This window comes from Carassius auratus, unplaced genomic scaffold, assembly GCF_003368295.1.
Source record: "Carassius auratus strain Wakin unplaced genomic scaffold, ASM336829v1 scaf_tig00025797, whole genome shotgun sequence".
Taxonomy (NCBI): domain Eukaryota; kingdom Metazoa; phylum Chordata; class Actinopteri; order Cypriniformes; family Cyprinidae; genus Carassius; species Carassius auratus.
Genome location: NW_020525459.1, coordinates 37117 through 109205, shown reverse-complemented (window position 1 = coordinate 109205; position 72089 = coordinate 37117). Strand labels below are relative to the sequence as shown.

General features: G+C 38.1%; 2 long non-coding RNA genes and 1 pseudogene across 5 annotated transcripts; 2 read left to right on the top strand and 1 right to left on the bottom strand.

Moving 5' to 3' along the window:
* Positions 1-3403: 3403 nt before the first annotated feature.
* On the top strand, positions 3404-8612 carry LOC113078496 (uncharacterized). The gene is made up of 7 exons (XR_003281542.1): positions 3404-4171; positions 4272-4315; positions 4629-4758; positions 4899-4971; positions 5631-5734; positions 7681-7801; positions 8367-8612. It is a non-coding gene; the product is annotated as an uncharacterized LOC113078496 (long non-coding RNA).
* A 2017-nt stretch (positions 8613-10629) lies between these two features.
* On the top strand, positions 10630-14369 carry LOC113078495 (uncharacterized). 4 transcript variants are annotated; one of them, XR_003281538.1, is made up of 6 exons: positions 10630-10883; positions 10976-11044; positions 11406-11477; positions 12252-12279; positions 12496-12592; positions 13326-14369. It is a non-coding gene; the product is annotated as an uncharacterized LOC113078495 (long non-coding RNA). The 4 variants fall into 4 exon arrangements; XR_003281540.1 differs by lacking the exon at positions 12252-12279; XR_003281539.1 differs by lacking the exon at positions 10976-11044 and having other exon boundaries at positions 10637-10883.
* Positions 14370-30521: 16152 nt separating this feature from the next.
* On the bottom strand, positions 30522-59551 carry LOC113078494 (spermatogenesis-associated protein 17-like; annotated as a pseudogene).
* Between the last annotated feature and the right edge of the window lie 12538 nt (positions 59552-72089).

Below are 72089 nucleotides of genomic sequence, written 5' to 3'. Positions count from 1 at the left end.
CATCAAAGTACTGTATGCAGTGCTTATGTCGTAGTGACAGTTCTTTAAGCTAAAATTTAAATGAACTATTATTCTGAAATTTCTGGGTCTTTTAAAACCTTAATGTCTGTATTCATATATTTAAATTTTATGTTATGTGGGAAAAATCACTTTGACACATAGGCCTCAGGTGGCCTGTTACTTTTATGCAATTGCAGAACATAAGGAAAAAAAAACATCTATGTTTAATAAATGATTATATTTGGTAATAATCACAATAAAACATTCTTCTGATGGGTAATAGAGTCCATTAGCTTTGTGGTAGGTTGTTTACAGTGGCTAAGCATCATAGCAACTTGATGCACAATATAGATTTTATTTTGTAGTGTGGTCGCAGGTGCTTGGCTGTTTTACAACATTTTTACACTGCTTTCAAAAGCATAGTTTGTGACAGCAAATACAAATAAATGCTATATTAGGCATTGTTGTAAGTGCGAGGCTAACAAAGTGCCAGACTGAAGGCTGGGAAATGAATCAGAAGAAACAGTGTCATAAAATCAATAAGCTAAGGATGTAATTAAGAAATAAGTCTTTGGATTTCCCCCTGTGAAGCTATTACACATAGCTTTAGCCTTACCCCACTACATTTCTGACCAGATGATGCAGTGCACAGTTCTGTGTTTTGGAAATCCTGCCAATAAGTGAGTGGATGTGTGTGAGGAACAGCAGGCACACGTCAGAGATCATTCTAAAGCTGAACCTCAGCTAATCAAGATGCCATGCTGCATTAAAACGTCTCCAACTCGACTCTATGATTGAGTATGCCGCTATTATCTGTGCTGAAGAAATATATATAGATCATTTTAGTGACTTTATGTTAGTTTCCAAGACTTTATTGGTCAGGCTGAGCAAAGAGTTCTTCAAATGAAGTAACAAAACATTGAGGACTGATAAATCATCAATACTGGGGGCTGTATATTTTCTAATATTATTTCTGTTCCATTATATTCAATGAAATAACTCAGTTTATTATAAAACATTGATCATGTTAATTATTATGTCAAATAATGACCTATACTGTATAATTTTTAATAATGATGGCTATAAAATTTAATGTTTTATGCCTATAATCGCTAATTTTATCCTCAGAAATATTACAGATATTGACCTTGTATATTGGCCTTATATCAGTCTCAACACTAGCAATTGGGCTACAGAATTGTTTTTGTTTAGACAGTACTCTGTCATATGAACAGACTGTGTTTTTTTTAACCTGACTGTGTGGTTTATTGAAATGCATAATTCACCTCGAGGGGGTGGTTTAAGTAATCTAAAATTAAACTGAAGGTGTGAACAAGGAGGTGGAAAATCAATATTATTTGATGTTGAAAGACTTCTAACTACCTCTTGCGTTTTCTGCCTTGTTTGTGAGGACAATGTCATTCCTTATTTATGAATTGATTCTCATTTTAGCTTCTTGAGGTACAGCGTGCCTGGTTAATGCATGTCTCCATCTTTCAATTAAGCCGGAACTTTTTGCATCGCACCAACCAATATAATGACATAAAGAAATGTGCCAAATGAATATAGCACTTAATTGTCCTCACTTCTAAGTGGTGCTTTATTCAGGTCGTTTAGCCATTTGTGCAGCTTCTCTTCCTGTTACTTATCCAGTACTTACGTACTCTCCTACTTGAACCCAGCAATGTGCCTGTCTTTCTGCACTGGCAGCTGAAAGCTCACCAGTGTGTATACCCATCCTGCCAAGTTGTTTCTTCTCAGTGAAAACACTCCCGACATTGTAGCCGCTGGGAAAAATGTAGGTGAAGTGGCCTGGCAGGCGCACTGCGCTTCGATCAACCACTTAGATAATCAAGGGCTTTCACATTGTGCAGGCTGACAATCAACTCTGCCAATTAAAGACCCCTCTGTGCTGCACACAGGCCTTCAGCGCAGCCCTTTACTGAGCTCTTGCGTTGGAGTGGGCCCGACTGATCAAGAAAAATTATGCCCCTTAATAACAGCGAAACGAAAGAAATTTGGACAAAACGACTCTCTGCATCACAGATTTTGTTTACTAGTGGGTAATTAATTCTCCACATATGTTAGGAACATCTGTCGCGATGACCTGCCATTGAATCAGCGAAACAACTGCTGTGCTGCTCCTCCTCAGGTCATTAGCACAACCATTCAAATTACTCTTCCTCCCTCTGCCTTGTCCAAAACTGCTTCCAACTTTATTTTTAAAGAGCCACCATCGTTCTTCTTTCATGCTCTCAGTCTTGCCTTGTGTTTGATGTGTGTTGTTGTCAGATGGAGAAGCAGGGGTAACTGTGTATGCTGAAAGACTGCAGAGTTTATGATAGTCAGAGAGGCTTGTCATGGTGTACTGTATAATGAGGATATCAATTTAGCTGTTTAAGGAGGCATTCCAAACCATTTTTGATGCCAGGTCTATATATATATATATATATATATATATATATATATATATATATATCTCGTGTAATTTGTCCAAGGTAAATTCAATGCTGTGATGAAGTATATGCTGGGCCGGCGCTACCTATAGGCGGAGTAGGCAGTTGCCTAGGGCCTCGGGCTTGGAGGCGGGGCCTCCAAATCATCCCTATATGCTTGTCCACCAATCAAGAGCAGCAAAATACTTGGCTGTTTGTCCATTGGATATAACAATTGTCATTCAACTGTAGTAAAACCAATTAATATCCCCCTTTAAACCTGAGTCACGACCACCGTCTGAATATTTGAATGAAGAGATTACATACCGGTTTTATGAATGAGATCCAATTTACAGTACTACAAATTGATCTGATGCAGGGGCGGAGCCAGAAGATGTCAACATTCGGGGCTTAGCCCAAACCTAGCGGGCTGCAGGGGTGTACTCCGCAGGGGAGATTTTTTCCCCCCATTTATGTCAGCTAAATGCACTATTTTTCAGGCTGTTTGAGATAACAGAATGTCTAAAAATCTATACACTATCTGGGAAAATTATGGTTACTCAGAAAAAAAAAATATTCACCCAGTAGAGCCTACAAACTATTTTGTATTTAATTGTTCTCCAGCTATATTTCTCAATTAATCTATCTTCTTATCCCACTAATGTGCCGAGAACAGTTGTAAAACATGCCCTGAAATAACTTAGCATTTGATACATTGGGATATATTGCTTTTGAATCTCTCTCTGGCCGGTGAGGTTTGCTGTTACGAGTTATGCTGTTATGTCCATAATGTTAATTTCAGGCGGTTAGTAAGTGAGCTCGCTACAATGGTGGTGAAATAAAAAGCCCACCAGCCCCTAATGACAACGACGAAGAAGATGATTTATATTCTTCTTCGTTAGTTTTTATCGGCAGTTGGCAAACAAGCGAAATGATGCGTGATGCTTTACCGTCCGCCACAACCCTGCTGAAAAAAACAATAGAAACCATTACAGAATTTGTAATGGTTTTAATGGTTCTTATTGGAATTCTAATGGTTTTAATGGACACTGTAATGGTCTCTGTGGGTCTCTATTGGTAATTTGCTTTCTTCTATTGGTGGTGTATTGTCTATTGGATACCATTAAGGACCAATAGAACACCTTTAGAAACTTCTAGTGGTATCTACTGGACACCAGTAGAAACCATTATGACTCCAATAAATTAAGTGGTTTCTTTGGAAAACTGTAATGGTCTTAGTGGGTAGGCTACTGCTGAAAAAAAATGAACACACAAACAATAGAAACCATTACAAAATTTGTAATGGTTTTAATGGTTATAATGGGAATTATGTTGCTTGTAATGGTCACAGTAATGGTCCCTGTGGGTCTCTATTGGTAAATTGCTTTCTTCTATTGGTGGCATGTATTGTATTGGATTGCCACCATACGTCATTTGGAAAGGTTATTTTTAATTCATTTAATTTATTTATTTATTTATTTTTTTAAATCAACTCGACTCGTCATGGCCTTCAAAATTGACTTGAAAGTTGGTCTTTGTTTTGTCTGTCGGATTTGGTCCAAATTTAGCCCAAAAATAGATGTGAAGTAACAGTGAAATTCTGCGTGACTTCTACGTGCTGTAATGTGCGTGCGCGCAGAACTGGAGCGGAGGACGTCACCATGGAAACGAGGCGGCAGCCCAACCGTCAAGCAGCTGATCGCTGACACTCAATGTGGTTTCACTTTTTTTTTTAGGTAAGTTTAGTCTATTAAATTACACAAATAGTACATTAAAGTGTTCCTGACACTTTATTTCATGTAAATTATACGCTTTCGTTTAATATTTACTTTATAGAAATGGTTTAGCGTCGTCAGAAAAAGTCCGTTAGCATCTCAAAGGTAAGGCTAACTACAAGAGGTAACCATAGACATGAGCTCTTATTATTAAGTTTGGGCTTTTAATGTCATCTTGTGTGTAGATGCTCTCTCTCTCTCTCTCTCTGTCTCTCTCCATATATATCAATGGATGAATGGAAGTAACTTAACCGAATTAATTTAACCCTAAAAGTATGCACTGTTTAATCCTAAAATGTGAACTAACGTAACCGGATAACGTTACATCACTTACATAGAGCGTGAAAATGGACTGAAACCTTCAGGTTTTGATCTTTCATGGTAAACAAATAAATACAAACTTGTTCTGTGATTTCAGAAGTGGCAGAAAAAAACATCGATGACACAGGATAAGTTCCTGATTTTAACATTTCTGAAGGGAGCTGCTGACAGAGAGGATGAAAACATACACATTTGGATGTCCACGCTGTAGGAGCATTACTAAATAAGTAAAACTAAAATATATTTATTGTAAATGATTATATATATTATATATTCTGTGAATTATTATTATTCTGCATTTCACCTCTGCTATAGTATATGCCTTATACCTGGCATTGTATAATAAATATTGTTGTCTCTGTGACAGTGCTTATGTTCCTAGGTTCTTCCATGCTGATGGCTGTGCTCTAGTCATTTTTAGACATTATGAACCATGAATAGTAAGCAATTCGTCAAACATACACCATTCAAAAATGTAAGGGTCAGATTTGTCATGTATTTCAAAGACATCTTTTATGCTCACCACTGCTGCATTTAAATAAATGCAGTTCTTAGTGTACATGAGACTTATTTCAGAAACATAAAAAAATCTCTATCTCCAAGCTACACACTCTCACACCAAAGTGACTGTTAAAAATCATTCAAACTTTGTGTCAGTACATCATAAATAGGAAAAGGCATCAGGTCACCATCTGTGATTTGTTGTGTCGTGCCGCATCCAGTGTAGAGAGCATCACTGATTATAAAAGGCTCTGTTGTATTTTGTTGTGCTGTCAGTGACGACACAGTGTTAGAACTCTTGTTAAATATCATTACATATGATGTATGTATGATGCCATTCAGCACTGATAGATCTTTTCTATTTCAGAAACTGAAAATCATTGATAAACCACAAGGTTACTGTAACATATTTAAACAATATTAATAAGAATTAATAAAAATGCATCTGTGACTTAATATTGGTTCTTATTTTTCAGTGGAAAGTTCTCATTAAACACATAGCTTTCTTTTCATCTTTGTGCATTTTCAAACGTTGTGCATATTTTTGAATCATTTTATTTTTTAACTTCATAATATTGGTTGTCTTCTCTTGTTTCAGAGTTTAGCTCCAACCCCAGTTAAGCGGACCTGAGCAGCTGATCAAGGATCAGCAGAAACTCTGCAGAACATTGGTCCTTCAGCCCAGGACTGGACACCAGTGTTGTAAGTAATTCTGTCTCTTTATTGTGCATGTTCAGGACATATTGCAGGAGATCTCAACATTGTCTCTTAAAGTCCACTTACATGCAGAGTTTTGCTCCAACCTGCAGTGCACCTGAACACATTAATCGAGGTCTAACTTTTAGTGTTGTCACAGTACCAATTTCAGTACCAAAGCAAAACACAAAAACATGCTAATTATTATTTTTTTAATTATTATTATTAGCCGCACTTATGCTAACAATTAACTACTCCAATAACAGTGTTCATTTCAATCCAACATTCAAATTACAGTTATATATATATATATATATCCTGATAAATACAGGTGCTGGTCATATAATTAAAATATCATCAAAAAGTTGATTTCACTAATTCCATTCAAAAAGTGAAACTTGTATATTATATTCATTCATTACACACAGACTGATATATTCCAAATCTTTATTTCTTTTAATTTTGATGTTTATAACTGACAACTAAGTAAAATCCCAAATTCAGTATCCCAGAAAATTTGAATGTTGTGAAAAGGTTCAATATTGAAGACACCTGGTGCCACACTCTAATCAGCTAATTAACTCAAAACAACTGCAAATTCTTTAAATGGTCTCTCAGTCTCGTTCTGTAGGCTACATAATCATGGGTATCACTGCTGACTTTACAATTGTCCAAAAGACGACCATTGACACTTTGCACAAGGAGGGGAAGACACAAAAGGTCATTTCAAAAGAGTCTGGCTGTTCACAGAGCTCTGTGTCCAAGCACATTAATAGAGAGGAGAAGGGAAGGAAAAGATGTAGTAGAAAATAAGTGTAGAAGCAATAGGGATAACTGCACCCTGGAGAGGATTGTGAAACAAAACCCATACAAAAATGTGGGGGAGATTCACAAAGAGTGGACTGCAGCTGGAGTCAGTGCTTCAAGAACCACTACACACAGACGTATGCAAGACATGGGTTTCAGCTTCGCATTCCTTGTGTCAAGACACTCTTGAACAACAGACAGAACCAGAAGTGTCTCGCTTCAAAAAGGACTGTACTGCTGCTGAGTAGTGATATATCAGACCCAAGAATGCAGAAGAACTGAAGGCCACTATCAGAGCAACCTGGTCTCTCATAACACCGGAGCAGTGCCACAGACTGATCCACTCCATGCCACGCTGCATTGCTGCAGTAATTCAGGCAAAAGGAGCCACAACTAAGTATTGAGTGCTGTACATGCTCATACTTTTCATGTTAATACTTTTCAGTTGGCCAAGATTTCTAAAAATCCTTTCTTTGTATTGGTCTTAAGTTATACTCTAATTTTCTAAGATAATGAATTTGGGATTTTCCTTAGTTGTCAGATATAAATAAATATATCAGTCTGTGTGTAATGAATGAATATAATATACACGTTTTTCACTTTTTGAATTGAAATTATGATATTCTAATTATATGACAAGCACCTGTATACACAGAATGACTAATTGAATTTATAGTTTTAATAATTAATTTATTTGTAATGAATAAAGGGATTTTACATTTGATTATTTGTTTTTCTTACTTGAATGCTTTTTGTTCGGATGTAAAATAAAAAAGTGAATTATTATTAAGAAAAGAACTGCAGGAAAAGATGCAATGTTGCTCAGTGATTTTGGTTTGGAACCTTTAGAAAATTTAAAAGAGTTGACTTTGCCAACTCTTTCAACTTCAAACGGGTGTAGCTCAGTCATTTTTTATATATATATATATATATATACAGTTATACATCATTTTGAAGGACTTTTTAATGAGAAAAAAAACTCAACTGATTTTTGCTCATTGTGACTAACTTTGCCAGCACAGGTCACATATGCTACTTAATTTCCACTTGAGAGTGGTCAGATTTAATGTCTGAGATTAGTCCATCAGTTCTTGAATTTCAATTTTTGTTTATGTGTGTGCGTGTGTGTGTGTGTTCAAAACAAGAGTGTCTGTCTCAGAAGCTGAAGAAAAAAGGCCACACCTTATAGGAAATAAACGCCTCCTAAGTGTACGGAAATACCTGGCTGAGGAGATCAGTGACATAAACCAGATAAAACTGTCAATGGTAAGTGTTTACATATCCATATCCAAATGGAATTGCTACAACCTCTTATCTAATATGACTCGAAGTGAATAGAGACTATGTACCATAAAAAGTAGATAATGTAATTATTCAAGCCTATTTGTGAAACTGGACCACAAAACCAGTTACAAGGGTAATTGTTTTTATTTTATTTTTTAGATTTTTATTTCAATAATAATAATAAATAAGTTTTCCATTGATGTATGGTTTGTTAGGAGGACAATATTTGTCTGAGATACAACTATTTGAAAATCTGGAATCTGATGGTGCTAAAAAATCTAAATATTGTGAAAAATATTTCAAATCCAAAGCAAGGCATTTTATTAATACAAAATTAAGTTGATACATTTATGGTAGGGAATTTACAAAATATATTCATGGAACATTATCTTTTTTTTAAATCCTAATGATTTTAGGCATGAAAGAAAAATCAATAACTTTTTTGAGACTGCCATATAAATATATGTATGGATAATCTCACATACTGGTAATGTGGTACATTGGCCTAATGAATTGTCCCTTTTTTTTTTTCTTTTTTTTTTTGCAGGTCTGAGACAGCTACAAGCCACAAAAACAGTTCATAGTTCCTGCATTTCTATTAATGCATTAATGAATAACAATAATTAAAATAAAATGTAATGTCAAGGTTTTGTGTTAATTCCAGCTATGTTGAGTATTCTGTGAATAATTTTGATTTTAGGTGCATATTCTTAATTCTTTGCAAAACAACCTGAACTGTTTGCTATTGAAAGGTTGGTATGAAGTTTAAATAAATTAAAAAATAATATTCTTGACAAAACCTGTGTACAGTTTGTATTAATAATTTAAATTATTTATTTATATTAATTAATGGCCTAATTACCAGCTATCAGTTAAACATTCAAATCAGAACCAAAACTGCAACGAAAACTATTAAATATATGCAAATAAAGACCAGTACAAACTTGCAATGGAACCATCAGAACCATTACAAAACCAACGGAAACCATTAAATTTGTTTTAATAAAGACCAATACAAACTTGTAATGGAACCATCAGAACCATTACAAAACCGACAGAAACCATTAAATTTGTTTTAATAAAGACCAATACAAACTTGTAATGGAACCATCAGAACCATTACAAAACCGACGGAAACCATTAAATTTGTTTTAATAAAGACCAATACAAACTTGTAATGGAACCATCAGAACCATTACAAAACCGACGGAAACCATTAAATTTGTTTTAATAAAGACCAATACAAACTTGTAATGGAACCATCAGAACCATTACAAAACCGACGGAAACCATTAAATTTGTTTTAATAAAGACCAATACAAACTTGTAATGGAACCATCAGAACCATTACAAAACCGACGGAAACCATTAAATTTGTTTTAATAAAGACCAATACAAACTTGTAATGGAACCATCAGAACCATTACAAAACTGACGGAAACCATTAAATTTGTTTTAATAAAGACCAATACAAACTTGTAATGGAACCATCAGAACCATTACAAAACCAACAGAAACCATTAAATTTGTTTTAATAAAGACCAATACAAACTTGTAATGGAACCATCAGAACCATTACAAAACCAACAGAAACCATTAAATTTGTTTTAATAAAGACCAATACAAACTTGTAATGGAACCATCAGAACCATTACAAAACCAACAGAAACCATTAAATTTGTTTTAATAAAGACCAATACAAACTTGTAATGGAACCATCAGAACCAATACAAAACTGTGATGGAAACCATTATGTGCAAATCGTGACCAATACAAACTTGTAATGGAAACCAATACAAACCAATAAATCCTAATGGAATATGCCCAAAACACACTACGTAATGGAAACCATTTGGTAATGGTTTTAATGGTTAATTGCTGATGGTTTGTAATGGTTTTGTAATGGAAACCATTAGAATTTCTGTAATGGTTTCTATTGTTTTTTTCAGCAGGGAACGCACAGTAATAGAGCTTTTGTTCCTTTTTTTTTGCCGCTCCAGTCTGAGAGACTGAGAGGAAATGAAACAAAGTTGAAGTTATTTTAAAAAAGCTAAAAGATTCGGGGCTTTTGACAAAACATTCGGGGCTTAAGCCCCATTAGCCACCCCCCCGTTCATTTCGACACCATCAGATTCTGATGGTGTCGAAATGAACGCATCCTTCAGGGGCTGCTAAGAGGCTAAGCAGGCACGCACATAAAGTGCAGCTCGTCATGCAGGTATCATCTATTTTGTAGTGATTGTAATGTATTTAAAAAAATAAAAAATAAATAAACTGAGCCTGACGATCAGCGTCGTTTTGGGATAAATCATTTGACGGTTATTCTGAGTTCAAAAGAGCGCGATCACCGTTGATGGAGAATTCGCTTCTGACACTTTGAATCTGAGCGTACAATGCAGAATTTTGTTAGAAAATAGATACGTTATGAACCGTCCGAAAGAATCTGTTCGCGGAAATTAATCGTAATTCCAGTCACTGTTTCATTGAGGCGAATTTATGATGAACTGTTGATCTGAATCTTACAAAGGAGTCGGTTCTCCTCGATGTAATCGATTACAACCCACCCAGCACCAGACGTCATTTGGACGTCGTTTTCTGGTCTAAATCAAGTCGGCCCGTCATGGCCATCTTTTAGACCAAAAAGCGACGTTGAAAATTGGTCTTCATTTGGTCCGTCGGATTTGGTCCAAATTAAGCCCAAAAAACGACGTTGAAAATTGGTCTTCGTTTGGTCCGTCGGATTTGGTCCAAATTAAGCCCAAAAAGCGACATTTAACGTCTTTTTTTTTTCTTTTTTTTTCTTTAGCCCAAAAATAGATGTAAATGGGCTTTAGTCCAAATTTAGCAGAAAAAAAACTTTTATTTCGCACCACAAAGCCATTAACATAAACTAGTGAAGAAATTAGACATCATGTCTGATCGCACTGTTAAATATATTTAAATATATTTTGAAAACACTTGATGGTCACGCGCTGTACTGGAGTCACCATGGAAACGGGGCTCAGCTCAACCGTCAAGCAGCTGAACAGACGCTGTCTCTCATGGTTGTTTTCACTAATTTCAGGTAAGTTTAATCCCTAAATTACACAAATGTTACATAAAAGTGTCCCTGAAACTTTCTTTCATGTAAATGACACGCTTTCGTTGAAAATGTAGTTTATAGAAATGGTCAGTGTCTTCATGAAAAGTCCGTTAGCATCTCAACTGTAATGCTAACGACAAGAGGTAACTTTATGTGCATTTTTCACAATATATTTCGCCTACATCAGCATGAATCTGTAATTTTCTTATATATGTGTGTGTTTATATAATATTTTCATAATGTGTGTGTGTGTGTGTGTGTGTGTGTGTGTTTGTTTGCATGTTAGTTATTTTGATGTCCACACTGTAAGAGTATTAATCGATTAGTAAACCTAAAACTTTAAATTCTGTTATTATTCTTTTAATTTTTTTGTATAATCTGTAAATTAATTTTCTTTTCTGCATTTCACCTCTGCTATAGTTTATTTATAATAAGCATGGCATTGTATAATAAATATTGTTGGCTTAGACAGATTGACAGAATGACAGATTGTTTATGTTCTAGATTCTTCCATGCTGATGGCCGTGCCTGTATCCAGCTGAAGAACATTTTTAGACATTATTAAACATATAACTAGTAAGTAATACCTCAGACATACACTATTATTCAAACGTTTAAGGGTCAGATTTATCATGTATTTACATTTACATTTATTCATTTAGCAGACTCTTTTATCCAAAGCGACTTACAGATTAAGACAGTGGAAGCAATCAAAAACAAGAGCAATGATATATAAGCAATGTTATAGTGCTATAACAAGTCTCAGTTAGCTTAACACGGTACACATAGCATGGGATTTTAAATAATATAATAAATAAAGAGAAAACAGAATTAAAAAAAAGAGTAGAACAAGCTAGTTAGAGGTCTTTACTCGTACACACACACATACAATTGCATAATAAATGTAAAGAAAATATAATACAAAAAGATTAGAAAGGTAGTTAGATTTTTTTTAAGAATAGAATTAGAATAGTGAGTGTTAAAGTTAGAGGATCAAATAAAGGTGGAAGAGAAATAGAAAATATTATTTAAAAATGTATTTAAAATAAATCTTTTATGCTCACCACTGCTGCATTTATTTGATTAAAATACAGTAAAATAGTAATATTTGAAATTTCTAGGGGTGTCCTTGACTAAGGTTTTTCATAGTCGAATCAGAATTTTTGAATCTTGCCGATATTCGACTGATAGTCTAATCATATGTTTGGGGGCAGAATACACTGAGTCAAGTCTGACATTCGACAGTCATAATTACTGATCTTAACACACTGGTAAAATGTGTTATGAACACCTCGCAGATATAAACGGGGTAAATAATAGTTCATCATTGATGGATCTTTTCTATTTCAGAGACTGAAAATCATTGATAAACCACAAGGTAATTGTGAATAAACTTATTGCAAGAGGAATAATAAGAAGAAAAGAAAATGCATGTGTGATTTAATATTGCTTCTTATTTTTCAATGTTGAAAGTTCTTTCTTCTCATCTTTGTGCATTTTCAGATGTTGTGCATATTTATGGATCAAATTATTTAACGTTGTTTAACTTTTTAACATTATAATATTGGTTGTCTTCTCTTTTTTCATAATTAAGCTCCAACCCCAGTTAAGCAGACCTGAGCAGCCGATCAAGGATCAGCAGAAACTCTGCAGAACGGTGGTCCTCCAGCCCAGGACTGGACACCAGTGTTGTAAGTCATTCTGTCTCTTTATAGTGAATGTTCAGAACATATTGCAGGAGATCTCAACATTGTCTCACAAGGTCCTTTTACATGCAGAGTTTTGCACCAACCTAGTGCAGTGCACCTGAACACATTAATCAAGGTCTTCAGTTTTGCTAACTATAAGTCACAGACAGGTGAGTGTGATCAGGTGTGGACGTAAACACTGGGTGTGTTTCACTCAGGTCCGTTGCTCAGTACTTAGTGGTGAAGGGCTGCCTCAATCACTATTTTCATTTTACGGTGCACTGATAATTCGCTATAAGAAAACACGTAATAGATTTTAAAACACAAACCAATAATATATTTCAGCATAAACATATCACTAGACAGGTAATGTCTAATCTAGTAAACATTTCCAATTAATTTATTAATTAAATCTTGCACATACATGTAATAAAGTATTCATCATAATGTGCTGTAAATAGCATTAAAGTAAGATATCAGTTTTATTGTTGTGCATTAATGTCAGTAGTGATGTTGTACAATGAGGACAGAGATAGTCACCAGTGTATAGTGAGCCACTTTTACTCTGCAGAGACCTAAGTCTCACCTTAATGGCCAGAGCTGACAACCCCTGACATACTGATTAGTTAATAATCCCTCATAAAGAATGAGTACACTTTAATTTGTACATTTTGGACAAACATTGTTTTTTTATTATTAATTTACATTTTAGTTACGGTTTTCTTTCTCACTTTAGATGCTGCAGAAAAAAGAGCGAGGCTAAAGCATTCAAAGTGGAAACATCTGCCGTGGCTCATTAATCCAGAATTGGGATGGAAGAAGGAGCAGAAGAAGCAGAAGATCAGAGATCAGGCAGAGATCTACTGGTGCCCCTGTGGGAACCCCATTTACCTAATGTGTTAGTTTAACCAAAGATTTTCCTCACTCACCTTTATGTTGTTCCAAACCAGACTTTTGTTCATCTTTGAAACATAAATGCGGAACTTTTTAATGAAATCTGAGATTATTTTCTTTATATAAAATAACACATTCACACAAGCACCATGATGCATCAGTGTTGCATTGGTGTGAGAGCTGGCGCTTTTGGTGCTTTTGTGAAAATCCATTGGGGAGTCATAATTTCTGAATAGATTATTTTTGCTGTTGTTATTGTTTGTTTGTTTGTTTTTGTACACAAGGCATCTGTTAAAAAAATATCTTAATTTGTGTTCTGCACAAAAGGGTGTTATGGGTTTGGGGCAACATGAGGGTAAGTAATTAATGACAGAATTAAAATTTTTGGTTGTTCTAATGTGGTTATAATTGGTCATAGTTTATTTGTCTTGAAAAAATATATTTATACAGAAACATGGATTAATTTGATAAGTTTATAGTAAAGCCTTTTAAATTGATTAAAAAAAAAATCTAAATAAATACTACTCTTTTGCAAGGTCTATTCAAAAAATATGGACAAATGTAATGGTTTCCACAAAATATTTGGCAGCACAACGGTTTTAAACTGATAATAATCAGAAATGTTTCTTGAGAAGCAAATCAGTATATTATAATGATTTCTGAAGATCATGTAATACTGAAGACTGAAGTAATTGTGTTAAAAATTTCAGTTTACAGGCATAAATTACATTCTACAATGCATCCACATAGAAAACAATTATTTCTGTAGTTATATTTCACAATATTACAGTTTTTACGGTCTGTTTAATCAAAAGAAGCTTAAGATGTGATCAAGATTTTACATGAAAGATGTAATGTGTCAATAAATGTGTCAATATACTGTGAATTGTCTTATTTTCACTAATTAGGAATATGACAAATAATTCATGGTTGTAATTAGGTCTGGAAAAGACGTCTTTTCACCGTTCACTATTCAACCACATTTAAACGTAATTTGGACGTCTATTTATAGACGTCTTTTTGACGACCTGAAAAAGACGTCGTTTCACCTTTCACTTTTCAACCACATTTAAACGTAATTTGGACGTCTATTTATAGACGTCTTTTTGACGACATGAAAAAGACGTCGTTTCACCTTTCACTTTTCAACTAAATTTTAACGTTGTTTAGACGACTGCCAATGACGTCTTTTCGACGTCTTTTCAACGAGTTTTTGCTGGGTGGGAACCTGTGGAATCAAATCTTGATTCCTTACGCCTCTGAATTGGAACTCAAGGAATCGATTCCTTTCCTTTGGAATCGATTTCCAGCCCTAGTCAGGCGCTGACTGTCAAAATACTAAGTCAAAAGAAAAAGTAAAGAAGTTTGTCAGTCAAAGAGCAAGCGCACTATACTAGAGCATTGTTTATTATTTTTCAAAACAGCTACCTCAACTGTCTGTATATCTTCTAAAACGCAGATGTTTAGCCTACATTTTTTGCTCGATCATAATACACCTACTTCATTTTTTTGTTTTCCAATCATAAATACTGTCTGTTGCCATATTTATTGAAAATAATTTTAAGCATATGAACAAGCACACCCGAATACAGTTAAAGAAACGAACTAGACTTTTTATTTAGTAGTTTATTTCTATCACTTCCACTAGCAGCTGATTTCTGTATATTAAATGTATTTCTCTACAAAACATAATATGACATTTAGTCTATCAAAAATAAAACTGTTCATTATCCAAAATAAGGGGCTACTGGGTTACTAAAAAGAAATTACTGAACAAATTACTGAAAAAAATTCTGGGCAAAAATTCAGAGCCCATGAGCCCAGACAGCTCGCCAAATACGCATAAATTTTACTCTATTTAATTTGATGTGTAAATGTGAACTCGTGAATTCTAAAAGGTGGAGAGGAGGAGGGTGTGGCATGGGGGCCTCCAACATACATTTTGTCTAGGGCCTCCAAATGTCTAGAACCAGCCCTGAGTATATTATATGATACGTTGACATTAGTGAAAATGCAAAATAATATTTTTTTTTTGCATGTGCAAAATCTAGAATAATAGGTAATATTTTAATTTGTAAGGCTGTTTTAAACACATAGTTAGGAAAAGGGATTTTTTTTTTTCCTTAAAATTTGAGAAGTCCGGTCACCCTAGTTTTTAATGGTGTCCTGGAGAAAGAAAAAAAAATAATTCAAAGCCTGTTTACTAGGGATTTTATGAGATGGAAAACAAATGCCATTTTTAGCCGAAAACTTTCTTTGAATATAGGCCCTTTCTTGACATCTTGACTTATGTTCAAGTCAATAAATCTATATATCAGGAAAAAAAAAAGGCAAGTCAGCATAATCATGATCAAATAAATTGATGTGGATGAACAGGGGTCTTCCAGCAAGAAGATGCAGAGATGAAGTTTATGTAGAGAAGAATGTACTGACAAGTTATTCTCAATTTAAGAAAATGGATTTGAGTGGCAGACTGAAAAGTGACAGCTCTTGGGCTGAGAAGAGCCTTTGAGCACAGAACTGAGGAACTAACAGCATTACACCACTGACCTTTCCCATGATGAACCAACCATGGGAATAAGGAGTTTCTGCCCATAAAGTATCATGAATTTCAGTAGCTTAAGACGGTCAAATACTGTCAAGAAAGAATAGCAATTCAGTGTGTCTTTTCTTCTTGTTTTTTCAGTTTAAATCTTCTGAAATTATTTTACATTTAAATCTTAAGTTAAAATCTTAACTTTCTATCTGAATAAAGTGAGATTTAGTGATAGAAACATAATGCAAAGCAATAAGAACATCTTTGCTGCTTTTCTGTATTCATGTCTGGCTCTTTGGGTAGTGCTAGAATGTTCTGAGCAGCCATGAGATGTCAGCATGACATGGCCGCTTGGCCGACACAGATGGCCATCCCTGCACCGCAGGCCAGCCTTCCTGAGGAACTTTGGAAGAGGGTGAGATTGTGGAGGAAGGTCACGATAAGTTCGGATGCTGTTTAGCCGGGAGGGAGGAGGGTTGAGTCTGAGCTGGACAAGGGCACTGAGGTAGCAGCGGTCAAGGTGAGATGTCACACATGATATCATCAGCAGGTCCTGACAGCTGATGAACCGCTGACAGATAAATGAGCCATGAAAGAAACCTCAATTCTTCCCTTATGTGTGTTTTTTGGGCACGTGTCCCATGTCCCTCAGTTGAAATAACTGATCCCTGCATATATTAGGAACTGCTTTGAGGAAATCGTATCCCACAATTTGCCACATGAACGACAATGCAATTGTAGATTTTTTTAAGGCAGTTTTGCAGGCGAAATGTGAGTGTGAATATGAGTTGAATTGACTAAGGGAACTGTAGCTATCATTCATTCTTTCATGTGTGCTCAACATTTTTAATCAAAAACAAATCCTCTCCTCTTGGTAAAAACATCTTCTCTGATGTTGTGTACACCAGCAGAAGGACTGGCCAAACAAAACCTTTCCCTCCATCAATCTGACACAGACATTAAATTGACAAATTAGCTAAACTATGATCCATTTTTGAATTTTAGGCGACTTATAATAATTTAATGGTGCCTTTTTGGTATTGTTAGTACTTTTTAAAGCCGATAGCCTCTGGTCACAACAAACTACCAGTAGGTGTCAGTACAAGGTACAGATGAAGACAGATGAAGAAGAGCTAGAATTTTTTTGTATAACAGATTATCGAGAAAAAAAAAAAGCATCATTGATTATATATTGATCTGTGGACATATCCCTCAAAAGTGCAGGAACAGCTTGTCACATCAACAGAGAGAAATCTGTCGTTTTCGCTGGTTAACGCCCTCCCCTTTTTCCTCACCGCTGCCCATAACAGGAAACCACACTTCACCAGAAACGGTCAAAGAAGTCGGGAGTTTACTAAGTGGCAACAGCAGGAATTACAAATCTGTCCCCACTAATTTTATGTGGACTCAATTAAATCGTTTCAGGGGCGGAGCAGAGGGGGAGCAATTCCCTCTACGTGATCTCATCTGTGCTTTAATGCAATTGTCCACTCTGAGCCATGCCGCACAGCACATAATAAAGTAATAAGGCTAATCTTGTTTCTCTTTCGCCTCTCCGGATCGACACGGCAGTTATTGTATTAGATCCGTAATGAGATTCTGCACTCCATCAACACGATGGTGCACCAAGGGGGTGGATGCCTCTTTCTTCAGATAGTTTTTGTCCATTTACATGCTATCATTAGTTTTATACAAATGTGCCCTTGAGCGCGCTGCACCTCTGCACCACGCTCGTTTGCAAACACTTTACTTTGGCAGCAAATGATCACCACTGCCTCTTTCCTTACACACACACAGAGAGACATCTTTCTTTTGGGAGGGATAGGTAAGCAGGACGAAGAAAACAAGGGCAAACACGCTGTAGTGTGCTGTTCTACAGAGACGGTGTAATGTAATGTAAGCCCACACACAGGCACAAAGACAGAGATATGCACTCCAGTGGGACAGACTCTTTGGACAGGATATGAAAAGCACAACTTCAGGATGGAGCACATCTCAATCTTCTGATGCTTATATAACTACACTATATGTAGCCTGCCTTAGATAAAGAGGAAGATTGTGAGGAGGACCTTGCTATGCTATTCAGGGCTCAACAACAAGGATTTATTTTTTAAGTATAGCATGGTCAATGTGTATTATCCTGCTATTAGCCCTAATTTAATGCCACTTTGCCAAATTTCTTTTTATTCACTTGCACTAGCTTTGTCTATTATCATAGTGACAATAACCCTGCTGTCCATATCAAAAAGCGATCATGATTATATAATTATGCTCACTATAGGTGAATGTTTTCTCTGTAAATCGTGAGAAGCTTTTCTAACGTCTCCCATAAGCACCACACAATCAGTCTGAAGTTTACTAATAGATTATCTTAGACTTCTCAGTGGGAGAAGAGATTAAAATGTCCCTCAAACATCATACAAAGAGATAAGATTTCAAGGTATTAATGTTGAATATCTAAATATCGCTTTATTTGAACAAAACAAGATTGCACTTAATAAGAAAATGACCATGATAATAAACTGTCTGGATGGGAGTCAATCTGAATACATTAGATGGAAACATCTCTAGCCCCTGGAATAGGAAACTAAAGCAGGAATTTTTCAAAGATATAATTATTGCACTCTTTGAGCCACTGCCAGATAAGAATCAATAGAAGCCAATGAGCGTGATCATATGACAAATGTTAAATGCATCATGCTCTGCTCATTGTGGGATGAAGGCACACTCATGTGGTGGCGCTGATAACTTTGAAGGCATTTATAAAAGGAGAGTGAAGCTTTTGACTCGCACTGTGGCTTGAAAATGAAGCTGTGCAAATGAGATGCTGTCTTTTTAAGACAAGGCTTCTAGTTTGGAGAGGCAATAGATCATATCTAAAATAGAGTGTTTGCTCTTGGTGCAGATGCCACCATTACTAACTACTTGCCGGGGATCCTTGAAAGCTAAATCGTTTTGCGATGCATCATTGAGCATTTACTTGCCTCACCAGCAGATGGGCTCATGTGGTCCATCTGTTGGAAGAGATGTCTTCAACAAGCCCCCTTCACCTTCAACCAAAGAGATGAGAAGACATTTGAATATTCATCCCATCAGAAGAGCCGCCTGGTGGGACTGGGGTCAGCGGTGGGGTGTTTTCTCTGGCTACCTCAGGTCACTAACCGTTGGATGCTGAGTGAGGGGTCTCGCACCTGGTCTGCACATATACAGTGTTTGTGCTTATGGAGGAACAGATGAACTTGTGGACGTGGGTGTATTAGAAAGAGAAAGGAACAGAAACTATCCTCTCCCCTGGGAATTAAGGAAGATGCATCTGTTAAAACATCACAGCATAATGTGCTCATTAATTGTGTGCTATTTTGAACATTATAAGTAGTCCAGGTGGGCATACTTCATGCGCAAAGACTTTGCTTAACTTGATTATGGAAAGTTAAATCTGTTTTATTGCTTTTTTAATTATGACACTATGAACATGGATTGCTTCAGTTCTGATTTGATGTGCTACATGACAATAGCCAAAGTTTGCGAGGTTTGTGGCATTAAATCTTTGAAAGATACTGAGTTTTGTTTGAGATTTACTGAGATTTAAATTTACTTTGCTAGTAATCTGTATTCATGAGTACCTGTGTCTGTTGATGCATATGGCATAAAGATTGTATGTTAGCTGAAGTGACATGAACTGCATCACCGTGTAGTTATTATGAGTTTTCTGAGTTGGGGGTATGTCAGTGAGTAACACAATGGATGCAGTGTCTGTATTGATGGTAGATTTTTTTTTTTTCATTTACAATTAAAATTAAACTACTACATAGTATTGGATAATTACTATACAATAACCAAGTTGTGACAAAAATTACAAACTTAGCAAGTTAGCATCAACATAATAATAATAATAATAATAATAATAATAATAATAATAATAATAATAATAATAATAATAATAATAATAATAATAATTTAATACTATATACCTACCCAATATGACAACCCCTTTATGCAATTATTTAAATACTATATGTAAAAATAGTTTTATACTTATTATACTTTTATTCAACAGGAATGCATAAAATTTACCAATTTAACTGCTACATTTTTAAAGATTGTGAAAATCACTAATTATCAAATAGTATACAAAAATGTAAAGCAGCAAAAAATAGGAAATCTTTAGTAAATGCAGTAAATCAGCACATTAGAATGATTTCTAAGTGAAGTGAAGTGAAATTACATTACATTAATATATTCAAATAGAGAGTAATAGTGTAATGTTTCACAGTACAGATTTGACTGTTTCTAAATATTTTACTTTATTTCTTACCAAACTTTTCAATACAGTTATGTACAGTTTTTAAGTCTTCTAATGTTAGGAAATACTAATTCAAGTTCTTTCTAAAAGGATATTTACCTGAGCAATGAATACTGATAGTAAAATGATGTGCGTGTGATGGATTGATAGTTCTCAGCCCAGTGTGGTCAGGAATATGAATGGGTCAGCAGGCACAATGCTGAGGTCCTCCGAGGATTTCTGAAAGGATGACTGACTTTTTATGATCAGCCCTCTCAGAACATCACAATTTGAAGTCTCATCATTCATATGATTATGGAGCAGCGACAGTAGGCTGAACCACTGACCCTCGTTTTAAACAGCATTGCATTATTCGCACCATAAGGCCTTTCAAAACTACTTTACTCTTCAGCGGTACAAAATTGATCTCTCCTCATACTATTCATGCATTTCCACGTTGCATACACATGCACTGTTTTACATAAGCCATTACTGTACGGTGTCACTTGTGTTTATTTCCAACACATGTCTGTAACATTGATATTTTGACACATACTTAGCGAGGGGAGAGGGGGCTCAGATTGGGACACATCCTTTTCAGCTCCACCTGAACTGCTCTGTGCCCCCTGCCAATCTAACGAAACTGTTATGGTGTGAAGACTGACAGGTTAATTATCTTTTATGAAAGTGGGACAAATTGAACTGTGTCTTTCCATCAGTTTTTGATAGATCAGAAGGCTACTGGAGGTCCTGAATCTCAAAGCTTATCCACTCCATTCCCCCCTCCCCTGCTCCGAAATACACGTAAGAAATACATTCACACATGCGCTGTTCCCACACCTAGTGAGCTCCCTACCTAAAAAGCATTTAAAAAGATTAGTTCAACCATTTATTCACTTCTTATTATTACACACCTTTATAAATTTCTTTCCATGAAAAACAAAACAAAACAAACAAAAACAGAATCCTAATAATTCAAATGGTGATCTGAAACTTAATAATGGATGAAAAAAGCACCTTAAAAGTATAGAATGAATTTATTGGGCGCCATATATTTAAAATCTTCTGAAGCTATATGATAGTTTTATGTGAAAAACTTTTAAACAGTTAAACTTAGTGAACAAATCACTGAGGGAGATTTATTTTAACCCAAACAATTCTGATTCATCGTCACATTCGACCCTTCGCAAATACCTACTCCCCATAGTTACTGTTGCTACGTTTCACATCACACATCATATCCTCATGCGGCGGAAATTACATCGTAATTACAGACTAGAAAGAGCAGGTTACTTTTGGTATGAAACAAAGTTTATGAATATAATTTTTTTTTATTTTATTTTTTTTATTAAAATAATAAATAGCGTTTTGTGGCTCTTTAATGTGTCGTGACAGATCACATGTCATTTCCTATTGAAATAAATATGTCATATAATGTGAAAAAAGAAATGTTGATACTATATGTAAACATTGATAATAAGTGTACTTAAAATAATTTAATGTAGAATTGTAATTTATTAATTAAGAATACTAATGATGTTCCACATCGTATTTGTAAACTTTATTCAAATCGGCAATAGTGAAGCAGCTCACTAAGTTTTGAAACAGAACCACATTGGTAATGTTATCAAGTAAGATTCAGTTCTTAAAGGTCCTGTTCTTCGTGATCCCATGTTTTAAACTTTAGTTAGTGTGTAATGTTGTTGTTAAGAGTAAAAATAATATCTGTAAAATGCTAAAGCTCAAAGTTCAATGCCAATCGAGATATTTTATTTAACACAATTCGCCTACAAAAAACGACCCGTTTAGACTACAGCCCTCTAGTTCCTGCAGTAATGACGTCACTAAAACAGTTTTTTGACAAACCTCCGCCCACATGAATTCATAAAAAGGGGGGCTTGGTCTTGTTGCGCTCAGACGGAGTAGATGAAGAGTTGCGTTTGTGTTTGTCGCCATGTCGTCGAAACGCTGTTATTTTCATCTCGGAGTCCAATCATCTAATGGTTACAATTTATGTTTAACTCGGTTCCCGAAAATTATAATCCACATGTTAAACTATGTGCAACACATTTTGCTGAGGACAGCTTCCTCAATCTCAATCAGTTTAATGCCGGATTCACACAAAGATTATTCTTGACAGATGGAGCAGTTCCCTCTTTGTCTGGAGAAGGCGTTGTTTATGGACCACAACCGGTAAGTGTATTTTACTATTTAAGTTGGTGCTTTTAACAGTTTCTGTAACTTATTACACAAAGGGCAACGCTGTTTAGCTTTGTTAACTAGATCTTAGAGCTGTGCAAAAAAAATTGAATGCGATTTTCATTCGCATCTCGTCAGTAAAAACGCTCCTGTGATTATAAGTACATCTCCAGCACATGCTCCTGTCCACTTGCTTCTCAAAACTAGTCCAACCGCGTTACCAGGAGGGCCGCGTGCGCTCAGCTGCTGTCGAATCACAACACAGGAACCGCTGGCACAATCAGAACTCATTACGTATTTCTGAAGGAGTGACTTTGTAGAACAAGGAAGTCATCAGCCCATTTTTATGACAGTGAAAACAGCAGTATAGAGAGAGGTGAATTGTGTGAAAAATACTGTGTTTTTTCATTGCACACTATAAACACAATCAAAGCTTCAAAAAAGCGCGAAAAACGGGATCGTTAACTTTAGATATGATTTATTTTTCCTCTGCTCTTTGCCAAATCATCCATTGTTTCTGACCCTTACATCTCACTTGGATACCCTCTCCTTTCCTCATTTCTCTTTCACATCTACTTCTCTCACACAGGCTGTGCCTTGACGCCCATATGTTACCCGACAGGCCCGGCCCAGTAAATGATGGCTATATCTAAGTGTTGACGAGAAGGAGATGTTTGTAAATGGAGTGTTGTTTGGACAAGGAGGATGGGGAGTTTGGAGATGGTTGGCAGCTGTCAAACAGCGGAGGGAAAGAGAGATACGCTCACGAGATGACTTGACAACTCTCTCAGTGGCAGGCCAGTAGATGGGCACTGTGGAAGTGGCCTTTCACCCCTTTCCCTGTGTGACACCTGACAGCGGAGTCCTATCTCATCTCGCTGCCCAGAGACATCACTTACATTCATGCACAAAATAAAGTGGGAAATGGGAATATGTTAATTAATCAGCAGTCAAGGGTCAAATAGATAAAAACACAGACCATTCCTCAGGGCTCGCAGTTTGAATTTATAGGTCAAACCTTTAGGTCATTAGGGTTAGGAAATATTGTGTATATAACATATATAATTATTATATTTAATATAAAACATATACATAATATGTTTGATTGCATACTTTTTTTCATGTTTAAATTTAAAACAATAGTCTTGTAAATAATTGCAATGCATTTGCAACTTGCAAGCCAAGTGTACTTACTCAACAAATTAACTAAACCTGCTTAATTATTTGCCATAGTTAAATCTACTTTAAGACATTTATTAAAATTTTTATATTGTCATTAGCATTTTATAGCTATTCTTTCAGTTCAGTCTAAAAGCTCCAGTGCTGAGTTATGCAGTTTGCAAGTGCCGGACATTTATAGATAGATGTGCATAACATAAAGATTTACATTTATCTTTATACAGGGTAATGTTGCACAGCTGCTTGAGCTTTCTAAACAAATGGAGCCAGGTTGCAGACCAGAAGGCAGCAGCCACGATACACTCATGTGTTCTGTACATGTGTGATGAGAGAGTGTGATTGACTGGAAGACCTATCTCTCCTCAAAAGGTGGTCCGGCAAAGAAGCATCGCACCTTAAGCTCATCAGACGCCCGTAGGCTGCACAGGTGACCGATAACGTCGAGCTAACTGAATGAGCCGCGCTTTTTACCTCTCGGACCATCTGGTCCCGCTGTCGGAGTGGCCTCCCCGCCTTCTCCCCGGTGGGCTTCTGTCTGAAAAGAGGAAGCAGGACGAGGGGCTGATGAGCGAGGCCTTGGGGCCCTCCATCACTCCTCACCACCAGGAAGGCACCAGCTGTCTGCACTCATTTGCATTCTCTCTTTGCCCCCCCCCCCAAATAATGAAATTAGCCACAAGTTTCCTGAGGTGATGCAGAACACGGACTTAGGCAAGACATGTCAGTGTTTGTGTAGATGAGGGTGTGTGCTTCAGGAGCCAATGATGAGAAAGTCATAGAACCTCTGACGCCAAAAGACAGAGAGATGGAGAGAATACATGCTCATCTGGCCAAATGTAAGCACTTATTAAAGTGTTTTTACTTGGCTGGCACTGTTCTAGAATACTATATTGGGCGTCAAATGAGACAGTTTATAGTTTGTATTTTAACTTTAGGAATGTTTGTATTCACATCGTGCTTTAATCATCATGCTTTAACAGCTGGTGTAAACATATAAAACTACTTTGGATCACCTTAATCATGCACCAAGTTTTTTTAAAGAAGCACCAATGGCAGTCTGAAAAAATACTTGGATAAAAACACATTAGTTTTTGTTCTGTATGCAAATAGTTTAAGAAAAAGAGAAGGGAAATAAATACTCATTCATTCAGGAACGTGTGACGACTGATTCTGCTTTGATTTTTTTTTCTGTTTTTGTTGATGGAGCAAAAATAGACAATGTAACAATTAAAAAAAGTAACCAATTTTGTAAGTCAATGCAACATTAATGTCTGGTTTATTTAAATGTTATATAAAAACATTATCTCACTTGCAGTTATGCTGTTGGTCTTAGTAGCAGATATATTTGATTATTTATTACAATTATATCTAATATATCTGACTGCACAATATATATTGTCTGTGTACAGTGAAAATAAAGTTCTTGTGACTGGACATATGATTTGTGTTCATAAATGTAAAAAAATTCCTGAAGATGTAATACTGTCTATTAAACATATAACCAATCACTTGCCTTTTATATAATATTTAATATTAAAAAGGATATTCCATTAAAAGAAATGGAGTATAGTCATACTGTATGTATAAATATATTGCACAAAGTTGCATATATGTTGTTTAACTGTTGCAGGCAGACTTACGTGACCAACAATGCAAAGAAACAGGATGAAAGGACTCAAGACACACCTTCAACTGTTTACCAGTAATACTACGGTTTAACTAGCTATGTAAAGTGGTCATCAGTTGTTTTTATCAGCAGAGAAAGGTTTATATTAAGACATTTTGGCTTCTAAGACATCCAAATGACTTTTCCACCCAGAGAATTGCACATACTGAGGGTTTTTCTGTTCGGGTGGTTCTCAGTATCGGTGGTGGAAGCGTGTGGCGTCCCTGTGGGAGCGTCTCTCTCTACCTCTCCGTAGCCTGGCTGTCTGCTCAGGTTAGTCTCTGACAGCTGGGCTGATTGATTCTCTGAGCGGAGCCAGGCAGGGGCACAGCTTCACAGCGAGCTGTACCTGTCCACCCTGCCAGAGCCTGGGGTCACTGTCAGGGCCTGGGGTCGCTCAGTGTGGGCCACTGCTGACACGACCCTCCATTGCCCATTAGCATCAGCTTTATTTCTTGTTATGTCAGGGTATCCACCTCAGCCAACTCATGTATCTGCTGCTGTCATGAGGGAGGCAGACACACAGTTCCTCAAACAGATACAATAGATGTTCAGTTTCTCAAGACTTCTTCTGCTGCTTTGTGAGTGATCATGTGGATTTCAGAAGTATTTTTTTCTTTGTGTTCTCTTCTTAAAGGCATGTCAGCACATCCTATCTATCAATAATGTCTTGTCACTCAGGCAGCTGACAATTGCAAACATGTCAATACACCTGTTTAAGACAGACACCTGTCTCTTTGCGAAGCAGCAGGCAGAACAAATGCTTGTCAGTACCTCTTCTGATCAGAATTCATCATCGCCTCGGCGGCTGTTGGTTCCCATTTGTATCCCGTTTTTGTGTGTAGAGATTCCTGATTGTTTGGTCTTAAAACAAATGGCTTTTTGTAAGTGTCCTACAGAAACAGAAATGTACAAGCTAATACATGCATGATAGCATCACTGAAAACAACATTATATAGGTAATCTTAATATTCATATTTTAGAGAACCATGATTTGCCACACACAAGATATTTTTTATTATATTTAATGGAATGGTAAGAAAACTTTTCAACAACAAACACCAACTTTTTCAGTAATAACCTCAAAATCAAAAGTTTTTCTCTTTTTTAAAATAAGCATAAAGTAAACAAATACTAACATTTACAATTAAACAAAAATATTTAATAATAATCATAATAATTGGTTATAAAATATTTTATTTTCTCCCAGGCCATATTCCACCTGAACAATACATAACACATCTCAGGACTGTACATCTATAAATAACTTATGAAAAACTTGTCATCTGTAAATATATGCACATTCACAATTCTGTCTATTAACATATATTTTTTAATTTTTTATGTATTCATTGTCTATTCTATTTTTTTTTTTCATTCACTTTATTACCTTAAATGATATGTATATCTGCACTATGTCTGTACATTCTGTACTGGAAGCTCCTGACACCAAGACAAATTCCTTGTGTTTGTAAACTGATTCTGATTAATAATAATACAAAAAATAAATAATAATAATTAGAAAACAAGAATGAGAATTACACTTTTTTTTTGCATTATAGTAATTAGAATCGGTGGGTAAATGTGCTTAACACACACACACACACACACAAATCAATAAAAACTGGCAGTTTAAAAATTAATAATAAATATGAATCATACTTTCCAGAATTTAATATCATCCTTTTCATTGTATGGATAATGACAATTTTGTGTTCAGTTCCTAGCATTGTTTTGCATTGCTAAAAATTCTATGATCACTGTTATTAAGAGAGATGGACAGATATTTGGTAATCATGGATGATCTGAAAATAATGTCAGATTCAAACTCGTATCGCCCACATGGCTCAAAGTGTTTCTAAATGCTAAGCCACAGCTCCGACTACAAATCATCATTAACCCAAAGGTTTAACATTTCCATAACTTAAATCAAGCTTAACCAAACTCTCGAGCTCCAATTGACCCATCCTATCTAAGTTAAAACAGCACACAATCAAATGATTGATTGATATCAGACCATAAATATATTTTGCTGCTTGCAACTGATGTTTTGTAAAATAAATCAATAGGATGATCAGTAAGTTACACTTGCTACTGTCACAATACTACGCATTAATCTGAGGGAAGTCAGAAGGGCCGAGGCTTTCGTTGAAGCAGCATGAAATGCTTGCTCGTATCTGCATGCGAAATGTAATTATGGAATCACCCAAGTGAGCTGGGCCACACATCTGCCACAGCATCTGGCGGGCTCTCATCTCAACTCACTCACGTTCTGTACAATTCAAACTCCATGCCTACAAGCACATTAATGCAGATTACAAAGTGCTCAGTCTCTACTTAAGGTTCATTCTTCGCTCAGGGGATGATAGAGGAGATTTGTGCCTTTTAATTTTGAGAAATTAGATGTATTTGCATGAAAGGCTGCAAACGGTTTCGGAAAGATGGTTAAAAGCCGATGAAGATTTGGCATTTACTGTAAATTGATGCAGACAAAATTCCATCAGAATCACAAATGCATGGAAGCATGGTTTGCCGATCATTAGCTTAAACTTCAGGGTAATAAGATAACCGGCTTCATAGAAGAGAAAAACTTTAAACATCTTCCCCTCTCATTCTGCTCATTTATTTATTTATTTTATTTAAATATTTTAAAAGTACAAAACTTTAAAATAAAAATATAGTAGTTATAGTTTATATACAAATAAAAAACATTTAATTTAAATCAGCATAAATTAATATCAACAACAAATACAAGCATACTTTGAAACTCATCAGTTTAAACAACAATAATAATAATTTATAAAACATTTATTTTAAAAACATTTTAAAGAACATTATTTCATTTTGAATTAATATTTTTATAATTGTTTCGTTTGAATAATTGAAACAAAGTAGCAACATTTATTAGATTTATTTATTTATTTGCATTACATTGATGAAAATGTTTTTAAGAAAAATAATGTCAATGCGAACACTAACTCTCACCCATCCTAAAATAGGCTTAATTTCCATTATTGAAAATACAATCTGTCTATTTTTTTATTTTGGGGCAAACAATATGATAGACAAGAGTACACTCTTGAACTTTTGATACCTACAATTGAATTTTATACTTGAATAATCCAATCAAAAATGAAAATTCTGTCATCATTTACATTGTTCAAAACCTGTATGACATTCTTCTGTGGAAGATATTTTGAAGAATGTTGTAACCAAATACCAAATAATGGAAGTTAATGTGAACCGAAACTGTTTGGTAAATAATGTATCTCTTTGAAATTGTATCCCATTTGCATGCAGTGTCATCCATGATAATTACAAAGAAAAAGCAGGATAGAGGCAGAGAGAGAGAGAGAGTGAGAGAGAGAGGGAGAGTGAGAGATCTGCTGTATTTTAAGTGGACAGACAGGAAGGAATTGATCCAGCACGGGCAGCGAGCCTGCAACTCTGACACTTCCTGCTGTGGCTCAGCAGTGAACTACGACAGCCCATCACTTCACTGTCAGCACTCTGACCCCCCACTATCTCGCTGGACATTTTGTCGTAGTAGTATAACTAAGAAGCTAATGTATCAGAAAAATAAATAAATAATAATAATAATGGAAAAAATCATATTTCATATCTGTTCTGGCCTTCTGGCCAAGGAAAAAAGTTTTCCAGAGACAGGAATATGAAGACAAGGCTATTTCGTATTTTACCTGTCTCATTAGCAAGCTTTACTGCTCAGTGGCATATCCTCTCACTTGCATATGGCTTCACTCTTTGAAGAGGACGTCCCACCGTCAGTGTGCCTCGTTCTCTTCGGTGCATGTTGGCTGAGCTCCATGGCAGAGTTGAAGCCAAGACCTGTCTAGATAGCCCATCAAAAAACACTCTACGTGAGCCCACACTCAGAGATTGGGTGCTTCTGTGAAGTTCTTCATTACTGTAAGTCTCATTATTTTATTACCTAATAAATTAACAGCAACTAAATGTATTTATACGTCATGCTACAATGGTGAAAAGGGCGAATGCCTTTGAAATGCTTTAAAAAATTGCACATCTATTATGTGGTTTTTAGCCAGGTGCTACATGATCAGCTAATAATCTGAGTGAAAACTTTTCCATGAACCATCACAAAGACCATCTCTTGTGTCCCTCCACAACGCATCAGCTCTGGGATGTTTTCTAATGTCCACATATCCGGTAGCCATAAGCATGCACTGCTTTCCCAACGTGAGATCAAACTTAGCGTTAAAACATGAAGTAACCAGACCAGCCAACTAGGGCTTTTTCTAATCGCCCTGATGGAAACGTGTGTTTTTTGGGGGGCTGGAGTCAGTGGCAGGGTGAGTTATTGTGAAGTGATGGACTACCTCAGACCAGGAGCAATCAAAGAGATAGCCATTGCATCTCCAAATTACTACTGCCCGAGCCTCAGATTGGCGATGCTGGCCAGGAAGCTTCGTACAGTTGTAGACCCTCACAAACACACACACACACACACACACACAAATAAACACAACGGAACGAAGCACTCAGAATTATCTGTGGAAATAATACTGTGGCGAGTGGGGCGGGGCCGAGAGGCGTGGGAACGTGGAGTGAGGCCAGGTGTAGTGATTGGAGATGAGCTACACCTGAGCCCCACCCCACGTTCCCACGCCTCTCGGCCCCGCCCCACTCGCCACAAATACCCTTGTAGCAGAAGACTGGATCAGTGCCTTCACCTTTTCCCACTCACTGAAATTAAATGACATTTATTTTCTGTGGCAAAAATGCATGGGGAATGTTTCAAAATGACTGATTCCGGGAGCGATGCAATGAGGGGCTTGCGTGCTCGGCCTGAAAGTGCTCACTTTTTTTTATGAAAGTGATGTAAGAATTTGCGTGTCACATATGTAAGTGCGTAAACTAATGGAGGAATTTCATTAGTCTCTTTTCCACGATCAAAATCATTGCTGTTAAAGAGTTCTTTCATCAACATTGCTGATATTGAATGCAAAAAGCAATTGTATGTAATACAAATAGTATGTAATTATGCTAAGAGAATGAGATGTTTTTAATCTGAATGCAGCACCTAATGTTTTCTTCATCTCATCTCACCTTTGCACTTTCTGATCCAGACTAACAAATGATGCATGATTGGAAATTTAATTAAATTTATTTATCGATTCTGTCTTTTAACTTTGCTATCTCATACAATATTACCAGCCCTGAAGTAGAGTCGTCCAAACTTGTCAAAGACGTGGCAGGTAGTGAAGACGGTCTTGAAGGGCTGGAATGATAAGCACATTGATTGGATGTCAGCATTCTGAAATATGTTTTACACTCAGCAGAGATGGTGCAATTATTATAGTTTTTCCATTTAGCTCACACGCACAAACACACAAACAAAAGTACACGTTTCCAAAGGAAAATGTTATTGCTCTGAGCTTGCTCTTTCACACCTCAGAAGAAGGAATAAGATCAGTTATGCTGAAGTATCAACTTAATCTCAGATGTGTCCCTTTAAAATCTTTAAGAATTACTTTTGGGGTCAATAAGATTTTTTTTTTATGTCCTTATTTAAAGAAATGAATACTTTTATTCAGCAAGGATGCATTAAATTGTTCAAAAGTGACAGTAAAATGAAACAAATGTTATAGAATATTTATATTTTTTATATAATAATTATATTAAGCAGCAGAACTGCTTTCAACATTGATATTTTATTCTGAGAAAAAATTGAGATCTCTTCTGAAATTCTAGCGCAGAGATGTCAGATCACTAAACTTTTTTTTCACTATGTCCAGGAGAGAAACATTAGAGATGAAGTAATTTGTTGTCAATTTAATCTTCTTGCTGTCTGAGATATTAAGAAGCTTAAATGCTCAGATAAATTTGAGCTTTTTTGGCCAAAGTCATGGCCTTGCATGCATCCATCCATCCATCCATCCATCACATAAAACTTAGTGTGTTCTTTTTATAAAGCTTTACAATGTGTACTAAAAGTTGATTTAGTTCACCAACTGTGCAATGTATCACTACAAATATGAGCTATGAGCAAACTAAGATTGTATCTCTGTTTCACTTCCACTTAGATCTAAAATTAGGGGTTAAATGGTATTTAAAATGGCTACACACAGGAAAAAACACTATCGTTCTCTCTCTGCTGCTTCCCCTAATGCCCGGTCATCCCAGCTGCTGTGACTAGCATTGGCTCTTCATCACTGCTATAAAACATTCTCCCAGTCAGCCAGTTAATGATGAATACATGAGCCACAACAATTCCTGCCCTCTTTTTTTTTTTGCAGCACTGCACAAAATATCTGCGTCAGATATTTTTAGTTGGACTGGATTCAGCTTTTGCTAGTGGCCTAGTTGCTGCAGCAGCTACACAAGCTGGCTCTCAGTGACCCCCCCTAGAGGCTGACCTGGTCTAAAACAAGCCAACTTCATCTCCACAACCACTTAATACTAGGGCCTGTGAGGAGCACTGCTGCGTTGAAATTGAAATAATGGGCTACAGTAAGAATGGGAAGAGGAACGAGAGGTTGGGAGGAAGGCGATTTAATTATTTCATTTTTAAGACAAAAAAAAGGCCAAGTTGAGCAAGGACAAACTAATGTCATAGACTTGGGAGGCGCTGACTGTTTCCCTCTGGCAGGCATGCATGTGATCCCTCTGTCAGTCAGCGTACGCCACCGTGACAATCATCTGTGTGTCTTGGCCTTCGGAAATGCTGCAGCTAGCTGTCCTTGTAAACAGCACTCCGCATTAACTCGAACAACTGCACAAGAAATGCAAAACGACATGGTCTACAAAGTGGAAAATAGATTCATTCATACTGTTCACTCTATATGAAAGAAATCACTTTTTCCATGACATGGCATAGTTGTAGACACATAATTAGATGACTAATGACAGGTGGTGTAGACTAATGTCAGGTGGTCTAGATTGCTATATGTACCATTTGAACTACGACTGGTTAATACATGGGAATGAGAGACAAGTTTAGCTCGCAAACTTTCGTGGCAAAGGCCAAAGGGAGGAGCACATACATGGAAATGAGGAAGAGGAGGTATAAGGAGAGATACTCTGAAAGACAGAACTTGTTCTCATGGACAGAGGTGAAACTGGGGCCGCAGAAACATTCCAAAAACACTCTTTTGTACTCAAATACACTGACTTATGGATAAAAAGTTATTACAAACAAGCAAGTTACATAATACAGATCATATTCTCAGTAACACTGTCAAATATTGATTGTTTGATTGTTTTATGTACTGTTAAATGCTGCAAATTATAAATGTATACAACATTTATAGTGACATGTTTAAGCTATATCCAGTCCCTCCAGAAAAACGCGGATTATTTTTGTGATTGTTGCGGGCAAAAATCCTTGATTTTTGGCAGGTTTTATTCAAAAATGCAATGAATATGCGGGATATTTTTGCAATATTATGCGATATATATATAACGTACAGTAATTCTGAATTCATTCTGATTTCACACTGTGAAGAGAAAAATCATTTCAGTTCATGCTATGCAAAAACCTCAATAGCTTTCAAGTAGCTCCATGTTCCACAGCACAGATGAAATTCAGAAGGGTTTGTTTTCATTGTCAGAATGACAGTGATAACCAGTTCAAATTTGTATAAGACGCATAGAAGAAAGTGCAGATGAAGAAACCAGTGTTTTATGGCACTGTGGAGTCCTTTTATTAAAGCGTTTCTCACTCTGACCTACATTATTTATTTGCATTGTGTTTCTAAAGCTAAAGTATGAATGCATCATGTAATGAAGGTGCAGATTTTTGCTGCTGGAGTGTAAAAGTTATAGAAACTGAGAGACAGAGGTGTATTCTTTTAGATTGTTTTGTCCAGATGCAAAAAAAATAAAAAATAAAAATAAACCAAGATATTAAAAAATACAAATAATTATTACAAAATACGAAATCATTACATTGCACATTTCTTTATACACTAACAAAAATCGCAATAAATGTATGTCTCAAAATATGTCCCACATATTTTTGGGTTTGGTAACTTAAGTTATCCATGATAAACATTGTTAAATTATATTTGGCATTAAAGATTAAATTGATTTTCTTAACATTTAAGGAAAAGGCCATTTCAAATCAATCGCAATGAATTTTATTTATTTACTTTTTATATGAATGATAAAAAAAAAGGAAATGCTGACACAAATAGAAGAAGGTGTAAAGTTAATTGATACATATGTAAGAAAAAAGTGAGAGGCATGTCAGGGGAATTGTTTATTACGTGGCAAATGAAGGGGCCGAGGGTTTTATATCCCTATAAAATGGATATAGTGAATCACCCAGAGGCTCTTGGTTACTAATGTACTCTGGTCTGGAATATGAACATATGTGTGTGTGTGTGTGTGCATAACAGACACACTGACATGCCATTTCCTATCCTGAAGTCAAAGCAGGTTGTCCTACTTTTATATCACTTATTTACTGCTCATTAAACACACCTCATATGTTACATATACAATAGTGATGCATTATTCTGCCATGGATTAACAAGTGCAGCCACTAACAAAGCATCATTTTAGGCTAAATATTCCAGTTGCCTCCAACAATAACAATAATTTAAAAAATCTGCTCTGGTGGTGCTTAGAGGTCGATATTTGGTGGTGAGACAATGGAGATGGGGGTCTAGCAAAGGGGGTTTGGAAAAGCAATTACTGAGGCAATATTAAAATAGAAGAGAGAGAAAATAAATGTAGGCCCGGGCTGTGTGCTGGTATTCTGGCGCTAAGATGTACCAGTTTGAAAACATGATTGATGAAGGTCTAATGAAAGATGATGGAGAGTCTTTTGCATCGAGGCAATGCCACCAACTGCACTTTATTAGCCACCATAATTAGCCCTGGTGGTTCAGTTTGTAAGAATCTGTTGTGATGATGCAAAAATCAGATCACAGCGCTGGGTAGTCAGTGGCCACCGTACAGCCTGATGAAGGGTCATCCTTGTCAGGGGGCTATTAACTAATGCACTAATTACAGAGGAGAGGGAAAAGTGTGGACCCCATGCCTCTGTCTGTCTGCATCACTTCTGATCCACAACTGGGCTGAAAACACACCACTGTGGACCGTCACTTCATATCTCAAACGGCTCAAATTACTGTAATGCCGATTCCATTTAAAGGTGTTTCCTCAACTATCTTAAAACACACTTTTGATACTGACTATTTAATTGGTTTACTAACATTGTCCAACAGCGTATATATTTTAGATGCAACACAGAAAAAATAAATACAAAAAATTATATATATATATATATATATATATATATATATATATATACACACACACACATATATACATATACACTGAACCGTCATGAATAAATATATTTTCCACCTCAAATCGCCATTACATTTTCAGGAGGAAATTACATGTTAAAGCATTTTTAGAATAAAGTAGCTCATTCCCTTAAATACTTAGAAATGTACTGTAGGTATCCTAAATACAATTAAATAGTATTAAAATCTGAAATGCTGTAGTAAAAATTCTCTTCTCACAAGTGATATTAGCAGTACCTTGAATTTTCTTTGTCTTATATTTAAGCTAAAGCATGCTCTTTACTGACACCATTGTAAAGTGTACTTAACTTTTGATAAAAACTATTATTTTAAAATAACATAACTAATTGCTATAAAAAGAAACAATTGTTGGAAATGACAATTGAGGGACAGTCTTTTTTATTGTTATATATTATATCAATTAATGCAAAGGAAACAAAAGGGCTTCTCATAATAATAAAAAAAAAACTTAATATATAAAATATATATAATTTTTGGGATATTGGTTCATAATTTAAGAAACAAAACGTTACTGGTTACTGCTTACTGCTTATTTATTAGAAACAATAGAAAAAATAGAAAGAACAGCATCAAAAGATCATCATTTATTTCAAACAGAAGTCCTTTGTAACATTATGAATTTCTTTCTTTTAGCTTTTTTTTAATCAATTTAATGCATCCTTGCATTATTAATTTATACAGTATACACACACACACACACACACACACACACACACACACACACACATATATATATATATATATATATATATATATATACACACACATATACACACACACACACACACACACACACACACATATATACATACATAACATAAACATATAATATATATATAAATTGTATTGACCCCATACTTTTGAAGAGTAGTGAATGTAATACAGTGGTAAAGCTCTTCTGGGTAGGGAATCACCCCTGAGACTGAGGGTTTGCCTCCTTTTTAGCTATGGATCAGTGATAATCCTTAATATGGTGTCCTCTGCCACATCAATTATGTTGATCATAGTCACGCTCGTTATGCTGAGTCTTCATTACTGTCAGACGGTGTGAGCACCAGCCTCAGGCCTTTACAGAATAAATCAAGACATATTAGGCTACTCTCCAAAAGTATCATAGAGAAGCCTGCACCATGTCTTTTAACTTGGATGTTTTACAGAATGGCATAGATATGGTGAAACTAGACCAGGAAACTTTGAGTGTCTGATGTATTTATGTAGTGACCTGATAAAGTTAGTTCCCTCTGAAAAGTGCAAAATTTTTATGTCATATAGATAGCAATTAAAATGCAGAGCGGAACCGAGCTGCCACACCAAGCATACATGAGCAGTGTCAGCAGTAGGGGCTCTCTTATTTATTTCATTCTGGAGGAGGTATTTCCGGGCAATTGCGCTGGATGCAGAGGGTAGTGCCTGCTGGTAAGAGCCAATAAAGAACTCTCATCCATGACCGGCCTTCAGCAGAGACACAGTCAATTACCTAATGTGAGGACTTTGACGGGGGGGTGGGTATTTATTAAATTGCTGTCAAATTTTACAAATTTGCGACGCTCAACAATGAGGTTGTTTTGGTGGGGGTGCGTGAGTTCAGAATGAACACCAGTCCCCCTCCCACTACCATCACAGATCCCATATCCCTCTTTCCGAATCATGCCAGCACACAAAATGCGTTTTTGGCAGTTCTACATGTGCATGCTAGCAAAACGTGTACCTTTTTCCCCTTGAGGTACTCCTTGTGCTCCTCTCGGAAGTGCTTGGTCCCATATCCCACCTGCTCAAAAGGGGGTGGAAGTGTGCATCAGGCCCTTGTTCTGCTTATTTCAGCTTGTGTTTGAAAATTGAAGAGAACTGTGTGAAAATAAAAACAGAAATAGGAATCAAGATTTTTATTTTATTTTTTCTGTGAAAGAAGTCTCTTATTCTCACAAAGGTTGCATATATTTGATCATAAATACAATAAAATCAGTAATATTGTGAAATATTGAAAATAACTATTTTCTATTTCAATATATTTAAAAATATTTATTCCTGTGATTGCAAAGCTGAATTTTTAGCAGCCATTAATCCAGTCTTCAGTGTCATGTGATCTTTCAGAAATCATTCTAATATGGTGCTTTGCTGCACAAGGAAAATTTCTTCTTTTCACAGGTTGTGATGTTTAATATTTATGTGGAAACTGTGATTTCAGGATTCTTTGAATAAAAAGTTCAGAAGAACAGCATTTATTTAAATTAGAAATCTTTTTAACATTAGAAATGTTGATAAATCTAATGCACAAAATTAAATAGCAAAACTGGCATTTCCAACATTAGTTGTATTAACCATATTGTGTGGAAAAGAGCATAATCTCGGTGCCGGCCCAATTACTGGCCTCTGGTCTTGGCTACTGTGCCTGCTAAGAGCTAACGCTCTACTTTTTTCACAAAGCACATGGTACTTATACTCTCAGGCATTTTTCATTCTAGTCCAGATCATTTCCAAACACACATCTCTTCTTTATCATTCTGATGTCTTGTGGTTGTTTTTGCACATGCTGTGTGTTTGCTGGGCACATGTTCAGTGCAAATATCGGTTACTTAGGAAAAATGCCAGATGTTAATTACAGTGAGGTTGATTTTGTAAGTTGTACCCAAGACACTTTGCCTGAAGGAAGATTTATCCAGTGTAGTACAAGAGGTGTCTGCACGAGGCTGGGTAAATGTCCACTGGGCATTGGCTTGGCACGTCACAAAACAAACAAACAAACAACCAACAACCTTGGCACTTTCTGTGAACACAGTCTGCAAAGAAAGGTTTCTTATTCCCAATGTGTGTTGTGTCTGTTCCCTTTTACGATGATGAAACCAGAAGTAGTTGAAGCCCTGTCCTCTTTAATGAAATCAAAACAGAAAAATATGGAAATTGTAACCATAATTGCTCCACCTGGGCAAGCAAAAGTTGCACAAAAATGTAATAATAAAAATTAAAAAACTGGCAGAGTATATAAAACAGATGGGATTGTTAGATCAAATACTTTGTCTCGTTTTTTGCATTAATGCTTTCTGAAACATCTGTTTATAAAAATAATAATAATAATAAGAGGGGCTGTGAAACAAGATTTAGTTTGACACTCTCTTTAGTCATTTCCTTAAAGAACCGAACAAGATCATCATTTATTAGAGAGGCTCTCTTGTCACCCAAGTACCACACAAGCAATAATGCTTGGTAAAGTGTTGATGGCGCATGGCAGAAAAAGAGGGTGACATCAAGCACCGCACTGGCCCTTTAACCTGTTAAATGTCACTGTCCCGTATACGGGACGCCTAAATTTACTTCAATATATTACAATTATATCCTAATCTAATCATGACAAACTATATATCGCTGGAAAGGTCTAAGACTCCTAAATAGATATTTGACCACGTTTTGTTGTTAAAATTTATGAAGGAACAGTAAAAGATTAATTTATAAGAAGAGTGCACCTCAAAACATATACATCATAACATGAGTTCTGACCTTTGTCACAAAAAATCTACTCCGCTTCCTTTTTCCCTATCACATGTTTTAGTAATCATCATAAATTATATATCATTTGAAAGCTTATATACTCCAAATTCATCTTATGAAAACCATTTTGAAATCGGACACTGCGTTACCATGGAAATCTTACTTTAAAATCTTTTAGCGTGATCCTCCCCCTTAGTGGGAGGGGTCATATTCCAAATATATTACGGTCTTTTAGAATCAAAACTTTTCATAATCTTGACAAAATACATATCGTTGGAAAGGTCTGAGTCTCAAAGATTCCATATTTGGTGGTTATTTTGTCATAGACATAATATTGAGAGAGAAATTGATACATTTGTGACAAACAAATGCATCCAAAAAATTCAATGGAGTTTCAATGGCCCCCGGTGGCTTTTTGTGGTATAACGCCTAAACAAAATTGCATATGAACCTACATTTTTTTCATATCAACTTCAAATTTGGAACACAACTTATTTAGACATATGGCTTTAATTTTATAGCAATTTTGGATTAAAACATATTTTATAAAATATTTATTTTATATAAAATTGAATAAAAATAAAATAATAAATGTATTTACAGTAAATTTAAACTTCTATAACTTTTTTTATGCTTTCATTTTTTTAAATGATTTCACTTCTGCAATAATCTGCAGATTGTCTTCTTTAAAAAGAGACCAACATTTGGTCTGTATTCAAAAGCGTTTATGAATTATAACAATTTAAGTGTGAATAGTGTACTTTCACGTGTATGTTCAAAAATGGGGGTGACAGTTAAAAGGTTAAATAATGGCCCGATCTCCCACAGACATTCTTATCCACTAGAGACACCAGCCTCCCTACAAGACAGATTACAGTGCAACCCATGCTAATGTGCACATGGGACGGACATCACAGAGCAAAAATTAATGTGGCCCCAATGTCCCAGAATACACAAGGCTTCTGCTGCTTGCCGGCTGTTTCACTTACTGCTTTCATTGCCACTGAATTGCATTTTAATAGGGTAGTTTTTATTCATTGAAAGCCATTAAGGAAAGTTTGACTTCTCGCAGGGGATCTTTTGGCATTGTAGACCAATGCCCAGTGACAACATCCTAGGACGCCACCAAAACAGGAAAAGGGGGAGTGTAAGAGGAAGTAGATATAAAGAAAAGAGAAATATGTGGAGACGTACATATCTTCCCCTTGCACATTTGTAAGACAACCTGCTGAGTAACACTGGTTCTAAACAGAACAGAATTAAAGACTGAATAATAATAATAATAATAATAATAATAATATAAATAAATAATAAAATGATAAATAAAAGAAAATGATAGCTTATATAAATAATTCCTTAGATATTATTAAACTTTTTTTTTAATCATTAATTGTAAGTGATTGTGCAACCTAATTTAGTGTGGTTGATTCACTAATATAAACTAATATTTCTGACTTTAATAAAACAAGTTTACTTAGTGTATTTAACATATAAACATATTACTAGTTTACCTGGCAATGTATTTTACCATGTAGTTTTCAATGTTGGGAAGTGAGAGTGGGATCCTGGATCAAAAGACTCGAATCATGCTTCGCCATTCCCTGCAGACACCACATGTATAATACAATTTACACAGTAACCACGTCTCCTATTGCTGCCTGTTTGGGGTATTCTGTGTTAATTGGGTTAGCTAATTTACTGTTTAAAGCTGCAGCAAGAAGAATAAATAAAATAAACATGATTAAAATAAAATGGAAGGGCTTTAAAACAGAGATGTCAGTGTTCAAGTAATGTAAAAAATGCTATGGTAATCCACTGCAATAATTATTTAGCACAGAAAACAGCAAATAATGTCAGCAATTATGAAATAGTGTAGTATTAATTGTCATGTAATTATGTATTAATTATTAATTATTATTAAAAGAAAAACATTATTGTTTTTAGCAGCTAACCCAATTTGAGATTTTACTATCTGCTCTGCACTTTAAGAAAATAAAGTATGGGGCTTCTCTTGTAATTCGATTAATGTGCATCTAGACAATGTCACATATAGAGACAAAGCACTCAACAATTTACACAATTTTACTTGGAAACATAATTCTACATTCATACTAACTTCTGTTGTGTCTTCAAAATGTATTCATACAGTTAATTACACCAAACAATTAAGATGAACCCTAACCTTACTTGATAATGCAGTGTACATGATAAGATAAGCTATATAGTGGGTCCAGAAAGTATTTGGACATATGCAAAAAAAAAAACAAAATAAAAAACAACAACACATCTGTCATTATTTACTCACCTTCATGGTGTTCCAAACCTGTCCTTTATGACTTTCTTTTTTCTGTGAAATATAAATTATATTGATATCAATATCAATACATGTACATACAAATACATTATTACTTTAAAGAATGGTTCAGCAGTTTTTCTCCATATAATGAAAGTCAGTATTGTTTAGGACATCACTAACTTTAATCATTAAAAAAAAAAAACCTTTAGAAAAATACTCTGTGTTCTGCAGAAGACATACATACAGGATTGAAATGACACGATGACTGATTCTTAATATTTCCCTTTAATTCCCATTACAAATGTATGAATGTCATTGCATAAGTTTCCAAATACTTTTGAATCATATTATTCGCTTTAAAGTACTGCTAAAGAATATGTTCCATTCATTATATACAGCTCCAAATCAATACATACATGCATTTCACACAATCTTTAGCGCAGGGATGTGTACATGTGAGCACTTTTTGTGTGTCTGTAACTTACGTCTGGACGATGACGTTAGTCCTCCACTCCTGCTGTTTGAGCTCTTCTCTGGCCTCCTCCAGGGCAGTGATGGATGTAGTCACGTCCAGGCTTGGCTCCAGGGGCTGATGCCGCTTCTGCAGCACCTCCAGAGCTGGGCGAAAGGGCCCCTGACAGGTACGGGGGATAAGGTAAATGTTTTATTACCCAGACCCGCCTGCCTCGTTATTGATGAAGCCCCTGTGGATGTCCAGCTGGACCCTCGAAAGCCTCAGTCTTTTCATCTAAGACATTAAAACACCTGAACAGTGCTGATACAATACCTTGACCATATAGTGAAGGACCTGAAGAGGCAGGTGGTGGTAGATACTTCAGGTAAATGCACTAAAAATTCACTATAAAATCTACAAGCTAATACAGTATGTTTGTTCCCTGGGAATTGAACCCAAATCTTTTTGCACTGCTAATGCAATGCTCTACTTCTGTGCCACAGGAACACAAAATATATTCACAATTACTACGATTCATGAATATTATTCCACAATAACAATATATATTTTGAATAACTGATTGATGTTCTCAATCGCTTAACGTCACATTACATTTTTATTATTATCTTAAGTTTAGGCTTGCACGTGCTCTCTAAATAAAGTCTGACTTGACTTCTTCACCATGTCACCAAACCATGTTTTCCACTATTATAGATAGATTAAAAAGTACCACCTTTACATTTTACCATACAATGGAAATACCATGGCATATGAATATGGTAATTAAATAATATTATGGTACCTGTCCAAAATAAATGGTGTTACCATGTTATGCCATTCATTTTGGACATTGTATTGTACCACAAGCCTCAGTTATTTTGAATATACTTACCTGACATGTTGACACATGCTTTCAGATGTGTTTAGTTGCCCAAATCGAAAGTTTTGGAATGGCGCAAACACTTACGGCATTGCTCCGCATACATAACTTATTGTTTTGGTTGCTCTTAGTTTAAATGTGACCTTCAGACATTGCTGCTTTTAATTCATGCTGGTGCAACATTCTCTGCCCTTGATACTATCAAGACCAGATCAGCACCTGGCACTGACCAATCCCCTTACTTCCCCTAACAATACACGATCAATCTATCACTCGCAGATGTTTATCACTCAGAGAGAAATGCCTAGGGAGGGGGCTCCACCTCAGACCACAAACAATTGGGAGAGAGAGAGAGAGAGAGATGGCGTGAGGGAAGGTAAGGAGAGAGAGATCGGATATGAGGGTGGAGGGTAGTTGCTTATTCTGGGGTCTTTGTAAGGGCAAAATGTAGATAAATGATGCATCTTCATCTACTGCATATTGTGTGAAAGATGTGGCAGTTTTTTTTTTATGAATTCCCACTAACTGGGCCCATCTCGAATAAAAAAACACAGTCCAGGGAGAAGAACTAATAAAAAGAAATGACTCACGCTTCTTTTTTCGCTCACTTATGTTTTACATTAATAGAAACCAATAATAAGAACCATTTACATTAAAAGTCATGGACCGTAAATAACACAAATGGCAAATACGTATCATTAAATCTCCCTCACAGCTGGACAAGATGACATGCTAGATTTGGAAGTTCTTAAAGATGTTTTTTTATCGGGGCACCTTTACATGTTTCGGTATTCCCTTGCTGAGAGTCCTTTAATGGGATCCATGGAATAAAGGTGTTCTGGTTGACAGGCACGCTTACACCTGTGCAGTGTATTTAAAGTCTTATGAAGTCATGAAAATTTTGTCAACTGGATCAACTCATAACACTGAAGAGATCTGAATAAGACATCACAGCAAGGAAAGAAGTCAAGATTTTCAGTGAATAACAACAATTTTAGTCCAATTATAGAAGTTATGGGAATAAAGAACACAAGTCATATGGACTGTTTTTTTTATTGATTTTTTCATCACTCCTTAAGCTTGAAAGTACTCTTGTGTTCCACTAAAGAAAGAATGATTTACACTTTTGGAATAACATGTACGGAGCCCTGCACATGACATGCCGGAAAAAAATAGTAGGCTAAATCGTGTGCATGATTTACTAATTCGTTCCCTCAATGTAATAAAACGTGCACACAATTACTTTTTTTTTCATTAACTATTCCTTTAAGGAAATCTTGGGCAATGTCTCACCTGTGGCTTTTTGTGCATGGGTGGTAGACGCTCCCTCTTTGGCATCAGGTTATTGAGATCAGGGGTTTTCCTCTCTTTAGGAGCTGATCGCACTAGAAGCAGCTTACCCTTTTCTCAGTCTCAGCTCCATCTCATCAGGTTCTGGTCTGAACGGTGAATTGAAAACACCTGGACACTAGGATAAGCAAACAAACATAACAATCCACCAGTTTGGATGAGTAAGGTAAACAAAACAACCTTATGCTTCTGTTGGGATAATGAAGAGAAAGACTGTTTTTCTAAATGATTGCCAGTAAACCTTGAAGAACAAACCTCCAAACACGTCCTCATGCCCTCTTTAATAACTCATTTACTAGCAATGGACTGGTAACAACTTCCATTGTACCTCTCATCATAGGTATCCATGCAAAGCCTGTTTAGCTCTCAGGAAAAAGAACCCACTTTATTCGGTCAACCACAGCAAAACAATTATACTTATCACCTCCCCTGAATGGACACACATCCATCACTCTGGCATGTGTCATGTCTACTGGCGTAAATGTGTGCTAGCTAACTATGAGCTGTCTGATCTTATGTCAGGACACTGGTTTGATCATCAGGACTTCTGTTGTGTTATGTCTAAAGTGGTTAATTCCACTCACTCTGTCTTCACAGCTGCACCTCATCCTAATTAGTGTTCCAGCTCACACACACACACCTGTCTCTCAATTTCACATTGATTTTCTTCTATACTTATGCTTCTCTCTTTCTGTGCTTCTCTGTCAGTGTGTCTTGGCTACCATCCGTTTCACTACTGTCCTTAAAACTATTGTGCTCAAGTTGTGCCTAGTTGTCATGCCCTGTTTGTTCATTTAATCTTGTTTTTTGTCTTTTTGGTGTACCCAGTCCCGTACACAGTCCAGTTTTTGGAGTCCTTCCCGGGTTGCTGATTGTCAGCGTTTGTTTTGGATTATTGCCTTTGTTTTGGACTACTGTCTTTGTTTTGGACTATTGCCTGTTTTTGTTCAATAAATTTTGGCAAACTGCGAATCTGCTCTTGGGTCCCTTTTTCTCCCAGCAACCCTAACAGTACACACTGACCAGGATGGATCCAGCAGATCAATCGCAGTTTCGCTCAGCTTTGGAAGCGCAGGGTGTGCTGCTCGGACAGCATCAGGGAAAGCTGGCGGCAGCTCATCATGCCATGGACACTTTAGCCAGTCAAGTCTCTGAGCTAACTGAAACCATTCGCCGGATGGAGACTGAACGTAACCTACTGTCAACAGCCACCGGACGTTCTTCAGTCACCCCTGAACCACGCATCAACAATCCTCCCAATTACTCCGGTGAGCCTACGGAATGTCGATCATTTATTATACAATGTGAGGTGATTTTCTCTCTGCAACCCCTCACTTATGCCTCAGATTCAGCCAAGGTGGCATTTGTCATCTCCCTTCTTACCGGTCGGGCTCGGGAATGGGCCACTGCTGTATGGGCTGCTAAGGCAGCATGTTGTATGGAGTTCGCCAGCTTCAAAGCGGAATTTGTCAAGATATTTGACCGCTCAGCACTCGGTAAAGAGGCATCGCGGCTGTTGGCAGCACTTCATCAGGGGAGGCGTTCGGTGGCGGACTTCGCTATCAAGTTTCGCACTCTGGCTGCGTCCAGTAAGTGGAATGATGCAGCACTGGCAGCCAGGTTCACGGAAGGCCTGGAGGATGAGATAAGGGATGAGATGTATGCTCACGATCTTCCTGAACATCTAGATGAACTTGTTGACCTGGCTATCCGTTTGGATAATCGACGGGATCTTCGTCGGAGAGCTCGGGCTTCTACATTCTTGCCTTTTGTAAACCCTGTGTCTGCCTTTTCGGGGTCCGATACTCCCGTTCCCTTATCTGCTCCGGAACCTATGCAGTTGGGCAGAACAGAAACGTCTTTCCAAAGGATTATGCCTCTACTGTGGCCGTCATGGACATTTTGCTTCTTCCTGTCCGGCAAAAGCCAACGCTCGCTAGTAAGAAAGGGGGTTCTGGCGAGCGCTACTTCCACCACCCCGTCTACTGGTTCGCGCTCTATGATTCCTGTCTCAGTCACTTATGAAGGTGCAGTTCATCAACTCTCTGCTCTCATCGATTCAGGAGCTGAGGGGAATTTTATAGATTTTTCTTGGGCTTTGAAGAAGGGCATTTCTTTTCAATCTCTCTCTCCTGTCCTCACTGCTCATGCTTTAGATGGTCGCGAACTTACCACCATTTCTCAGGCCACAGTTCCATTACAATTAATCACATCTGGTAATCATAGAGAGGAAATAGTATTCTTTGTCACTCGCTCACCCCTCACTCCGGTGGTCTTAGGCCATTCCTGGTTAACCACTCACAATCCACACATTAATTGGTCTGAAAGCACCATCCTATCATGGAGTCCCTATTGTCATGCCCATTGTCTTGTGTCTGCCTTGTCTTCTGTCTCTTCTTTTCCTGTGTTGCAGGAGGAGCCGATTGATCTCTCCAGTGTTCCTGAGGTCTACCATGATTTGCGGGCGGTTTTCAGTCATTCCCGGGCCGCATCTCTCCCTCCACACCGTCCCTATGATTGTGCCATCAATCTTCTCCCTGGCACTTCTCCTCCTAGGGGGCGATTGTTCTCCTTGTCCGGTCCTGAAAGGGCGGCCATGGAGCGGTATCTGTCTGAGTCTCTGGCGGCCGGTGTTATTCGTCCCTCCTCTTCTCCGGCGGGGGCGGGGTTCTTCTTCGTGAAGAAGAAGGATGGTTCCTTGCGTCCTTGCATTGATTATCGGGGGCTGAATGACATCACCATTAAGAATAGGTATCCCCTACCTTTGATGTCATCAGCCTTTGAGATCCTGCAGGGGGCAAGGTACTTCACGAAGTTGGACCTTCGCAATGCCTATCATTTGGTTCGGATCAGGGAGGGGGATGAATGGAAGACGGCTTTTAATACACCCACAGGGCATTTTGAGTACAGGGTCCTTCCCTTCGGTTTGACTAATGCCCCAGCCGTCTTCCAGGCGCTCGTCAATGACGTGCTGAGAGACATGATCAACAAATTTGTCTTTGTGTATCTGGATGACATCCTAATTTTTTCTCGTTCACTCCAGGTACACATTCAGCACGTCAGACGAGTGCTGCAGCGGTTGCTAGAGAACCAACTGTTTGCTAAGGTGGAGAAGTGTTCCTTCCACAACCAGTCAGTTCCGTTCTTGGGCCACATCATCTCGGTGGAGGGGATCTGCATGGACCCTACGAAGGTAAAGGCCGTCTCTGACTGGCCCACCCCTGGCAACCGTAAATCTCTGCAAAGTTTTATTGGATTTGCTAATTTCTACAGGCGGTTTATCCGTAATTTCGGCCAGGTGGCGGCTCCTCTGACAGCATTAACCTCCACAAAGAAACCGTTTTGCTGGTCCTTAGCTGCTCAGGCAGCCTTTGATGAACTTAAGAGGCGGTTTTCATCCGCACCTATTTTAATAACTCCGGACCCTTCCCGGCAGTTTATTGTGGAGGTTGATGCGTCAGAAGTAGGTGTTGGAGCGGTTTTATCTCAACGATCCCCTCTTGACAATAAAATACATCCTTGCGCTTATTTTTCACACCGATTGTCCCCCACAGAACGGAACTACGACATCGGCAACCGGGAGTTGCTGGCTGTACGGCTAGCTTTGGGGGAGTGGCGCCACTGGTTGGAGGGCTCGGCGGAGCCGTTTCTGGTCTGGACCGACCATCGGAACTTGGAATATATCCAAACTGCCAAACGACTAAATTCCAGGCAGGCTCGCTGGGCACTCTTCTTTGGTCGCTTTAATTTTACCCTGTCTTACCGACCAGGCTCCAAAAACATTAAGCCTGATGCGCTCTCCCGTCAATTCACTGCCCCGGAGGATGCAACTCCACCAGACACCATTATTTCACCTGGTTGTGTGGTGGGGTCCGTCACCTGGGGCATCGAGGAGCATGTCAGGCTGGCTCAGTCGGAGGCAGAGGTGCCAGAGGGGGGCCCGGTGGGTCGGCTGTTTGTTCCGGAGTTGGTTCGGCCAGAGGTTCTGGAGTGGGGTCACGCCTCCAAACTGGTCTGTCACCCAGGAGTGAGGAGAACGTTGGCTGCCATTCGTCAGCGTTTTTGGTGGCCAGGCATGGGGGGGGAGGTTCGTGATTTTGTGGTCGCCTGCTCGGTCTGTGCCCAAAACAAGTCCTCTAGTTCTGTACCCGTTGGTTTGCTCCAACCTCTTCCTGTCCCATCTCGTCCCTGGTCTCATATTGCGCTGGACTTTGTGTGTGGTTTACCAGAGTCCAATGGCAATACGGTTGTTCTCACTGTAGTGGACCGCTTTTCTAAGGCGGTTCACTTTATCCCTCTCCCTAAACTTCCTTCTGCCAGGGAGACTGCTCGGGCGGTCGTGGACCACGTCTTTCGGATCCATGGTCTTCCGGAGGACGTGGTTTCTGACCGGGGACCCCAGTTCGTCTCCCACTTCTGGAGGGAGTTCTGTCGACAGATTGGTGCTACCACTAGCCTGTCGTCAGGATTCCACCCACAGACCAATGGCCAGACCGAGCGTGCGAACCAGGACCTTGGGAGGACCCTTCGTTGTCTGGCTTCACATAATCCCTCGTCCTGGTGCCAGCAGCTTACGTGGGTTGAGTATGCGCACAATACATTGCCGGTGTCGTCTACTGGATTGTCTCCTTTCTTTTGCTGTCTCGGATATCAACCCCCTCTGTTTCCTTCACAGAGTTCCGAAGCTGCGGTTCCCTCAGTTCAGGCATTTATCAGTCGATGCCGGCGAACCTGGAGGAGGGCCAGGGAAGCGCTTCTGAGAACTAGGGAACGCACCAAGAGATTGGCGGATCGTCGTCGGGCTGAGGCACCCAGATACATCTGTGGGCAAAAGGTATGGCTCTCCACCAAGAACCTGCCTCTTAAGGTGCCCTCCAAGAAGTTGGCACCGCGGTTCATTGGGCCATACCCCATTGTTAAGGTGCTCAGTCCGGTGGCGGTTCGGCTTCGGCTTCCGCATCCTCTTCGTCGAGTGCATCCAGTGTTTCACGTGTCTTGTGTCAAGCCTTTTATTCGTTCTCTCTCTTCATCATCTTCCCCTAAACCCCTACCCCCTCCTCCCTTGATAGTTGAGGGTGCTCCCGCTTTTACCGTTAGGAGGATTCTTGATTCCAGGCGGCGGGGCAGGGGATACCAGTACCTGGTTGATTGGGAGGGGTACGGTCCAGAGGAGAGATGTTGGGTCCCGACTCGGGACATTCTGGACCGCTCTCTTATTGAGGATTACCATCGATCTGCCCCTCACCCTGGAAAGCCTGGTGGCATTCCTGGGGCGGGGGGTCCTGTCAGGACACTGGTTTGATCATCAGGACTTCTGTTGTGTTATGTCTAAAGTGGTTAATTCCACTCACTCTGTCTTCACAGCTGCACCTCATCCTAATTAGTGTTCCAGCTCACACACACACACCTGTCTCTCAATTTCACATTGATTTTCTTCTATACTTATGCTTCTCTCTTTCTGTGCTTCTCTGTCAGTGTGTCTTGGCTACCATCCGTTTCACTACTGTCCTTAAAACTATTGTGCTCAAGTTGTGCCTAGTTGTCATGCCCTGTTTGTTCACTTAATCTTGTTTTTTGTCTTTTTGGTGTACCCAGTCCCGTACACAGTCCAGTTTTTGGAGTCCTTCCCGGGTTGCTGATTGTCAGCGTTTGTTTTGGATTATTGCCTTTGTTTTGGACTACTGTCTTTGTTTTGGACTATTGCCTGTTTTTGTTCAATAAATTTTGGCAAACTGCGAATCTGCTCTTGGGTCCCTTTTTCTCCCAGCAACCCTAACATCTTAATGTAGCACTTTGGTGGTTCTTGGTTTGGCCTGAGGAATAACAGCTAGTCTCTAATTAGATGATTCCTCATATGTGCTTAATTAGCAATGGGTATTTTTTAAAGCTTTATTACTATATTTGCTAATAACTTTAACAGTTAATATGCTTCATTAAGGCTACTGTGCTGGTTTGGATAGTGTTGCTTTCGGTGTCACATGGTGGGGGGTACAACACAAACTCCCAACTTGCCTCGGACTTACAGGAAAAGAGCAATGATGTTGACCCTCGTACCGAGGAACTACATCTATGTCAGTGCAGCCACTTTTGTCCAGCGGAATTTTCTCTGGTTAACGATGAACCATGGGAGACCCATCCATTTCATGGAGACAAGGTCAGACTGTGGGAACATAAGTTGCCCAGCAAAGAGACACAGAGAGTGAGAATGAGAAAAGCAGGGAGGGGGAGAGAGAGTGAGAAAACTCTGAAGAGAACCTTTCCTGCACTGACAAGCACTTGAGTCTGTGTTGGAATTTTGTGGTTTTAATGATTGTCCTCTTTTGGATGCATTGTCAGTCATGCATAATGTCAGGGGCATATGCATTATATTTTCAACCTTTACATATGTAGAAATCCTATAATAAATATAATTTAAAATAAACATAACATATAACATAACATAATATACTATAATAATGTTTGGGGTCAGTAAGATTTCATTAACTGGTTAGCCAGCACTCCCCATTATGGGACTCACAGATGAAAGTGCTCTACCAAACTTATAATTGTAATAGTTTCCTACTTCAGTGTGTTACAATCATAATTGTGGTGTCTTTAGAAAGAAGAAACTTTTTATCAACCAGATTTGATAATGCTCAAAAATATTAAAAGTTATAGACACTGAAGTGCCTTGAATTATTTTTACCACTCTTAAATATTTTTTTATTTGATATAAAAATACATGAAATGAGTCCTGGAGCAATCTAGAAAAGTAATGGCTTGAAAGCCACATGTCTCAAGAGTTTCTATTTCAAATCTGAATAAAATATAATGAAAAATGAGACTCCTGCAAATATTTTTATGAGACTATGTATACACCCCCACCCCCCAAATATAAGAAAATATATTCCCCAATTGTATTGAAGGCTTCTACAAACTATTTAGTCAGTAAACATACCACTGCATAGTTTTTTTTTTCAATTATAAAAAAATAGACAGAAACTTAGACATCATGTAAGTGATTTATTTGAGCACTAGAAAAATACAATAAGAATAATTTGAGTAATAATAATAATAATAAAAAAGATTTACTTTTGTTATTCAATTACAGAACATCCAGAGCACCATTTCTATAAATGCATCTTTTACAATGAATTACGATGCAAATAAGTGCGGATGTGCTGATGGCCACTTATACAGATGGTAATAATGGAAATGTGCCAAAGTAAATAATCCATTCTCTCTATTCATAATAGACGCGTTCACTTTTAAAGCCGTGATCATACAGTAATAGCGAGCTGATTTGGGCTGATTTGCACTCAGACAGATGGTAATCATGCAGATACATTCACATTCAACATAAAACACACTCTCAAATATATAAAAACTGTCGAAAATTAAAAAGAAACAAACAAAAAGACAATCGCTGTAAGTTCCGCCTCCATCAGCTGACAGGTGCGTCAGAGCGCGTCACGAGGGAGTGCCAAATTCAAATAAACTATCTTCCGCCTATTTTTCATTCATTCTTTTTTCTGGTGGATCGCTTCATTCTAGTGATGGGTTTTATGGTTTTATTCCATAGGGTTGTACAAATCCCTCTGCTTAGACAGTGACATCATTATTTTGATTTACCTTTAGTACAAAGTGTGTGTGTGTGTGTGTGTGTGTGTGTGTGTGTGTGTGTGTGTGTGTGTGTGTGTGTGTAAAACTATGCTGACTTATGTTATTCATACAATACCTACTCACAAATAAACATAAAAAACAAAGCTGGCTGCAATGAATCTCTGTGCAAAACAGCTTTTACTACAAACACTTCCACACAAGAACATTGTTATCACACAAGAACATTTTGATAGAAAACTATTTTTTTTTAAAGTAGATAAAATGGAAAAAAATAAAATGGAAATGTCTACATACTACATACTATTACTACTGTAAACTTTGCAAATAGGACATCAGACCCTTCAAGTCAATGAACAATAACAAAGTGGGCTGCAATGAATGTCTGTGGAAAACAGCTTTTAGTGAAAAATTTCTATACAAGTACAGTATCACAAAAGAACATTTTTAATGATTTTAAAATAAGTTTTAAATGAACACAAAATGCAATGTAAATGCATGCACAACTAATAACTAATATCATCACGCTATAAAGGGTTGGCCTGCGCTGGGTGCGCCCCTCCCCCTATTCTGTTCTGTCTCCTGGAGGAGCTCATTTGTATGAATCTGTGTGAAACACGCATAGGAAAAAAGAACGATAGAAAGAACGGCTCCTCTCCAGTCGCGACTCGGCTCCCATCGTTCATGTTTATGAGCCGTTCAAAAGAATCGGTTCATTCGCGAACGTCACAACTCTACTTCATTCTGTTTGTGACACTCTACGCTGCAAAACCATGCCACGTTTTTACTACCAAGACGCAGTTTCCGACTGTGAGTTATTCCATAACAGATGCAAACAATTCTGTCACTGAAGAAATGAAACGTAAACAAAGGAATTATGATCCATATTAGAACGTTATTGCTTCGTTGGACTAAACGTGCTTCATGAGATGTCGTTCAATGGACCCTTACCTTTCTAACTAACCCGGGATTTACAGCTGTGGATGTGTTTATGATGGGTTATTATGACAGATCTGGGATGTACAGCGTTTCTAATGTTCATGTTTTTATGTGTACTGCTTACACAAATGTAGCAAATACAGTCTTTATAAGCTTTCCATTGAAAAACAGAGATCTGTGGTCGATGCTTGAGGCTTAGATCTTTATAATGATACATAGTTTGTCAAGATTAAATTTGTCCTGTTTCATTTAATCTATTCCTAATCACTGACACGTGCGAGTTGAGAGGCTTTTAGGACGAGGGCGTTCTGGTGCAGGTTAACAGTAGATCCCTGAAAAAATTTATCATGGTTTCCAGAAATATATTAAGCAGCAAAACTGCAAATCACTAACAAATTATAATGATTTAAGGATCAAGTTCCAGTGAAGACTGGAGTTATGGCTGCTGAAAATTCAGCTTTGCAATCACAGGAATAAATTACATTTTAGAATTTTATTTTATATATAAAAAAAGGAAAGTAGAAAACTTTTCACAATATTACTGTTTTGTTTAAAATAAGTGCAGCATTGGTGAGTAGAAGATAATTCAGAAATATTACTAAATTATATTAATTTCTGTTTTCTTTAACCATTCATTACTAATCATAATAATTTAAAACATTATTTTAACACACATCACATTATAAAACCTTTGTCCGTTCATTAGTTTATTTGAAACAGATAAAAGTCATTTATTTTTTCTAAAAGTTTTTCTTGCGATTAACTGGCCTTTTCCATTGTTGAATACCCTGGTGCCATATGAAATTTATTTACAAAATATTTTTGACAATATAAAAATACTTCTAATAATCAGAATGTTTCCAAATAATTGTATATAATAATTTTATTTGTATAAAAATAATAAATACAATAAATGTTTATAAAAAAAAAAATTCTAAATAATTTCAATGGGACAAAAAAAAAAAAAAGGAGACTAATAAGCTAGTCAATCCCAGTATACCATTCCCACGCACCTCTCTTTTTCTTATTTTTTTCTCGTCAGACTGCAGGCAGTTGGCAGTAATATCCTCTAGCCCTGTTCATGGTGAGGCTGGCACTAAGCGTTCAGTGACCATGAAGGAGAGGCCAAAAAATAAAATATCTGCTCACCCCGCACTGTTGCTGATTCAACAATGACTAGATCACGTCATCATAATTATCAAGACACATTATAGCCAGTGGGATTTCTGAAAATAATATACTGTATATCAGCAGATGATTGCAGTGGTTAGGAGTCCTGCTGTAAAAAATAAACATCTTCATACTCCATACTGACACAGTTCCTTTTCATTCTGTGACTTCAAATAAATGCACATATACGTACATATCTGTTTCACTGACTCACCACTGACCTGTTTGTGCTCAGGAGGAAGTGAAGTCTCTGAGTCTGGATGTTTTTCTCTTTTTCCAGAGTGATCAGATCAGTCTCTCTCTCCACTGGAGCTCTGCAACTTCCTCCAGGTCTCTCCTGGGAAGCAGAGAACAGTCCACATAAACCCACAGTTCTGTAAACTTTTGTCTTGACATCAGACGATGTCTTGTGGGTTGTTCAAAAGAACAGCTTGGCTGACAGAATGATGGCATGACAATCTGAATCCTTGTGATTTATTTCATACTGAGACTTTTGCTAAATTATTTTCTGTTATATGAAAATTATAATACATAAGGAGCATTGTTGAGCATGTGTGCACATGTTCATTTGTTTATATTTCCTCTACATTTATGCCAGTGCAAGATTAAGCATTTAAAAAAAAAAAAAAAAAAAGCACATAAAATACACAAAATACTTCCTGTTACAAAGTTAATTTGCTCTGTATACTGACCTTTAAAAATCCTCTCGCTTTTCAGTGGGTGCGGGCTGTGAGTGTGTTTTCTGTTGTGGTCTGAGGTTGTAATGTTTGCAACGCTGTCTGACCAGCCTCGGCTTCTTTCGTGTGGCATCATGCTGTCTGTGTGACCTTTGCTAACCTATATCTCCCACTTATTATTAATTGCACTGTAGTGGACAAAAGCCAAATAGATTTGTAACCGTGGAAGGGGATCTCAATCTGTGTCTAAGAGAAGGCTGGGGTAACACATAAACCTCATTAGTGTTGATGGGCCAGTAGGGAGACATGGGAGCAGCTAACACAGATGACCTTTGTGTGTCCTTATACAACACACAGCTATAAGCACCCTGCACACACTGAATTGCATCCACTTACTGTATCACCCTTGCCTATCAACAGCTAGGCATGAAGTATTCAGTCAAAAATACAAGCCGTTTATTGCAGACTTCAGTCTATCTTATTAGATAGCTTAATGTCTTTTTTTTGCAACACGCACACATGCTTATTTATTAAAAATAGTAATATTTAGAAAGAAATTCATTATCAACCAATACATTAAATATGTATATGCCTGTAAATATGACCGCATTGTATGAGAGTGTTTTTATATTCTTTTTTAAAAATCTTTTGTTTGATATATGAACATCACAGGGTTATTATTACTTATTATGACTAAAACCATAAAAAGCATTTATTTTACTTGAAATAAAATGAAAAAGCTTTTAAGTCATGCTGGTTTATAAAAACTACAGTAGTATCTCAATAGTGATAGTATACAATAGTGATTTTAAAATAAAACTGAAGGGAGAGAAAAAATCAGGCAGTGTTGCATATTAAGTATATATTTTTTTTGTTTGCCATTTGTCATGAACTTTCAGTATTATCTATACATTCCCAAATTTCAGCTTGCTGTAATTTAATGTAAAAAAAATTGTACAGAACAACAAAAGCTGTTTTTAAAGAGAAATGTTGAAATAAACAAAATATGATTAATTAGCATAATTTAAATGCTTTAAAGGTGATAAACTTTAAGATCAATTTGCCCATAAAATGTAATGAATGCAGTAATTTGTGTGATTAAGTATATGCATACCATGGCCTGTGTATTTTGGAGTTTTGTTTTGATAAAAGACCTGCCCTAAATACTATGAAATGTTTATAAAGAAAAAAAAAATTAATAAGGCCTACAGTTAAGGAGTGAATTTTACAGATGTCCTTGAAAGGGACACAAGAGCAGAAAAAGTAGCCTGAGCAATGGGAGTCCATAAATTCCCTCTGTGCTTCCAAAGAGTTAAAGATTTGCCATGCTCAAACATTACAGAGAGAAATGTATCTGATTATTGCAGTAATAATTACCCAGCTGTTTATTCCAGATAGAAAAATAATTCATGCGGGCAATAGGGCATGGTGGCAATGACACTCCACATTTAGTAAATATGCAAGCCGCTCATTTCTAATTACTCAAGCCCAGAGGAAGACCTTATTAAGTGCTGGAACTTTAAGTGTCTTCTTGACAAGTGATAAATTGTTACATTGCACAAACTCTTGCTGTGGAATTGCTGCGGTGAACCTGGGTCTTGACTTCATTAAGGTATGCAGAGAAGGACAACTGAATGAAGATGGACACTGGAACAAAGTGGGCCTTGTCTTCAGGCTAAACCTAATGAAATGACACAGATCGTTTTGAACAAGAAGGTGGGAATCCTTCACCACTGACAGGGAGAGAGAATGAGAGAGAGTGGCCACCCTGACACGGGCAGTCACTGGCCTCCTATCATTGGCATGCTAGGCTGGTTTCCTTGTGCTAAATGGGAACCATTAGGAAAATTTTGAATAATTTATTCAGGCGCTGGAGCTGTACAGATTCTGGCACTGAGACCTTTGAGGGGTGACTAATCAGTCAGTGGGTGATCCTGAGCCCAACGTGGAACAGATTGTCAGAATCAGTGCACTGATCTTTCACTTTACATCTTTGAATGATTCATCATTACCTCAGAAGCATTACATAAACAACTAATGAATGCACAGACGGCATCTACCGGCAGATACTATACTACAGATATAAGTTGAATATAAAATGTAGGCTTTTTTTTTTTCTTTTTCTTTTTTTTACAATATACAGTATAAGACACATGACTGTACTTGATAGCCCAATGTTTTTATAGAGAAATGCAATGTGCTAACACGATTCTTTGGTGAGAAACCCCAATAAAAGAGAACATTCCCACTTAAAGAGAGGCTGGAGCAGGGAGAAGGAGGGAGGGGGTGGGGTGTTGGGAATCAGTGTTCCAAGGAGCACTTAACAGATTTACATTTAATTTTAGCTAGACCCTTAAGACATTTTCCTACAAAATATATTGGTCACATTAAAAAAGTGACTTTGTCTTTATCAAACGTAAAAGATGGCATCCTCATTTGGCCCCTGAAGCAGGAACTTTTTTATTTTCATAAATGTTGGGGCACACGAATTTCATTAAGTTATTCATTTTCAAGTAACCGGAGGCAATTTATGCATGACATGCTGCTAATGTATATGTCTCAAACATGCTGTTAAAGGCATGGCATTCATTTGTCTTTGCAAGAATTTCAGACAATGGTCATCTGTGAAAATTAGTCTAATGTAATATTATGTACAAATATTTATTTATTTGAAACGGTATATAAACATGTTATTTTTGTTTTATCTGAGGTACTCATTCTTCCTTGACAATCTTTCCAAATATTTCTTGCTTGCATAATAATTGTGCACATACTTCCTCTCATAATAGCCCTGCCATCTCTGCTGTATCTGTATGTAATTTTTGATTAAGACTACATGTACCTGATTATTATTCATTTGTATTACCTTAATGTTGCACTGTATTTCAATAAGGAGTAATAAATTGAGTTTTATTCATAATTCAGAAGTTATTGGTATTTAGAAGTTACATTCGTAAAAGACAACTCAAAGTCAGAGCAAATTAAAGAAGCCCCTGTCACTTTAGAGCTTGCAGTCATTGTCACTCCATGAAGAATGAGAGAGATGGTTAGTGCCACCGTGACAGCACCACTGAAGACCCAAAACAAAAAGGACATATGTCCTTCAGGCTAATTAGATACTTAAAAAAATAGCAGATAAAAAATATATATAAGGGGTAGTCAAAATATCTTATTATAACCCTAACTTGCAGAATTAAAAAAATATATTGTAATTTTAACAAAATAAGTGGGATAATAATTGCATTTTTTTGTTTAAGCTGTTTCACATTCATATGTTTACATACAGAAGACAAAATTAATTACCAAAAAAAAAAAAAAAAAAAAAACAGTTTAAAAGTTTGCATATGTTTAATTCTTAATATTTTTTGTTGTGACTTTGATGTTTAATGTTTCTATATTGAGTTTCTTGTTTGTGCTGAGCTAAACTGTGCATTCTTTTTTTTACAAATCATCCAGGTCCATTTTTTTTTTTGGTTTTCCACCACCTTCTGCATTTTTGAACCCCACAGCTAAAGTTATTTTGAGATCCATTTTTTCACACTGAGGACAATTAATGGACTCATACACAACTGTTGCGAAAGGTGCAAACATTCACAGAAGACAGCTGAGCAAATTCTTCAAAGTGTATGTAAACTTATGACCACAGTTGTATAAAGTGACGTTCATTAGCAAACATCATGCATAGTTTCCCATGAAGCTTTCCAAACACAAAATGAACAATTGATTGCATTCAATCTTTCCCATTCAACACGCAGCCTGTGGTTGAAACTTATCCTTCAGTGACTGTTTTCACAGTTGCCATTTATTTTTTTCCTCAGCAGTTTTATACGTTACCGGTGCTTCCCGGGCATAGCACTCTATCCTTTACAAGGGCTATAAAAGCAGTCTGTTCTGGTGAACAACTTCTGTTTGTGTCTAAGTGGTGACAGGACCTTTAGTCTCATATTCTTTGACTCGTATAACAGAAGTGTGAAAGAAGAATACAGGATAAGATTTGTATATAAATCACTCCCTCAGTTCACATTTCTTGTGATATCGAGTGATCACAGTAGAAATATGCAATCCTCCATACAAATGCAACATTCTTCAATAAGCTATGAAATTTTGTAAGACTAATAAAATTATTTAAAAGTTTCACCTCGGGGAAAAAGAGTTGTAAAGCTAAAGTTTTTATGCATACCAATAACTCAATAAAAGTGCCAATATATCACTCAAGTATAAATGTGTTTGATTTATAGACTGTGAAACAGAGCATGCTGGATTGATATGGCTGCCTTTTTTTTTTTTTTTTTTTTTTTTTACACAACTGTAGGCCTTATAACAGGTGAGATACAAGATATCATTTATAGTAGGATTGGACTTAATATATATAATAGTATACTTAGAAGTCTTATGCTCACCAAGTATGCATTTATTTGATCAAAAAAAATAAAAAAATAAAAAAAAAATATATATATATATAAAATAATAATAATGTGAAATGCTTTTTGTTTTGTATTTAATGTATTTTAAAATGTAATTTATTCCTGTGATGGCAAAGCTGCATTTTCAGCAGTCTTCAGTGTCACATGATACTTCAGAAATCACTCTAATATGCTGATTTAATGAGCAAGAAACATGTCTAACACCATTTTTTTTTATTGAAACGGTGATACTTATTTTTTTAGGATACTATGATTTAAGGACATTTTGAAAAACTGGTATTTCGGGGAAAAACTATATTTCTAACAGAAAACAATGTAACAATGTAAAGTTCTTCAGTTTCACTTTTGATCAATTTACTGCAAATTAAATGCAAGTAAATCTTTATATATCATATTAATATATTTTATATATTTATAATAGCTATGAAAACATGAAAAAGTATTTTTTAAATATTTAATAAATGTATGCATTTTACGCTATGTACCACTTTACATTTCAATGTAGTTATGACAAACCAGTAAAATCTGTTTATATATTTCATCCATATCAAAAGTGTGACCCCACTGACTTTTCATTCACTAAACAGCATGATAAATATTTACCTTGACAGCCATCTTATTGTAGAAATTCATCTTCATGATAAAATATGCTGTCTGCGAAGAGAGAGAGATAGCATTACATTGTGTCTGGACCCTCTGGTGTTTTTTTTAACATGTGAGGAATAAAATCCTTTTTATAAATAATACATAAAAGTCGCGGAGACGCAGAAGTAGATAAGAAGTAGAGTCGCAAGTCATACTTTGTATCGAAGGGAAGTGCCTAATACATAATGCAGGCATGGCTAGGAAAATCTATGGAAGTCAGGCTGGTAACTAATGGAGATGTATGAAGGCAAAATGCTCTTCACTGAGTTTGATAATCAATGGAATGCTGCTGAGGATGGACCAACTAAACAGTCAGGAATATTCACAAGATACAAGGCACAAAGCATTCACTCACTGGGGACACAAAAGAAACTTGAATATGACAGTAGAGGAAATATAATGTTTTAAAATTACAGATAAAAAGGACTCGTTGTGCAATTTAATTTCTATTTTATATATAGAAATGTTACTCCTCAAATAATGCAGAATTTCCATATAATACTTCCATATAAGAAGTTATGTTAAAAAAATCTATATCAATACTGTAACTTAATATTTTAGAAAGACATAGAATATTAGGCAACCAACTGCATGTCATAATTGAACATACAGCAAAAACAGAGACATTTTCCTGAACAAATTAAATCTTATATAAAATCTATTCTCTCAAAATCTATTCTCTCCCTTAGGTTTTATTTAGAATAAGAAAAATTAGTACTAATTTGTTAACGCCTTTAAAACACGAACGAGATACAAACATTCAATTGGAAGTCGATATGAATTGACAAAGTACAAACTTATGCCAGAAGTAAGTAAGTCATGGCATGCCTGTTAACTGCTTAATGTTAATGAGGGTTATCATAATATAATCAATATTACATGTCTCCACAACTTACCTTTACCCTTTGTCTGAAAAAAGCCAGTGCATTCAATCCACGCCATATTTATTTTTATTAATGTTGCATTTTTATGCAGATGACTGAAAAATAAAACAACACTCGGCAAACTGTAATTATAGTTCTGTAATTTCAAACAGATTAAATCAAAACTTCTTTCCTCAAAGTCCTTTTTTTCCCCCTCTGTTTGCCCGCGGTAGGTCTTTCTTGGACAACTGTACATTTGCATTCATCATTAACCACCCTCTAAATGCATGTCTATGGCAACTCTGAACTCAACATGGCCATCAATTTCCAAAAGGCCATTTATAACTCCAAAAAATCAATTTGTATAGGGATGGTGGCAACCCTGGAGCTGCACTAAAGAAGCCTAGATTGAGCTTAATTGGCCACTTAACACATTGATCAATTAACTAAAGTAATCTAAATTAACCTACTGTCTGGGAGTTTGTCTGCTCACTACACAGAAATATGTCGAGGTTACAGACCGAATCGCCCTGTGCACTGGCTAATTCTAGCATTTAAAGACTAAATGCATTAGATTTAGGCTTCGGTGACATGTATATGCTGAGAATATAGAATTATTTGCCTGTCCTTATTAACAAATCTGTCTACCCTATACAATATGGATCCCAGAAATGTCCCATCTATAGAGTGTATTTCAGTGGACTTGGTTTAGGAAGTGTTTTTCTCATTCATTTTTCCCACATAAGTCCCATCTTTCACCTCTGCATGCCAGCAGTAGTCACCATTACAAATTTGATTTGAAACTGAAATTTACACATATATACATATGCACACACACACACACACACACACACCCCCCCCCCCCCCCCACACAAATACATAGTATTTGCAGTGCTTGATGGGAAGGGCCAGAAGCTAAAGCATTCTTTTAGCACAATTTGTTAGTTTTTTTTTGCAGAATCATTTTTTCACCAATAATTCTGCTGTTAAACATGATTATTTAAATGGCTGATAGCTTCAACAACAGCATATACATTTACAAACTTGTAGTTGTTGTCAAAAATAAATTTCTCTATGAATAAAATAAATGGGAATTTTACTTCCAGTCTCTTCACACATGCCATTAGATTTTACAGTAAACTTATAATTATTATTTAAATAAATAAATATGTACACACATACAGTGCCCTCCATAAGTATTGGAACAGTAAAGACAAAATTGCTTTCTCTGTTGTGGAGTCAAGACATTTGCAAATATGATTAAAAGATGAATATGCGACAACTACAGAATGTCACATTTTATTAGGTCTTTCGACACTTACATGTTTTACTAAATAAAAAGAACAGCAGTTTTAGAGTTCATCCCATTATTTGATATGAGCGTAAGTATTGGAACAGTTGAATTTAAGGCAGATGTAAAAGATAAATGTTTTTGTTGCAGAACCCTGCATTTCTTTGCCCTGATGAAGTCCTTGACTGAACTGGCAGGGTGTTTTTAGACATTGTCCTGATCTAATATGAAGTGCTTTCTAATGAGTTTGGTGGCATTTTCTTGACTACTGGTAGCCAAGATTATTTTGTACCCTTCAAAATTCATTCTGCTACTGCCATCATACATTAAGTCATCATTAAAATGAAGAGGTCCTGTTCTGCATGCCCATGCCATGACACCACCTCCACCAAGCTTTACAGATGAGGTTGTATGCTTAGGATCATGTTTTATTGTAGCTTAGGGAATGAACAGACTGTCTCTTAATTTCCCTCTAAACAAACACATAAATAAATAAATACATACATATTTTTAACTCAAAGAGTTAATTTTCTGTAGCGAACAAACTGAAGCTTAGATTTCAAATCAAAGTAAGGCCATTTATATTTGATTATTTATATCCTTGTTTTATGTAAATGTACACACTGCAAGAGAAAAACGACACAAATATTTTTAAAACAGACCTTTTGAGATAAGTGAGAGTTTCATCCATTTATGGAGCCATTCTTTCTGTTTTCACATATTCTGTTTGGATCTGATACAGGCAAGATACAAGAAGTCCTGCAAGTTCCAGATGATTCAAATAATCGCTTACAGACGCCAGCCAATTTGCTGTCCCGCCACACCAGAGCAAAGCACTAGAAATATGGGCAACAGAGTGACCCTTTGGCTGTGTCGCCCATCCATCCGAACCTGGTGGTGGGCTGGCCACCGTGGTAATTGCCTGCGAAGCAGTGTTTTGACAAGCCAGACGGGTGTAAGTCATCATTCTAGCAGCACGGTGATGAGGTGTCACATGGAGAGAGCTGTTGAGAGCCCACATGTTTACATGCAGCCAGGTGACCCAGTTTTGCCCTGCATCAGACCACTACTGCATCCTTCACATTGGTTTCACTTTTCTAGATCACACTTTGCTGATTATCACTTTGAATTGATTGTCAGTGCTAAAGGCGTAAGATTCTTAGGAGTTTTAAAAATCTGTATTAAAGCTCTTCAAAAAAGTGCAACATATTTATTTGTGTGTGGAATTTTTCATATCTGTTGACTCATGAAAGTTTCCACACTGGCACAAATATATGAAACACTTATTTTTATTTAAAATACTTTTAAAATTTGTAAATAAAAAGCTGATTGATATGCTACCCACATGAAAAAATACTATAGTATTATTTCAATATTATATATTAAAATAGTATTTATAGTAAATAGTATAGTGTTTTTGAACTATACTATAGTAAAGTGTATTTATACTGTATATATTATAGTATTTACAACACTTTGTTCATGAATACAGCATACTGTAGTAACTATAGTGAACTGATAAAATGTAATGAATACTGTAATATACTTTAGTTTTTACTACAGTAAACTGTATTGTGTTTTAGTATATTATACCCTAGGTGTAGAAAACTTATTAAAGTTTTGGGTAAATTAATTTGTTTATATTAGAACCACAGCACTATAGAATTAACACAACAAATTAATTCAAGTACTTTACTATAGTATCTTTCAAAAACACTGTAGTATTTAGTATAATTTAGTATAGTATTTTTCATGTGGGTATGTTTGAAATGTAATGTCCCTATATAAAAAAGTGAAATACCGCCACACATTTTTCTTTTTCCTCGCAGTGGAAAAACCATGTAATTGTAATGATGGCTGTTATTGCTTTTGGATGATATCACCTTCCCCCTCTCCCTTTGTTTCCTTTAAAGGATAAAGGTGTGACTGTTCCGGTGCAAGAGAAAATCATATTTTCATTAGCTGGCCTTTATCTGGGGAAAAAGCTAATGAATTGTGTATTGTGTAAGATGGTTTAATCTGCAGGTGTTCTATCATTATTTGCAGTGCGGTTCCACTGAGACAGCAGTAATCCATTAAGAAGGGGGCTGATCCTGCGAGGGGTTTGATGAAGCTGAAGCTCCTTTACCCCATGCAGAAGGGCATTTAGTGCTGCCGGCCCCACTGCTAGTGTACAGGGATATATCACCTGCGTACTCACTGTTTCACCAGAGGTCTCCATTCCTCTGCTTTCCAAACAGTCTTCATAAGGCATACTCACTTTTTTGTCCGCTCAAAATGTAATAGAGAATAAAATTTTATAATACTTCAAAAAGCTTTACTGACTATGTTTCTTCCAGGGTTTCTGCGTTTCTTAATTTGGCCTTAACTTAGAGCGAATATATATTCAGTTATAAAGTCATGGCATTTAATGGTACATGGACTGGAAAAAAAATTATATATTCATCTGTGTTTTTGTTTTGTTTTCCAATATCTAGACCTATCTAAACATCTTAAAATCATGATACATTTACTTGAGATGCAAAATGAACTTTTAAAATCTTGTTTTCTGAGGAACTGAACTAAATTAAGTGAGTTTATGCTTACAAGAAGAACAAACATCTGTCAATGTGAATGGGGAAAACGTCTAAGGTTACGTATGTAACCCTGGTTCCTCGAAGGAACGAGACGCTGCGTCGAGAACGTTTGGGAACGCGTCCAGCGTGACGTCTCTGAATAACATGTATAATCAGTCCAAAGGAAGGGCGAGACGTCATAGGCGGGTGACGTCAGAGACCAGGAAGCATAAAAGCATGAGCGGCGAAGCCGGATATCAGCCTCAAAGGATGAAGCAAGCGCCAGCCAGAGATGCCGGAAGTGTGGCACTGCGACGCAGCGTCTCGTTCCTTCGAGGAACCAGGGTTACATACGTAACCTTAGACGTTCCTCTTCAGGAACTCGAGCTGCGTCGAGAACGTTTGGGGAACGAGAATGCCCACGCCGCCAGACTTTCCAATCTCTGCCTAGTGTGGAAGAGCACAGCTAAAGCAAGAGAAGGAGAGGAGCCTGAAAGAAATCGGGGACAAACCGTCCAATGCCAAACTTTAGAAGGAAGTGAGTCTTGACCCCCAGGACAGGGGAGATCAGAGGACTCGAGGCTTAGGACAGCATCCTGATCACCGCTTAGCATAAGCTTCTTCTGGCCGGAGGCCTCAGCCTCAGCGCACCATGGAGGAAACATGTAACCAGAGGGTTTCTGCTCACTGACTGGCCACCGAGAGGGGCGTGGTAGGCCACCATGGCCGCCACGTAGACCTTCAGGGTGGAGTGGGTCAACCCTGTGGAGAGCCTGCAGGAACTCCAGCACTGTACCATCCGGGCAGTTAACTGGGTCGAGCTGGCAGTCTCCGCACCAAGAAGTGAAAAGCTTCCACTTCAAGGCATACAGTTTCCTCATTGAGGGAGCTCTGGATTGGAGAACGGTCTTACAACCTCGGTTGAAAGACCGGAAGCTAAGAGTTGTGCCTCCTCAGAGACAACACCCTACAGCCTCTAAGCTCCATGCGGGGGCACACCCTCCGCCTGCGAGAGGAGATCTCTCCTGACGGGAACCTCCCATGGAGTGCCGTCAAAAAGAGAAATCAGGCCCAGGAACCATACCCGGCCCGTCCAGAACGGGGCTACTAACAGCAGCTGGACTCCGTCCCGGCGCACTCTCTCCAGAACTCCTGAGAGCAGAGCAATCGGGGGAAAAATGTACAGAAGAAGCCTCGGCCATGTCTGTACCATGGCGTCCAGCCCCAGTGGAGCTGGATGAGTCAGAGGAAGCCAGAGGGGACAGTGCGATGTCTCTCGAGTCGCAAACAGATCCACCCGAGTCTGGCCAACATCTCCAACTCTGCTTCATCACCTCAGTGTGAAGCCGCCATTCCCCGGGCCTCGGCCCCTGCCTCAACAGGATGTCTGCTCCCATATTAAGATGCCCAGGAATGTGAACTGCTCTGCTTTCCTAGCGAGAGGAATTCATCCTGGGCCCACACAAGGATCTGGTACGCTAGTTGTATAAACGGCGTGAGTGCAGACCTCCTTGATGGTTGATGTAAGAGACCACCGCTGTGTTGTCGGTGCGCACCAACACATGGTGACCTCTTAGGTCTGGGAGAAAATAACGAAGTGCACACAGCACGGCCAGCATCTCCAGGCAGTTGATGTGCCATGTCAGATGGCGACCACTCCACAGACCACGGGCAGGGTGGCCACTCATGACCGCACCCTAGCCGGTGAGGGACGTGTCCGTCGCTAGCATACCGCGGCGACAAGGAGCTCCCAGCACCGGGCCCTGGGACAAGAACCAAGGCTTCCTCCACACATCCAAGGCACGTAGGCAGCGCCGCGTGACCTTTAGCATGTGAAGTGGGTTTCCCCTCAGGGAGAACCCCTTGGTCTTGAGCCACCACTGTAGGGGTCTCATGTACAGCAGGCCAATAGTATTCACGTTGGACGCAGCTGCCATCAGACCCAGCAATCTCCGTGACTGCTTGACAGTGAGTGACCAGCCTTCTCTCACTCTCGCGACTGCAGTGAGGATCGACTTGATCCGAGCAGGTGACATACATGCCTGCATCGTGGTCGAATCCCACACCATGCCCAGATAAGTGGTTCTCTGAACTGGAGAAAGCACACTTTTCTTGGCGTTAAGTCTTAACCCCAGCTCTTTCATGTGAGCGAGAACGACACCTCGGTGCCGAACCGCCATCTGCTCAGCTGATATAAACCAAACATCAATGTGGTTGAGTCGGGAAAGTGTGGGGTGAGAGTGCAAGGCCAGTGGAAGATCCTTATTGGTAGGCTTTTGCCCCCAAAAGCAAACCTCAGGAACTTCCGATGAAGAAGGATGGAGATGAGTGCATCTTTTGATAGATCATGACACACCAGTCCTCGGACTTGGCCTGTGCAGGCGTGCTAAACTTCAGTCCCCTGACTGATAGGTTCAAAAAGCACAGATCTAGAAAGGGACACAACACCTCATTCTTCCTTGGAACAGTGAGGTACCGGCTGTAGGACCCGGACTTTGCAACCCAAGGAGGGACCACCTCGATGGTCTCCATCCTCAGAGAGACTCTACTTCTGTTCCATTACCAGAGCCTGCTTGGGGCCCACCAGAACTGGATTCTGTGGCCTCTCACTACAGTGTGCAGGACCCATTGAGACACATTTGGCAGTAGTTTTCACGCTGCAATATAGTCTACTAAGGGAATCAGCCTCTCAAGACTGATCTCTGGTTGCATCAGCGCAATTAGCTCGGTGCCCTGAAGCGGCGTACCGGCAGGAGACGGCCGAACTAGATGCTCTGGAAACCTCCCAGGAGGTCGCGAGCCTCTTAGCACCGCTACGTTTCCGGGCGGTAACTGAGAGAAGCGCTCGCTGGAGACCGCTGCGCCCTGGAACACCGGCAGGGTTGGCAGATCGATCTCCTGAGGGCACTGAGGAGAGACGGGCGCCGTGTAATGCGGTGTACACCGCTCTTCCCCAGAGGGGCCTGCCCTCCGAGATCCTGAGCCGCAGCATCAGGACTCTCGTAGCTGAAGTCTCCTAACAACGACGGTCCTCAGACCACATCGTCTGCTAGGAAGACTAGACCAGAGCCTGCTCGGGGCAGGACCCCGTGAAGTACACTTGGCAGGGGCTCCCACACCGCCATGTGACCTCCTAAGGGAACCAGTCTCGCAAGACTGGCCTCTGGTGCGCCTAGAGCCACTAGCTCGGTGCCCTGAAGTGGTGGCAGGGGATGACCGTACTAGCTGCTCTAGAGACCTCCGTAGAGGTAGCGAGCCTCTCAGCACCGCTACGTTTCCGGGCGGTAACTGAGAGAAGCGCTCGCCGGAGATCGCTGCGCCCTGGAACACCGGCAGGGTTGGCAGAACGATCTCCTGAGGGCACTGAGGAGAGACGGGCACCGTGTAATGCGGTGTACACCACTCTTCCCCAGAGGGAGCAGGCCCTCAAAACGTCCTAGGCGTCAGGACGTTATGATGAAGGCTATCCAGCGAAAACAACAGTCCGTAGAACTGCTTTCCACTAGAAGCCTTCGGCCTGGGAGCGCCACTTTGACTCTAGCGTCTGCGGAGTACAAAAGTGACACCCCCGGCACGTGGGGCTGGAACACGGATGGGACTGCTCCGCCCAGCAGCCCCTGACCGCCTCAACCTCCTCAGAGGAAGAGCGGTACACATGTGTTCTCACAAAAGAAATCACATCCCTAGAGCCCCTGTACATCTAACTTCACATAGTCAGAAAAATATGTCATTTTATTCCTTAGAATTAAATGTAGTCAGCAACCAGACTAGTCAACACGATCTGGTGTAGAAAAACTCACATAAAAATGAAACCATGTAATACACGCGTTGCCTCGGCAGCGCTCATGTCTTTTATATATAAATATATATATTATTTTATGCTACTCAGTCACACAAACAACATCAATCTCCTCAGAGAAAGACGGATGCTGCAGCGAGCTGTCTCAGAGGGCGAAGAAACTGCCTCGAGAATGAGCTCTAGATCTTGTGAACACGGGTGGAGATAGGACGAGCCGTCTCCAACCCGTTCGCCAGATCATGTGCGATTCCCGCTATCGCGGTCGCCGCTGTGCCTCAGCAACAGCGCGACCGCAACTGCAAGATCGCATGCACGGACACACTCCTCGGAGCGTGCCCGGCGAGAGAGCACGCAGCAGCAGCGAGCTGTCTCAGAGGGCGAACAAACCGCAGCGCTGGTTTCTAAGCCTCGAGCACGAGCTCTAGGTCTAGTGAACACGGGCGGAGATAGGACGAGCCGTCTCCAACCCGTTCGCCAGATCATGTGCGATTCCCGCTATCACGGTCGCTGCCGTGCCTCAGCAACAGCGCGACCGCAACTGCAAGATCGCATGCACGGACACACTCCTCGGAACGTGCCCGGCGAGAGAGCACGTAGCAGCAGCGAGCTGTCTCAGAGGGCGAACAAACCGCAGCGCTGGTTTCTAAGCCTCGAGCACGAGCTCTAGATCTAGTGAACACGGGCGGAGATAGGACGAGCCGTCTCCAACCCGTTCGCCAGATCATGTGCAATTCCCGCTATCACGGTCGCTGCCGTGCCTCAGCAACAGCGCGACCGCAACTGCAAGATCGCATGCACGGACACACTCTTCAGAGCGTGCCCGGCGAGAGCGGAGCGCTTAACAGCGAGAAAAGCACAGTCAGCCCCCCGAGAGCTGACTGCGCGAGCTCCACTCTTCATGAATTCTGCTTAAGTTAATATTAGGCATAATATGCTTGTGTAAATGGTGCTTGTGTGACTGGTGCTTGTGTGACTGCGAGCTCATCGACGCCTTCCACATCAATCTCCTCAGAGAAAGACAGGCAGCGCCGTCGCGCCCTCTCATCGGGGAGAAAGTACCGCAAACGCGGGCTTCCGACCACCGAGAGCGGGCGCCGGATCTGGTGGCTAAGAAAGAAGATAGGGACTTGCCCGTCTTACATTCCTTCCAGCAGATCCGAAAGCGAGTCCCGCGAGCACAACCACCGTTTCGCCTCGGCGAAAGCGGGGCTGGCACCGCGAGAAACGCCAGTGAAAGCTCTCTCCTCAAAGAGAGCCCTCAGAGAGTGAAGCAAAAGGCTCGCATCGCAGCCGTCAACTCCCTCGAGAGCTGACACTGCGCGCTTCACTCTCAAGCAGACAACACACGAGCTGCGTGTGTCCCTACCCTTTCTTTTTTTTTTTTTTTGGCAGGGAAAAACACACAGCCTGAGCGCTGCCTACTCTCGCCCAAACTTCTCTGATTGAAGCTTTGACAATGGAGTTTATCAGTGGACAAACGACACTAAATAAGACTCACAAACAGATAGCGACTGACACACACACACACAGAGCGCTTGCTGAAGACACAAGGCTGATATCCGGCTTCGCCGCTCATGCTTTTATGCTTCCTGGTCTCTGACGTCACCCGCCTATGACGTCTCGCCCTTCCTTTGGACTGATTATACATGTTATTCAGAGACGTCACGCTGGACGCGTTCCCAAACGTTCTCGACGCAGCTCGAGTTCCTGAAGAGGAACTTGTTTTCCCTTTAAAATAAGCTGAGCCCATTGGCAGATATTTGAAATTTTAATCATAAACTATTTTTATGAAACAAGCCTTCTTATGTTATTTTGCTTCTCAACTACATGTATCTTGATTTAAGAATCTTCTTTGGAAAACAAGACAAATAATTATTTGCAGTGTGATCAGAAGTTGCAGTAAAAGTTATATTCTCTTTTATTTTATTTATTTATTTATTTATTGGAAAAATGACTAAAAATGTAATTGAGATTAATTGGAAGTTCTATTTCCAAACGTTGAAGCACTGCTAATACAAGACATTTATGTTTAGAGACCAAATTGATGTATTGTGTTCCATTCAATTTATTCCTCAAATTTTCTTTGCTTGGTCTCAAAGAAGTCTTAAGTCTTAACTTTACCTTGATAAAACCTGCAAAAACCCCATTCTACTCTGTATGACTTCATTAGAAGTTTACACTAGCATGCATAATGGGATTATCATGCAAGCTATAAGTGCAGCATGTAAGCCTGCTGCTTATTATTCATCATCAGGTTATTCATGCTATTTCCCATCCTTCTTCTGTTTTGCATTTCCTTTCTTCCCTCTTCATCTTCTCCCGTTCTTTCTGGCAGACGTAATATCAGCTAGAGGAGTGCTCTGTTTCATGTCCTGAAGAAAGGCTTAGCTTATATTTGATTGAGGTCTCTCCCCTCTCATACGAGTACTGTGTTTGCAGATCCAGCGCCAGAGAAGCAGATGCAAAGGCCTTTGATGGCAGCAAATAATAAAATGTATAATTTGCGTTTGCAGTTTCTTCTCCACTGTATCAGGCGCACAGATGCTGCACAGTTTTATTTGTCAAAAATCATATGGACTGTGTTTGTCATCCAAATTTGAAGAGAAAATAAATCAAGCCACGTTCCGCAATGTTATCTTGTTTTAGCTGTGAACATCCACCATAAGCACAAACTTGATTTTTTTTTTTTCGTTTTACAATTCATCTGTCGGTCACCCCTTCATCTCTCAATTGAGTAAGACTGTTTTTGTTTTGTGACTGTTGTATTGTTGTCATATAGGTATTGCCTAGAGGCAATGAAAAAAATAAGTAAAATTTTCCTGGGCAATGTTACACTGTAGTCGTATTTCTGTGGTGTTTACTTCCACTCGAAAATCCCTTCGCATGAGAGGAACATAGCACTTGAATCATTTGCAGAAAGTAGTATGGCTCTGTATATTACTTTCGAATGTTATAATAAATTAATAACAATAATTATTATAAAATAATAATAATAATAATAATAATTACGTGTTTCTTGCCTATTCAAGATGGTTTGTAACTGCTGTGAATTGAATTCAATCTTAAACTGAATCTTATACAAAGCTATCCATCTTGTTTATGGGAAGGGGCAGCTATCTTAAAGACCTTGACCTATGAACTCTGGCCTGTTATAATTATGGTCCAGTGTGCTCCATCCAGGGCCCGATCCCATTTCTAGCTTTTTTTTTGTTTGTTGCCAATTTACTTGACTCTATTTCAATGGCCCTGTCCACTTTTATAGGAGCTATTACTACTGAAAGATTAGTTTTCATGTGCCTGATGACATGAGACTTTAGTAAGTTGTTGGTATAAAATACTATTTGACACTGAATATTTTTCTTCTTTCACTATCAAATCGAGAGTAAGTGGAGTACAGCGACTGGACACAGGCACTCTTGAAACAAAATGGATTTCTGTTCAAAGAGACATTGGTGGGCATTTCATCATTATAATTGTATTATTATCATGAACTAATAAAGGTTAGTTTTAGTCATAGTGCTTTTAAAGCCCAAATGAGTATTTGTTTTAATAAGATAATTGAACATTTCCTTATATTGTAAATTGTGTTTCCATTGGGTACATGTTGTAGCCCTATATATTCTGTTTGCACTGGGATTAATGGGTAACAGTTTACTTTTTTAAAATACATGTTTATTGAATTATTATGTGTATCTCTAGGCTAATGGCTTATAAATAACTCTAAATCAACTCACAACGACACACCAGATAAATTTCATGAAATTTTCTTCCACTTATTATCTGTGTATATCTGATTCTCTCTTTCTCTCTCTCTCTCTCTCTCTCTCTCTCTCTCTCTCTCTCTCTCTCTCTTTCTCTCTCACATGATCTCTTTCCTAATCATTATTGCTACGAAATCATTCTTTAAATTACCCAGCTTAATTTAAAGAGTTAACTGCTGCTACGTTATTAAGCAGCAAAGGTCAGACTTGTTTCTAAAGGATTATCCTTGTTAAGTAGTCGGAAAACACGAAATATTTCTAATCTTATGTTATTTGCCGCTTGGCTGGTTAAAAGCTACTTTAAGCCTTATAAAATTAAAACAGAGCATTCCCTCAGCTGCAGTCACTGCATTTGGAGGAAGAGGTGCAGAGCCAAAATATTGCAAAAGAATTAAATGTCAAAAATCTTCTCAAGTTGTAGATATATTGTTCACACTGGGTGGTTTTGATTAATACATTTAATCTAAATCATGTGAAGGTTCCTCCTACTTTTATCCATAAAATGCAATAGGACACAAATCAGTTTTACTGTAGCTTGATAACAATTGGAAAATAATGCATTTTCCCAGCCAATAGATTGTCGCTTACACCCCTAACCAAAATCAATTCATCTGCCTTGAATTTATTAAAATCCCAGCCATAAATCTTCCCCAATGTTTGTTCATCTGCTTCTGCGATACATTTCTGTCACGTTTGTTCTGGTCTAATGTTTTCCCTGTCGCTCCTGCGTAAAATGGAAAAATCTATTTTGGACCAATTGACTAGTTAAAGAAATGCGATCCTGGTGAGGTGCTGTAAATAGAATCGATAAAGATGGCAGTGTGCGGTTAAGATAGCACTTTCCCCTTGAGTTTTTGATTAACCCATCCGACAGTGAACCTGACAGCAATATACCGGCATCGTGTACACGAGGTATTCCCCGAGGCCCTCTTTTTGTCTTTTCATAAAGCATTCTAGACATGTCTGAAAGAGATTTTATTGGCCTGTGTGTGTGCGCAAATGTGAACCTGTCTATGTATTTGTGAGTATAGTTTTCTTTTTTTCAACAAAGGTGGATTGGAGAGACCCACCTCAGGCCTAATAACTGCATTCTGTATATTTAGAAGTCATTTACACCATTCTATGTGACCAGATCTTTACCTGAGGCTATGAATTGATTGCCCACGTTAAGAGTATGTTTCACAGCAGTTCCATTTAAAATATGATGCAAACCTCATCAGATGCTGTCAACATCCAGCTAA